The sequence below is a fragment of the Helobdella robusta genome (assembly GCF_000326865.2).
Source record: "Helobdella robusta unplaced genomic scaffold HELROscaffold_122, whole genome shotgun sequence".
NCBI lineage: Eukaryota > Metazoa > Annelida > Clitellata > Rhynchobdellida > Glossiphoniidae > Helobdella > Helobdella robusta.
The window spans coordinates 12,500-64,034 of NW_008703672.1; the positions used below are offsets into that span (position 1 = coordinate 12,500).

A 51,535-nucleotide genomic window follows, 5' to 3' on the forward strand; every position below is an offset into this window, starting at 1 on the left:
ATAGTTATGTGAAAAAGGAGTGATCTCGATTAAATTTGAATTCAACTAGCTAAACGTATACACATACTCGAAACTTCCCATCAGGAAGTCCGTAGGCGGTCGTTGAATTCATTCTAGTATAGTTAACATATTGTTGTTAAGCACCTATAATAATGTTTCATATACATTAAATAAAGTTTTTTAATGATGTCAATGATTGAAATGATAAGAATATATGAATGGAACTGGTATAAATAGGAGCCGAAAATGCGTTGAAATCCGACCGGGCGCTTTAGGGCATTCCCTTAGCGCCTGGTCCCTTTTTTTATTTCTTTATTTTATTTTTTAGTTAAGTTATTTATTATTTCTAGACGTGTTCGTTACTTATTATTACTAGATTTATTCGTTTATTTTATTCGTTACATATTATTTCTAGATTTATTCGTATGTTTTATTCGTTACATATTATTTCTAGATTTATTCGTTTATTTTATTCGTTACTTATTATTTCTAGATTTGTTCGTTTATTTTATTATTATTATTGCGCGGTCATACACACACAAACACAAACACACACACACACACACACACACATACATACATATATTCGTTGTTTGTTTGCTTGATGTTTTATTCTCTTTACTTATTTCTTCTTAATTGTACAAATAGGTAGGATTAATTCGTAAGTTGAGCTAATTGAACATAGGTAGGTGAGTTAATTTAGTGATCATAGGTAAGTTAGGGACTCTATTCTTTCTTTCTTTCTTACGTTCTAGTTTATTGAACATAGGTAGGTGAGTTAATTTAGTGATCATAGGTAAGTTAGGGACTCTATTCTTTCTTTCTTTCTTACGTTCTAGTTTATTGAACATAGGTAGGTGAGTTAATTTAGTGATCATAGGTAAGTTAGGGACTCTATTCTTTCTTTCTTTCTTACGTTCTAGTTTATTTGTATTGATTGTTTTGTTCAACACAACACCAACAGTAGCAATCAAACACAACAATCATCATAATATTTTCGTTATATTTTAGTTAGGTCTAGTTAAGTTTATTATTTCTAGACCATTCGCTACTTATTATTACTAGATTTGTTTGTTTATTTTATTCGATACTTATTATTTCTAGATTTGTTCGTTTAGTTTATTGTTATTATTATTGCGCGGTCATACATACACCCACACAAACACACACATACATACATACATCCATATATTCGTTGTTTTGTTTGCTTGATGTTTTATTCTCTTTACTTATTTCTTCTTAATTGTACAAATAGGTAGGATTAATTCGTAAGTTGAGCTAATTGAACATAGGTAGGTGAGTTAATTTAGTGAACATAGGTAAGTTAGGGACTCTATTCTTTCTTTCTTACGTTCTAGTTTATTTGTATTGTATTGTTTTGTTCAACACAACACCAACAGCAGCAATCAAACACAACAATCAACACAATATTATTTTCGTTATATTTTAGATAAGTTGTTTATTATTTCTAGACCATTCGTTACTTATTATTTCTAGATTTATTCGTTTATTTTATTCGTTACTTATTATTTCTAGATTTGTTCGTTTATTTTATTATTATTGCGCGGTCATACACACACACACAAACACATACATACATACATACATATATATATTCGTTGTTTTGTTTGCTTGATGTTTTATTCTCTTTTCCTTATTTTTTTCTTCGTAATTGTACAAATAGGTAGGATTAATTCGTAAGTTGAGCTAATTGATCATAGGTAGGTGAGTTAATTTAGTAAACATAGGTAAGTTAGGGACTCTATTCCTTCTTTCTTTCTTACGTTCTAGTTTATTTGTATTGTATTTTGTTCAACACAACATCAACAACATCAATCGAACACAACAATCAACACAATATTATTTTCGTTATATTTTAGTTAAGTTGTATATTATTTCTAGACCTTCGTTACTTATTATTTCTAGACTGTCGTTTTATTATTAACCCCCTCATGAACGGCTGCCTTGTCGTGGCGAGGGGGCTTCTTACTAAGTGCCGTTCAAGTTTGTGCTTCTTCTTTACTTGTTTTCTTAAAAATGCGATTCTGTCTTTCTTGGTTGCATTTTTTAGCGCAAATACTCTAAAACATGGGTTACGTTAGCATTTGCAACGAATTACCCATCCTATTTATTAAATTTTATTTGATCTCTTCCTTCATCCTCCTCTTCATCACTCCATCTTATTCTTGCAAAATTGAACTTGCACATCAATTGACTAATTTGATAATAAGGTACCTCCAAATAGCTTATTACTTAATTTTTAAATTATGGTTTACTCATTTCATGTATCATAAATTGCATGTCTGTATTATATTTAGATAAATTTTATCCTGAAAACAATTGGAATGATGATTGCAAGTTAATTGTGGTGAAGTTTAGCTCAGTTTAAAAGAATATTGATATTCTTTTTTTTATTATTAATTTATAATTAAAAGAATATCTTTTTATTTGCCAGAGTGAACGACGGAGTGAAACAAATAGAAGAGTCATCATTGAATGCGGCAATCCATGTTTTCTATCCTTCAGCTGTCATCACTTTTACCATTCGAATTCGTTTGTTTTATTATTAGTTATATAGAGTTATATAGGATTATATATTATTATAATATAGTGTTATATACGGTTATATAGATTTATATATAGTTATGTAAAGTTATTGATTGTATATAGTGTTATATACGGTTGTTAGGAGAGTTTACCAGATGACACCTGTGCTACTGATTTAAATTACGAAGGAATTGAACTATAACACTTGAACCTGTTTGTGTCGTCAAATGGTCACTTAGAATAAAATAAAATGGATGAGCCTGTCTTGGCTTGCCACTAGTCACTTGGACAATGAAAAAAATGCGATAGGAGAGGGGTGATGAATGCTGGCTATTCTGTTTACTAAAGCAAATCCAGAAAATTAAATTATGAAACGGTGATCTTGTGTGATTTTAACAATTGCGTTAAATTAAATTCGTCTAGTGTTCAACATTTCAAAGTAATTAGATTATGTTCATAGAAGTTGTTTGTTGTGCATATAAATAAGAATATAAAAAATTTATAAAATTAAAAAATAATTCAATCTTTAACAGACCAGTAGAAGATAAAATGAACGGCTCATCACATTTACTCTTCGGAATTTAAAATCGTAATTTTTGATAAAACCCGACATTAAATAACATAAATACAAAATCGAAAAAATAAAAATTAACGTCCTAGTTATCGGCACGAAGAAACAAGATGATGTCAGCTTTCAAGAACTGGTGAGGAGGGACTGCTCTTCATCTCGAGATTCATTTACCACTAGACTGCTCCTGCCAGCAAGGTTCAAATTATTTTTATTTATTTAATTTATTACTTATAAGCTCATTAAATAAAAGAGTTGAATAATTGTATTGGAGTCATGGAAATAGTTCATAGAAAGAAATAATCAACCTACCTCGCGCTCCTTCGCTTATGACCGAACAATTTCAATAATTTGGCGAAGATGAAGTTCCTTCTGCTGTGCAGATGTTGAAATTCTGGCCTGCTGTACAGCTGAGACGCTCTCGTGCAACATTCGTCTGCGAACCTCTGCAGTCGACTCTTTAAATATTCGTGGCTGTCTGGGTGCTACCGGGTTGTCAATCGCCATTTAATTAAATACATAACCATCAGCATCAACAACCAAACGCTTAAGTTCATTTAGGAACATTCGTCAATGAACGTCATACACATCGTTCACTCGCTTCTTTTTAACTGATGCACAAATTATTCGTTCAACTGGCAGGATTGCGACAGCGCTATTATATTGTAACAGCAATACTTTTGTATTTCTCAAACGCTGCCACGAGATACGCAGCTGTTGTTTCATCATCATTATTTTAATTCGGTAGTTAATATAGGTATAGGATGAAATGAGTGCATAGCGATAAATTATCTGAACCATTTAATTTGAAGTTAGAATGAATGTATCTGTTCTGAACCGGATTTTGGAGTCCAAAAAAAAGCAGAGTCCAGATTTGTTCAAAATAAAAAGGACAGTTTTTTTGTCCAGTCTTTTAAAAATTCATTGCAACAAACGAAATTATTTCAGCAGAAAATGATCGTACATATATTCATTGTAGGTAAAATTACGACAGAAAATGTTTGGGGTAAACATGAATGTTGCCAACTCGTTTAAAAAAATTTCCACTTATTTGTCGTTCAAGAGTATCGGTATTGAGTAGTATCGATTTTTTTCAGCCTAGAATGTATCGGCGACTTCAAGTTTGATTAAAAGTATCGCCGGTGTCAAAACGAATACTGAAAAATGTGGCCGATGCAATATCTAAATATGAACTCGCCAAACAGTGCCGAATGAACTGCGAATGAGAATAACATTATGAAAACGGAATGCCACCACTATGATAATTAGAAATGAAATGATTCGCTATAAGAATATACTTTGATTGAATCGTAGGTGTCAGCGATGATGGTGATGAACATGCTGAGAACGACGTAGATGAAGAGGGAGATGAACATGTAGAGGTACAACCTGCTGAATAACCAGACTCCGGTGCTCACCTGCTCATTATTATTCATCATGTCATTCACTTATTTAAATAACACAACCTAGATACATATTCATTCGTGCTCATTACTATTCATGATTTACTTACTTTAAAGAAAATTGTAATCAAATGATCGAAATATCAATGAAGTATTTTGTAATTTAATATTTGTCATGAGAGATTTGCGTAGAAAGTTACGTAGAAAGGGAATGAGCCTGATTCATGGTGGCTAATGTGGTGTAGATGTCGTCTCCGTTGATCAAACTATACAGACACTCCAGAGAGGTCGTCAGTTCTCGGAACTGTGTTTGTATGTATGTATGTGTGCGTTTGTCTGCTTGTATATATGTATGTATGTATGTGTGTGTGTGTGTGTGTGTGTGTGTGTGTGTGTATGTATGTATGTGTGTGTATGTATGTATGTATTGCACATAAAGTATCTTACATCATCACTTGTGTGTTTGGCTGTTTGGAGTTAGCGCGATAATAATTGTTGTCTAATTATTTCAAATCATTAGTGATAAATTAATTTAAACGGGGAAACAAATTTTATTTGATAAGAATAACTTGCAGAAACAGTTTTTTGTAATGTAAAGAAAGAGACAGAAAAGAAACAAAAAAAGGAGAGAGAGAGAGAGATAGAAGGATGATACGGGTGGAGAAGCAAACCTTGCTGTGCTAGGGACCGAGTACAATCCAGCCACATATTGAGAATGCGATAAAGAAGGCATTAGACACTTAGAGCTGCTCCCTTCAATGTAACTATCAACACCTTGGTGGTGAATAACATTTTAAAATTGATGTCATGAATCAAACAAATGCTCAACAATAAATAAATGTTTATTTTAACAAAATGAATATTTATATTAACAAATATTATTAAATAAAATAAATTGTTATTATAACAAACATTAATAAATATAAATAGTGAATATTTGAGAGAAGCAAGCGATAGATGAATGAAAACTCCAACATTGAATGATTTGAACATGGCCAGGTATCTTAGGACGCCGAACCAGGCGAACAAACTGCCGTGCCCAGCAGGATGCCGCATATCTCGTAGTTCGTATTCAACTGCCAATGTGTTCAAGTGTGTATCCATCTATCACATATTTAGCACCTTTTCAAATTATATCGGTGTTTGTGCGCTGATGCCTATGGTTTTTGGAAGATAATAGCCCTCTACGTGTTCAGTAAATTTTTATATGTTAAGCGGTTGGTGATTTAACCACTTATCTTCTTTAACTTTTAACCAAAAAATCTTCCTCAGTGATTCCTAAATCCTAATTTAACGATTGCCTAAGTAAGCTTGATAGGCTTGTTTGAACGTGGCTTGAAGCTACGCTGTTGGATGAAAATCAAGAAAATAACAGTTTGCTTCAATTATAGATAAAGTATATTATATTGCAATCGAAAATGAGCGATTCGCTCTCTAATGTGCCACCAAGTTTCAAGCCAATTCAGCACTACCTGAAAACAGCGGCCGAACATGACAAGAGGGATCCTGTAGTTGCCTACTACTGTATGTAACTTTTCAGTTATCACATTTTTTATTATTCTCTATCTGAATTCTTTAGGTAGCTACCGATCAGGTCATAACAGCATAATTATAATATAAAATAAAAATTAAAGATAATTATCATATAATAAAAAAAATTTTATTTATTATAAAATTATAGATAAATTATAAATACTTATATATAAATAACTATAATTATACGTTATATATATGTATTATTAATAATTTATTATATATAAGAAAATAAATTTATTTATAATTAAATTATTTATTTTTATGATTATTTATAATTTCAGCAACAGTCATCATATTATAAATAAAATAAATTTATTGATATTTTTATCATATTATTCATGATTTCAGATTTATTCATTGTTTTTGTCTTATTTTTTTGTTTAACAATTCTATTGTCAAGTAAATTATCAGCTAATCATTTACTTACAATCATTTAATTAATTATATATTGGCATGTGATATTGTGATTACTATCAACAACAAATGTATCATTTGAAATGGACAGGCAGACTTTATGCTATGCAGAAAGGCATGGAAATAGATAAGAAGTCGCCTGAGTCAAGAAACTTCTTAAGGCTCCTCATGGGACATTTGGAAGAGGTCTCCTGCTTCCTTATTACATTTTATGTTTATATTGCATAAGAATTTTTTTATGCTTTACTAATTATATTTTTGGTTAGGGCTACTTAGCAAAGTTTAATAGTTTTGAAAACTCTGCTATTAATACTTGCTTTTTGTGTAATAAATAAAGATGAAAGTGCAGTTGAAGGACAATGAAGCTATCCAGTCGGAGCTGGTCGGGCAGGCGCATGTTGAGAACTATGCTATTAAACTTTTTTTCTATGCTGACACAGAAGACAGAAAGAGTAATTTTGGCAAGTTAGTCATATGTGGCATTATTTTTATTTGTTGTTGAATTATATGTAAGAAGCCTTTCATACCTTTTATTGGTTTTCTATCGAAAAGTTTACATTCAACATAACATATGTATTTATTTTACAGTATATTAATTTGTTTAATTTGTTTATCAAATCATTTATTACTTGGGTGGTGTTTTTGCAATATTTATCAATGTCAATTTATAGGTTTTGTTGGCAATTAATTACATTTATATTTACTTGTTTTTATAACTTTTAGAAACGTAGTGAAGGCATTTTATACATCATCAATGTTGTTTGATGTTTTGACAACGTTTGGTGAACTCCCCGAAGAGGTCTGTCTGCTTTCTTCTTCTTCTAAACAGATTTTGTCATTAATTACATGCTTGTCGGCTACGTTCCTTAAATTGGAGGTTGACTAGATTGCTTTATTTTGTTTTATAATTTGTATGTATTGATTTATAGCTAGAAAAAAGTCGCAAATATGCAAAATGGAAGGCAGCTTACATCCACAACTGTCTGAAGGTTGGTGCAACTCCACAACCCGGACCCCAGGCCGAAGCTGCAGACGAGTTAGGCATCTCTACAGGTTGGTCCAGTTGTAACAATTAGAATGCTGTGTTTCATATCATTAAAAAAGTTTTACTTTTGCAGATCATCAATTTCAGCTGCCACAATCATCAGCTAGTTTAATTGCTAATCTGCCTCCTGCCTCCAACCCAGTCACGAACACTGCTAACTACTCTAGCAACTCTGCAAGTGATGATGCGGGGGCCAGTCGACCATATTTTATGAACCAACAAATTAATAAAGTCTTACCATTGGATCCATCACCAGGCCATCGAAATGTTTCTCTGTCTCCATTCAACCAACCACCTGCACATTTCAACGAACAGCCTTCCTATCCCCAACCGTCATCTTCATCGTCGCAACCTCCGCAATTAACATTTCCTCACAATTACATTGATGCCCCTGCACAACCACAACCAGCTCAGAGGCATACATCAGCAACTAACTTTCAACCAAAGCATGAAGATTTCAGTAAAGCAATGAAGTTTTGCAAATTCGCAAACAGTGCCCTGCAATATGAAGATGCACCGACTGCAATTTTAAATTTGACGAAGGCGCTCAATATAATGAAAACTGGCAGTGAATAGCAAGAATGGCTCACTGCCGTCGTCTCATTTGATTGAGTGCTTGAGCTCCAACTATCATTGCAGATTTGTAGAGTGCCTCTATTGAGTTATCTTCAGAGGCGCTAAAATCATTGATGCACAAACTATTGGCTGAATGTTTAAACTATTAATTTGTTGCTTATTTCGATTGAATTAAAATTGCCAAACAATTTAAAATTTCATATTTTTGTATACATGTTTAAGACATTTGTATCATCACGAGCGTTAAATCCACGTGCCCTCGGTTAGGTGACTGACTTGATAATTCTGCTTACAATAGCCTAGACTCGGCCTCGCCACGAGATCATTCGTCTCTGCCTCCTAATGCGTGAATACGTGTGCGCATGTATGTGGAGTATCTCGAGTGTATACTTATTTATATCAGGATGTGTGCGTCTGTGTGTGTGTGTGAGTGAGTGAGAGGGAGGGAGAAACTAAACAAAAACGCGTCGGCTGTTTTTATTAGTTTGTATTCAGTTATGAGTTTTTACATCATGCGAGTTAGACATACGTTGGTTCGTTCATTCTTTCTCAGAAATTTTCAACAAACGTGTATGTATATATATATATATACTTCTTAAAAAGTGATTCGACACGGCGCAACTTGCTGCGATTCGTATTTATTGATGTTCGCTGTCGTAGTGTGGCTGACTACGTTGTTTCGACTGGGATCAGCGATGATAGTCAGCCGCACTATCACAGTAAATCTCAATAAATACGAACTGTTGCGTCCCGTTGGACTACTTTCTAAAAAGTTAATAAATACCAAATGGGCAAAAACATATAACCTAATTTGTTCTAACGAAAACCTCGTTCCATAAAACATATATATATACATATATACATTTATGTGTTTGTATTACACATACGTCAATGCATACAAAAAATTGTGGGATGCTGCTATAAAAAGTATTTAGAATGGTATCGGACACACCGCACGCAAAATGTGATGGTGACGATGAAATTAATCACGGACAGTTAAGAGGCTATAATGGGATGTGGACAAGGTTGTTCGATAAATTTACACTGCGATAAATAATAATTTTGTTCATTTAAAGATGTTAGAAATAATTTTATTCATTATCGACAAAGAGCGGAGGCGTGTAGATGTACCGAGCAATGGTGGTCCAACTGTTTGTTGCACATTGTCACATGATTCTGTCGGAAGGTGTTTCCATGTTGCGGATGTTGGTCCAACTATAACGGTTTACGTCGTCAGTCATGTTTAGAGCAACATCGTGAACACACAACATGAAGAAAAACAGACAAGCCCACCAAATTCAGACTATGCTGAAAACATTCTGCACATCACATAATTCAAATTATCTTAATTAGCAACAACCGATTCACAATTAAACAAAGTAGTCGTTTGGATAATATAAGCATTCGAAAATTACTACAAAAACAAATACATCGCAATGCAAACTTGAATTTAGAAAATGTCAGAAAATATTGTGACGGTGAATGAAAACATATCAAAGATTTCGAGTATGTTAAGACTAAATTTCAATTACGTTTTGAAGAACATCATCTTAAATATCATCGTTGCCTCAATAATCAACCATGAAATCGTAAGAGTTTGCATTCATCATTTGCCCACAGCTGTGTAGTTTATTTGTGGACCTACTCGGTGAAGGTAATAAACACACAAACGAGTAAAATGTTCTGAACTACATGATGTCTGTTTGTCATCTGCCGAGAAGGGACCTTTCAAAAGCAACATAAATAATAGTACGATTGTATGTATGATAGAAATGACACAGACTCATCAACATAACAACATGATCGATACATAACAGACAGTTAGAAATCATTAATGAATAGGTTTAAAAAAATTTCAGGTGCACACTATGAAGATAACACCAGCGCTGCTGAAGCGAGGTATATAATGACACTAGACAAAACAATGGAAAATTAAAATAGACGTTACAGTAAGAACATAATGAATGAGACTTGCTACAACAATAACGAAGTAATAATTAATAATATTACCACTGTTTAACAACTCATCGGTAACAACCGCAGCAATAAAAACGATTAAAGGTTAACTGAAGACAAGAAATTTAACAGATAAGATTTAAAATACAAATCACACAACAGTAATTATTATAATTATTTATAATTATTATAATTATCACTGCCAAATTACGGTGACTAAATGACTTTCAGATTTTTATGAGAAAAAAAAGAGAAAATAATTTTAAAGGTGAAACGAAAATGAGATGATAACTTCCAAGTAAGCACGATAGCACGATAGATGGATGGATGGATGAATGGATGGATGGATGGATGGATGAATGGATAGATGGTCCATTAGTTGAACTACTCAATTGTTCATTGAATGAACGAACAAACGGATGAAAGAATGGAAAAATAATTTCCCAATTGATGACCGACTGACTACATGGATGAATGGATAAGTAAATGGATCAAAAGAATAAATAGTTATACAAATGAATAAATAATCGCAGATACAAACGAATAAGTGAATGGATGAACTAGCGAAAGAATGTGTAAAAGATGCATGCTGCACAATTCAAGTCATCCTCGTCTACACGCTCATCGTCATTAAAATTACCACTACTACTACTACCACCACTACTACTACTACTGCTGCTACTACCACTACTACTACTACTGCTGCTACTACTACTACTACTGCTACTACTACTAAGACTTGGTCATATATTGTGAAAGAGTTCTGAGTGAATAGAGAATCTCTGCTTGGACCCTGGCCTCCATCACAATGACGTTCATGTGGATCTGTTCAGTTCATCAAATCATTTATTTGATCATTTATTTAAGATATCATAGATTATCAAAATTATTGTTAAATTGCGTAGTAAAAATATCAACAATCGTAAAAGCTGTTATTTGCCCCAGCGTTACGAACCTTCTCTGAGAGCCTCAGCTCCTTCCCGAAACTTTCAAACAACTTTTTTGTGACATTCTGCGGTCTGCAGGCGACAGTTTTGATAAAAGTCCTCGTCTTCTTGTCCAGCAGGAGCGGGATGACTGCGTAATCGTAGCCGTCGTGTCGAATGTGATAGAGGCTCTGGACGAAATTCCAAACTGCTTGTCTGAAGGTTGACGTGTCCACTCTCTCTTGCTGGTAACCAAAGCTGTGTTTGAAAGTTCATTCATTCGTGTCATTCAATCATTCATTCAGGACGTGCAAAATTACGCAAGAAATTGAAGTTAGTTAACGAACTGTTCAGTCGATAAAAATTCTTGAAACCGCCGATAAAACAATTTGAATCAGAACCAATGAAAAAACACAAAAATAAATCATTAAACTGATTGACCAATATTGTTTGACGAGCTATAAATAAATCACATGACTGGTTGGCTAATGAGGCGATGAGTGGCGAACGAACTTGTTGTAGGTCAGGTGTTGGGCGACAGAGAATCGATCCTCGAGCAACTGGCCAATCTGAGGGTACAATCGATCCGATAAACAGAAACCATGATCTGGCCAGGAAAAGTCCCGAATCTGTTGGGTACGTGATGAGGAAATGCAAATGAACGAAGGAATGTACCACGGTTAAATGAGATCAAATAAATATACCAATAATTTAGAAAATTAACGAGATGAACTGATGAGTTAAAATGAATTGAGAGAGACTTGAAAAATGTTGTTGCTGCTGTCCGGACTGCATTTGTGAACGACATCTTCGTATTGGTAATTGATGTTCTCACAAAAGTTCTGGAAATAATTCTGCTGCTGCTGCTGCTTCTTTTGATTAGATTTGTTCTTGCTGAACGGCACTGAGAAAGTTAAAGTAGGTGGAAGTGAAGGAGTGAAGAAATGAGGATAACAACGGTGACAAACAATATAAAAAGAATATTAGTGACGACAGCCAAACAAACTCACAGAGACATGATTGACATTCTATGTCTTCATAATGCTCCAACAAAACTTCAGGACTTATCTTCTTCTTCACAGTGGACTCCGTAGCAGCAGCTGCTGCTGCTGATGATGATGATGATCTGTTGCAGGTAACCATGACAGATGTTTCTTGCAGTTTCTTCATTCGTTCAACGATTGAATCTACCTCAATATCGGATGACTGAAATGAAGAGTAGACTCATGAACGACCCTCACAACAACAATTTGTAGAGGTTCAGATTGAATTAAAGCCATTGTTATTATTCAAATGAAATTTTAGCGACTGCAAGCAACAGAATAAATCACAAATAAAAAGAAGAAAATAAAAAAATAATAAAAAATTTTAAATCCAAACCAAAGACACTGAATCAGTTTCTTCCGATCCAGACGAAGAAGCGCCCCCACAACTTTGGGCACTAGTTGAACCCCTGTCGTTGGGTACCAGATGAATACCAGAAGCCATCACGAAACTTGCCAGCGAATGGAAATGCGCGAGGATTACGGCGGCCTGGCCCAGCTCTGAAATCATCCACTTCTCATCGCTGGCCGTCACGATCTCCTGCAGGTTGTTGCGTCGTTCTTCACTCTTAACTTTAGCAAGCATTCGTTATCAGTCCTAGCTAGCTACGTTGGCTACATTGAATAAATGAGAATCGTAAAAAAAAACCCTATGCAACATAACCTGATACAAAATAACACAAAACAGATCTGCACAACCTGACAAAACACAACGAAGCATTTAATTGGTCAGTCAAATAACCAATCAGCCAGCAAAGCAGACGACCAGCCAACCTGAACATGTTTGTAGTTGAGTAACCAGGGCCGGTGGGCCATCAAAGCATTCAACACATTCAAACTCCTCAACTTCTTGGGCACATTTTCAACGCTCTCCAACCAGTCAGGGCAGCCTCCCAATGTCAGGTACTCGTTCTTCAGCATGGAGACCAAGTAGGTGCAGGTGTGGCGCGAAGCTGCCTGCATGCATTTGTGTGTTCAGTTTCATAACCTGTCACCACTAGTCGTCGTCGTTGGTGGTGGTGGTGGTGGCGACCGGTGCTGCTCTCATTGTTACGTCATCAAAAGATAGCATCTGGGGTGAGTCGCAACACCCACCACCAACAAATTAAATTTATTCAAGCAGCATCAACATCAACAACAGCGAGGACGAACTGACCATAATGGCCAGGTAATGCCTTTGTTGATGCGGCAGTGGTCCGTAGCCATAGAGGATGTGGTTGTGGCACGAGGTGAAGCATTCGTAGAACTTTGGATGGCAAGCAAGGATGTGGTAGACGTGATTCAAGCAGTCGTCGTCGTCGTCCTCATACTCCCTGTGGGGCTTCACGTTGTTCTTCATCAGTTGAGTTCCAGCCAATGAGTAACCCGCCTGTGACCACAATGTACAGCCAGCATGGCAAACGTCAGCCAACCAGTCAATCAACCAGTCAGCCAACCAGTCAACCAACCAGTCAGCCAACCAGTCAGCCAACCAGTCAGCCAACCAGTCAGCCAACTAAAACAATCAACGCGAAAAGGGTTTAAAGTTAAAAAGCAATAAGCAGAAAAAAAACTAGTGCAATTGAATCTGACGAACGTGATGATCGAAGAAAACGTCTTCCTGATAATCATTCTCCACCTCTCCCTTTGCAACTTCATCAACGCAAGTGTTACTCGAATGTCCGAGGTGTCCTGTGATTGCAACTTGTCCCGAAACAATCGAGTTGTCGCTGCTGGTCTGCTGCTTACCATTCCTTGCGAGCGATGATGTTGACGACATCTCTTCAAAACCAGAACTGGCACGTTCATTCGGTTCTGACTGATGCTGTTCAGCAAATGTAGTTGCAGTGGACGCAGTACAAGTAGCTGCTGCTGCTGCCGCTGTTGTTGTTAAGTTTTTCAGAGACAGATCTTCATCTAATATCAAACCATCTCCATCAACGATAACAAAATCATCCTCAATTTCTTTATCAACGTTATTACTATTGCTATTAACGTTACTATTGCTACTAAGAACAGATCCAAGATTAATGTCTTTTTGGTGGCAGGGGTCGTCGCAATCGTTGCAGCAGTCTCCTGCAGCAGCAGCAGCATCAGCAGCAGCATCCACGCAGCACTTCACTCTGAGATTCTTGTTCAGATGTTTCTTGGCTGACGAGTTGCCGGCCACCGTCATCATGTTCTGCTTGCTAACCTGACTGAACCTCCTCTCCTTCACACACAGCTGACAGCTCCAGCATACCTCCTTCATCAATCTTTTAAACTGATCAGTGGTCGGTGTCTGCATGTTGTCTCCCACTGTTTACGAATTTGGAGTGGCTGAGGGAATGGCTGCTGTTGTCGACGCTGTGGCTGCTGCTGTCGACACTGTGGCTGCTGTTGCCGATGCTGTGACCGCTGTTGTCGATGTTATGGCTTCTGTAGTTGGTAAGAAAAATAAAAATTCTTACCTGGTAAACTTTTTTGCAACAATGATGAAATAATTTAGCATCTTGAAAGTTGTGCTAATAAAATATAAAACTTAAGCAGAAGAAAGTGAAGTTGCAAAGTAAGTGGAACAATTAACTCCTGTAATTCGCATTTTAATAATAACGACAATCCAAACCATGTGACTTCATTCAATTAAATAGTTTGAACAGATGGTGGCAGCAGAGATGAGTAGAAGGTAGCAGCTCCCAGAAGCGGAACATCCGCATTTCCACCACACAGTGGTCACCACATTGTGGCAAGTTCACATTTAACATCATCACCATCGTCATCATCGTCGTCGTCATCATCTCATTTAAATAATAAGCAAGAAAAATAATAATGATGTTATTGAGACCAGTACTTTTCCATTATTTATCTCGTTATTAAGTGCATAATCTCTATTTGCGTATGTGTGTGTTTGTGTGCGTATGTAAGTGTGTGTTTGCGTGTGTATATGTAAGTGTATATGTAATATGTAATCACAACTTCTCACAACTTTTTGCAAAACAACAACAAACAAACAAACAAAACAAAACCATCCACCTAATTGTTTTTATCAACCATTACACACCGCAGTGCAAACTCTGTGTGTAAACAGTACCAGCAAGTAGAGAGGTGCACTCACCAACAAACTCTAGGCATGCATAAACAATTAGGTTGAATAATAACAATCAGCTGTCAATATCAAAATTAATATTAATACATGCCTGCAGCTAATAATAGAAATGTGAGCAAGATTTATTTGAGTACCCTGGATCTGAGTTGTCCTATTCACCAATGCTCTGATCAGTGCAATAGATTCTGCCACTTAAATTAGCAACATCAAATACACAACTTCTGCCCCCTACTAAGAATGATGCATTTGAAATTGGATTTAAATTGAGTTAACCTTCATTTAGCCATTTCATCCTATCTGCGAGTTAATTACATATTATATCAAATCTATGCCAGTATGTATGTATGTATGTATGTATGTATGCAATTATATGCACAAGGCTACCAAAATAAAATAAAATAGATTGACTGATTGGTTAGTTCATTAATGTTGTTGGATAATCAAACAAAATATTAAAATTACTGAAACAATGATATTCCCTCTTTAACAAAAATTTTATTAACAACAATAATAAATGTAATAAAACCGACAATGCACTTGTTTAATGACAAATGTGATAATGAAAATCAAAAAAATAATCTGTCACTCCCACAAATCATTGGGCTGGCTGAATGTGTTTGTTTGTATTGTGGTAATGATCAGGTATCGCATATAATAGAAGAATCTGCTTTTTAAACAACAAAGAAATAGCATACGAATCTAACTGGCCGGTTTGAAGATCTGAGGACGCAACCACCAACCAACCACCAAACTCCCCAACCACCTATTCACTAATTTATTATTATATAATATAATAATTATGTGCTCCAGCTGATTGCGCTGTCAAGAATGAAATGAGAAAGAAGAAAGAGAAAGCTAGCAGTCGCAGCAAATCTATTAACTTGTCGGCGTTTAAGATGAAAGATTTCAACAAGTCGCTAAATTAAAATTATTTAAAAATTCGAAATTTAAAAGCATTTAATCGCAAATTTTAAAAAATTAAATAGAAAGCAAACAGCAACTGAACTGAATCAGCTGACATTTATTCGCCGGCAAATCAATAAACTCTTGCAATAAAATCGTTAAAAACACTAAAAATGGGTTTAAATGAGCAAAATGACAGAAACAAAATTTTGATTGTTCACCTGATCTACCCACAGTCAGCTTGAAACTTGAAATGGAAGAAATTTGAGGCGAAAATCTTTCTTTTTATCAACTAGATACCATCAATCATCACAACAAAGACTCGCACATGAACGTGACCCACTTTTGAGGCGACCAATAAGAATTGCCTAACTAAACCGCAGCTGTGGCCTAATTTACTTCTCGACCAATCAGAGCTTCGTCATTCAGAATTGCTATTTTGAATGACCAATGATACTCTGGCATCGAAAAAAGCTCAATGCAGGACGAAACGATTTTAAAAAAAAAGGTTCTTCGGATGGACGGTCGAACGGCGACAGACCAACCCGAAATCTACAAAAGACGAGCTCTTTTCACAACGAAATAACGTATTCATCACGATTCAAGATGATAACAATGATTGAAACTCGATAAGAAACAGTAAAATAATAAACACAAGACATGAAATAAAATGACAATAATTCACGGTAGATTGCAATTTACAAGCTGACAGGTAGAAATGTTCACACGGGCTTAGAAGTTGTGGCAGTTGAAGTCAGATGATGAAGCGGGAAAAGTTGCAGTTCTGTTAATGTGAACATTTTTTATATGTATTACTTTATTGAATGAAAACCGATTACAAATTAAATATCAGATACGTTTAAAAAATCAATTGCAAGAACGATTAGAAGCTCTCAAAAAGCAAACTCGAGTAGGATATGTTGCAAGATTTATAGCACATTTGCTACAAAAGTTACAGAATAAACTTCAGTAAAGTACACGAGACTTGCACTTGAAATAAAGCTATAACGAGATCATAACTAAAATGCACAGAGACCTGGAATCGTTGTAGTCAACTATTAATATTCTCATCACTCCCTACCATCTTATTCCGTCCACATGTTTTCAATTTTGTTTTAAACTTACTCTTAATAGTTCATATCTATGTGCCTTGTTTTTACTCATCACTAATAACATCTCTGAGTTGACGTAATCCTAACTCTATCTCTCTTCAACTTAACACGTTCTACTCAAATTAACCTTCCAGAACTTTCAATTATAAAATTGTTTCTAGCAGTTTAGAGCTCAGAATCAAAAAAAAAACTTAGACATGTATTTTCATAAACTATATTTAATTAACGAAATGAATACATATCAATAATATCTTCATTGAAAACCTTGCATAACATCTGCAGATTTTTAACAGTTTGAAGTTGCAGGGCACTAAACATTGGATGATCGGGACATGATGAGGAGTGGTCCTGCATTGCGTGTTGCAAATTAGCCTCAATCACATCCAATGTTAAGGACGTTTGCTAGAAAAGTTAAAAATATTATTCTTTGGTCATTAGGAAGATCTTTGGATTACGATGTTAATCGATAACTTAAAATCAAAATGAAACATGCCAAAATGTAGAGATGAAACCTCTGATTGAATTTGCAGTCCACATGAACATTGCACTAGTCCAAAATTTACTGACAAATAATTTCTAGAAAAAAAATTTAATTGCTACATTTGCTATATCCAATTTCAGTGAAAGAAATGAAAAATTAAATCAAGACTTATTGTAGCAAACAGCATCCAAATCTAATTAACATGCGACAGCATATTTACACTACAAAAAAAGTGAATATAAAATTTAGTCCCTTCCCACATATGTATGTATCACCTTTGACAGACCGGACAAAGAACTGCATTAGTATTATTGTTAGTAGTGAAAGTGTTAGTATAATCATTGACACTATCGTAGGTGATGATATCATTAGATTCCATGTAGTTGATCATCTCATCATCACATAACTCTTCATAGTGCTTGTACTGATGAAGTATCTCTAGCTCTATAGAAATTGAAAATACAAGTTTGCCCGAAGTTGGAATTTAAAATTAAAATGACGATCACAACAACAACTTGAGACTGAGAAAGGCGAATTAAGAACAAAGAAAGACGTAAACACCTTCCAACTCCAGTTCTCCATTAATCTCTTCAAACATTTTAAGCAAATCATCTGTGTTCTCCTACAACAAATGATTAATGATGACAAATTACATTATTATCCATTTATTGAATTTATTATATAACCCTATTGAAAGATTTAACATGAAACTGGCTAAGAAAAAAAAACATAACATTACACATTAATGATTGAAAAAAAATAAGAAATGTTAACTAAAAAAGTAAATTTTCTTGTAAAGAAAACAAGAAAGTTGAATAACATGAACAACAAATAAATAGATAAAGAAATAAATAAGATCTAAAAAGTGACAAGCATTACAGAAGAATCATTTTTCAAAAGATTTTTCTGAACAACTAACATCTATGTGAGCATGGAGGTTGTTGCCTGCAGTTTTATTGCACTCTGAGATGAAAAAGTTTTTAAGTGAAGTTGTCACATCATCGCGAGATGCACAATTCCTCAATTTCTCAAGGAATGTTTGCCTGTTGGCAGCCAGCCGCTCCTTACAACTCTGTTATTAAATGAACATACAATTCAATCAAACAAATTATAAACATAAAAAACGTAATAAATTATAACGTAAAATGCATACATGTGTACACTAACTTACATAATTAATTAATAGCTAGCAATTATTATATAAATTATTATCATATTTATATTATATATATATATCTATATAGTGTTAGATTTATTAAAATTAAGCTTTTGCCTTTTATTTATTTAAGTGGCTAAATGTCACCAACAATAAGGTAACCGAAATAGTAATTCCAACATCAATCAACAATATTATTTTTTTATAATTTTTTAGAGTTATAATTAATTTAAATTTTAATTTATAACTTTCACATTCATTTTATATATATTTATTTATTTTATTTAATATTAATTAATTAAATTAATTAATTGATTGAAAACGAAAGTCTGACCAACTTTCCGGTAGGAATCCTTCCACGGCGGGGTAGACATCTTGTACATTTTTTGGTGTTTCAACTCCCCAGCCGACGGAGACTTGCAAGAAAAACTTTTGAAACCCCCCTCCGCCATGTCTTGCTCCTATTGAGAAAAGCAGGCAAACAGCTGAAGCATAGAATAGCTTAATTAAATTAAAATGGTTCAATAAGCTTAGCAAACCTGGATTCCAAATCTCGTATATAATTCAATATAACATTATATCTATAATATATATTATATATATGTAATTTAATATTAACTTATATATTATAAGTTTATAATTGTATTATAAGTATATGAATTTTCGTTTTTCTAGGCAAAGGTTAAAAAAAAAACATATAAAAAATGAAATAAAAAACATGTAAAAAGTATATGTGTACATTTGGATTACTCCTTTTCATATATTTATCAAAATATTCGGGTTTAACTTATCAAAAATCTCAGTGAATATTCTTATATAATTCAGACGATAACAAGGTTAAAAAAATGTTAATGGTTTATTTAATTACACTAAGGCATATATGTATATCAATTACTACAGATTATCCGACGGGGGCCGTTAGAGTTTTTTGGTCACATCATATATGTGGAAAGAAAAAATGGAAAATCTAACAAATACTGAAAAGATTGCAGATAAAAAGACCAATTAACATTCGTAAAGTCCTTTTGTCACTTATTGAATTTCACCACATTTCAACTCTTACAAAGTGTTAACGATCGGGTTTTGTGGAGGTCACTGGTCGCCAATGTCCTGAAAGGATAAGGCACGAGAAAGAAGAAGAAGTATATCAAAGGTAATAGGTGGGGATCTTTTGTATTCCCTATAGGTACTGCACGCACTTCGAAACCGCACCAGGTTACCTTAACCACCGGGCCATCACAAGAATTGAAAACTGGTTTATTTGAGATTTTTTTTTTAGATTCCATCATGTGTTTATTTTGTCTAATTGATTAATCAAGTTATAAATAAATTTTAAGGAATTTTTTTTACATTCCAGCAGATCAGTGTATTTTGTGTTCTTCAACGAATATCAAATCAATCTCTCAATCAGTCAATCAATCAATCAGTCAATCAATCAATCAATCAATCAATCAATCAATCAATCAATCAATCAATCAATCAATCAATCAATCAATCAATCAATCAATCAATCAATCAATCAATCAATCAATCAATCAATCAATCAATCAATCAATCAATCAATCAATCAATCAATCAATCAATCAATCAATCAATCAATCAATCAATCAATCAATCAATCAATCAATCAATCAATCAATCAATCAATCAATCAATCAATCAATCAATCAATCAATCAATCAATCAATCAATCAATCAATCAATCAGTCAATCAATCAATCAATCAATCGATCAACAAACAACTAACCAACCAACCAACCAACCAACCAATCAATCAATCAATCAATCAATCAATCAATCAATCAATTAGTTTGTAAAAAAAATAAATCATTTCAAAATATTATTCAAATAAATAGAACGATAATTTTGTATCAAAAGGATAGAGGAAGTTGCTCTTTTCGATAAAAAAGTTATTTATCCAGTAAAAGCAAGTAAAACCGAAATTTCATCACCACAGACCCGCAGACTGTCGAACATTCGAAAATAATGTTCGATCAAATTGAACAGTTAGTCCTACATACAATTAAGCAATACTTATCAAAGCACAAGGGGTAACAGGCGGTCTGCAGTGGAAGAGTCATTCCATCATATTAAATACTAAAATTCGTATGCTGCGCACGTTGGTATGGCCGGTAGCAAGTCTATGGTCCGGAAGGTTGGACAATGATAATGTAAGATGAAAGAAGAATTGAAGCATTTGTAATGAAAGGTTTAAGAAAAATACTGGAGTTGTCATGGAATGACAGAAAAACGAGCGTTCTGTGGTTTGTGGTTAGTAGCCTAAATGTACAGCCGAAGCTGTGGTTTGTTGCTCTGTTGACGATCCTCGCCCGTAATTTTCTTTTTGTGTGTTAATTTAGAGTGTATTGAAGGACCACCGTAAGAAAGATGGCACGTAAGTCGTCTTCACAATGAGGTAGTTGTCAGATGATCACAGGCGTCATCGTTACGCTCTACTGGTAGATTACTTTTGCTTGTTTGAGGGGATAATTATCGGTTGCAGTGTTATTTCAGATTATTAAATTTGCTGCTTTGGGTTTTTTCGTACAATATTAGTACTTTGATTTGTTGGTCAGGTATTGTAGGTTTGATGCTCCTTTTTATTATATAATTAACAATAATTAATTATAAACTACTTTTTCTATAATTTTATGTAGGTATATCATTTATAGACGTTTTTATAGAACATATGACATTACTTATATAAGAGTGTCTGTACATAGTAATAGAAGTATTGGATTTTGGCCTGATTTATAATACACTCGTTGAAGTTGCAATTAAATTAAATGCCTAGATGGTATTTGCTGGAGTGGATTTGGTTTTAATGGTGAAAGATGAAGTTTTCGGATCATTTGTTGAGCCACCTAACTCCGGAATGGCACAAACAATACGTCAGTTACGAGGTTGGCAACTGTCACTTTTTTCTAAACATCGATCGGCCCCTCGCTTGCTTGCATGGTTTGCTTCCATTCTTTGAGAATGCCTGCCTGCATTGTGCATGGCTGATCAATTGATCACCAGTGACCGTCCATCCATCACTTTTTTTTGCGGTTTTGAGATAAATTAAATTTAATTAGTTTAAATTAACTAAATAAATAATAATTCAGACCTATTCAATACTCAAGTTAAAATTTTTAATGATTGTTTGGCACAAAAGTTAATTTGTTTAATAATATTTGTATTTGGGTAACTTTTAAATTAATTGTATTTATAATTATATTTTTTAATGCACAACCACAAAGACATTGAAAAGAATGCTCTACAGAGCTGTTGAAGATGCTCCTTCTATTGAAAGTTAGCTGCAAGTTACTATTTAATCAATTTTTAAATAAACAGTCAACAACGACTATTGCCCTAGCCTTGGCCAGATACAAATATTAAATTGTCTTTATTGTTTGTTGATACATGTCTAAAAACTTTTCTAATGGTTTTACTGAATGATAAACTATTTATTTGCTTATTGTACGGTTTATATTTGATTCCATTTTGTAACCTTCATGTTTCATTCATGCATCTGCTGAGCCAAGCCTGCTTGCGTTTCATATTATGAACAATAACACATTAACAACATGCCCTCCTCTTATAAATTAGTTACAGATGTTTTTGTCATCGAAGTGTACTATGGCAGGTTTGCTGATGAATTCTTGCAGCAGTTAGACAAGGAGTTGTGCAAAGTTAACAATTTCTTCTTAGGTCAGTGGTTTTAAATGGATGGATGGTTTATAGAGTTTATGTGTGTCAAAATGATAATAATGATTGATAAAAAAATGTTTGGGTGCAATCTTATTCAAATTTTTTTTTATAGATTTAAAATTAGAATTATAGAATAGAATTAATTTTTCCTTTCAGAAAAATTAGCTGAAGCAGCCAGGAAGTTTTCAAATCTTGAATTCGATCTTTCAATAGTGATTAAAAGTAGAAGGAAACATCAAGAAGTTGGTCAACATCTTTCATGCTTACCTACACACACACACACATACACGCACACACACACACACACACACACACATATATATATATACATATATATGTGTGTATAACCTTTCAAATGTTCTAAAAACAATTTGATGATTTTTTTCAAGTTTATTTAATTCAAGAACAAAATTCTTGAACATTTTTGTTCACATTAAAAGTTTTTTCAGTAGCATCTGCTATCATATCACCATTAAAAGAATTGAAATGCTTCATTGTAAACAAAACTATGCAGAAAATGTTATGATATTGATTGCTGACTGCCCATATGACAGTCTCAAACTCAGCTCTAGTGTATGTAAATATATATATATATTAATCCAATATATGTGAATATATAAATATAAATATATATACATTGAATGGTTGGTTGTTTACTGCACTGGCGTTATGTAATTTTTAATAGCATATAAATGCAGTCCTTATACACTAAACTTAATCATTAGAACAGCAAAAATAATAATGTCAGGATGGGATTTCTTTCCATTTGAATGCAGACACTGCTTCAACAAGACAAGGCACCTCAACCATTGTACCATCGTGCCGCCCAACTATAACAATAATTATTAATATTATATAGCTCTTACAATAACTATTATTCGCAAGTGATGTGCGACATATTAAATTTGGATTTGTTAAAAGAACTTTTCTTAAATTCTGATCCGTCAGAACAACGTAGCGGCGAAAAGTTTTTCAGCATTTGATGCGAACAAAGAAGAGTGCAGAGTGGCAAAGTCGCACAAGACACTGAGGGAGATCAAGTTGGCTTTCAGTGAGTTCTACCTCAACCTGGTGCTTCTGCAGAACTATCAGACGCTCAACTACCAGGGCTTCAAGAAGATTTGCAAGAAACACGACAAGGTTGCATTCTTTCTTTTCATGTAGTCTTTCATTAATTATCTATGTATGATCTTTTGTTAATTATTTATGATCTTTCATTAATCTATTTATGATCTTTTATTAATTATTTACGATCTTTCATCAAAGATCTTCTGGCTCTTCCAGCTTTGGCTGATTAAAATTTTGAAATTTTGACTTTTTTAACATTTCTCATTTTGCTTCAATGATTGATGCTTTGGAAAATTCACACAATTTTCTTCATCGACTGTTTATTTTACAATACGGCTAGCGCAAGTTTGCTTGAAAACAACACACACAACCGAAAGCACAAGCACAAATTCATTCAAGAGCCACACACACACACGCACGCAAGAACACACGCTCACAATTTCAGTTAACAAAGTCGAGTCGGGGTGCTCAGTGGTTCCAATTGAACGTTGAAGTGGCTGCATTCTACACTAGCAAGGAGGTCAACAAGTTCATCAAGCAAGTTGAAGTCGGTACATTCGTGCTGGTGTATGATGATGTATGCTACTTTTGCGCCCGCTCGCTCTGCAGCTTCTTTGTGAAATGTTGATACGTTTTTAATTGCCCAAGTACCTTCCGATATTTAAAAAACGGCATTAAATGTCATGCAGAGAATAATTGCGTTGATGAATGAAGCAGCTCGCAAACATGCCGACCAATTGAATTAACTGTTGTTGAATAAATATCATGTATGATAAAACATCGCGGGTCTGGTTTTCTAGCCATCCACAGAAAACAACAAAATTGACGGAGGAGATACATTCCACTCGTGAAACCGAAAAATAACTTGACAGTAAATTCATCAACGCTAATGTACAAATCTGAAACACTATTAAGGATAATAAAATTGAAAAATTGATAATAAAAACTCTTCCTCCTGTGTTCGTAATTTGTTTGTAACGCTGGCACGTTTCGGTAAAAAGCTTTCAAGTCACTACAGGTCTCTACATTAAAATGAATTTGTCGCAGAGGCGGATGGTTTTTTAAATTCTAACCAACCAAACCAACCAAAGTATTATGTAACTAACTATTCGTCGTTCCCAACTGCGTGCCAGTGAGTTCATAAACAGCCACAAGCCTGTCAGGTACATCTGTTCGTTGTTCATTCCCCCAGGTTACATTCACGAGCCACTTGGAGGGTGGGGATCGACAGAGGGCCATGAAGAGACTTCGAGTGCCTCCGTTGGGCGACAAGGTGGTTGGAGTGATGTTCTTGGTGTTGATAATGTTGTTGTGCTGAGTGATTTATTTATTTCTATTGTAATATTGGATCAACAAAATTTTGATTAATATTTTCAAATTTTCATTTCATACAAAATCTTCATGAAATGGTTGTGAGTCAATTGGCAAACTACACATCGGGTGTGAGAGCTCCCATCACCTGTACTTGGCTATAATTTACTGTTGACTTGAATATGATTGATTGATTCTTGTTCGACCAGTCGTTTAAAATTTTTGAGAAAAACAAAAATAATTGGAACTGGTTTGCAGTTGTTTGCATTTAAGGTGTCTCCTTTAAAATTTGGCCTTGTATTGGTTGTTTTCAACGTCGAATTTAATTTGATGGTGGGTTGATTTTGAAGCAGCTCCTACAATTTTTCTATTTTCTGTTTGTTAATCTGTGCTGAAATGATTGTTCATCTATTGATATTTTTAACTGCTGTGAAGTGAGAGTTTATACGACCGACCACCACCACCACCACCACCCACCCCAACAATGACGACCTAATCCATCTGCCCACATCACCCTGCCACCCGACAGTTGAATATTTGGACAACATTCAGGGTGGGCTTGTTCGCCGGTGCACTCCTCGTCCTAAGTCTACTCACCTTGTATGCAGGTGCACACGTTAATTACATCGAATTTCTGCTACTACGTAAAATACATTTTTAAGCTTCAACGTTAATATTTGCACTAATTTTACTGTTTTTTAAATTGGAATGTTTTCATTTGCTCACTCCCCGTCTGAAGGTCAGAGGGCCTCGAAGAGCTCCGACGCATCCCCGTCTTGGAGGGCCGCCCTCCAGATGTACAGGGGCTTCTTCCTGGTCAGCCTCTTCATATTTCTGCTGGGTGTCAACGCGTATGGCTGGAGGTCTGCAGGTGTCAATCACGTGCTCATATTCGAGTTGGACCCCAGAGACCATCTGACCCACGATCAGCTCATTGAAGTGGGTTGCAATTAGAGCCCTGTATGGTTAACCGCAACCGCCAGAATTAAAACCACAACCGCACAGGGCTCTAGTTGTAATCTCAATTTATTTTAAAAACGTTATTATTTATTTCTAAGCATTAGCAGATGCTAATTAAATACTTTAAGTTTCCGCGTTATTCATTTTCTAACCAGGTAGCGAGTTTCTTGGCATTAATTTGTACGTCCAGTGTCTTGTCCTACCTGTTGAGTCAGCACATTTACATCCCGGCATTCACAAATCCATTCTGCTTGTTAGTGGCATTCATCATCTACATTGTCAATCCATTTCCAATCATGCATTATAAAGCAAGGATGTGGTTGCTCAAAGTTTTGGTTCGTTCTCTTTGTTTACTCGTTAATTTTCTTACGTACTTGTTTGTTTGTTTGTTTGTTCATGCGTTGGTTTGCAGTTTGCAAATACACATAACACTGTTGCATCTTTCATTTTTATTATTACGATCTAACTCCCAATTGATGAATCCAACTGAACAGTTTTGCATACTGACAGCTCCATTCCATCCGGTTGGATTCGCAGACTTCTGGCTGGCTGACCAGCTGAACAGCTTGGCTTCCATTCTGCTCGATTTTGAATTTCTCATCTGTTTCTACGCTACTGAAATCGATTGGTTGAATGAGTTGCAAATGAAGGGCAGAGGTTGTTGTACTGTTGAAGTTTCGTTGCACGTGTTTTAACATTTCTCTAGTTCAGCTTTCGATAACGAACGACTCAACTTTCAGACAAGCAGTGGAGTGGACGCTGTAGCAGCGGTCTATCATACGCTCTGAGACCTTTACTTCTATGTCTGCCTGCATGGTTTAGGTATCTTTGCAGTCTTCCACCATTCAATTCTTAAAATCAATTTCACGTAACACACAATGGTGAGAATAGTTGTGAGAAGTTTTGAACTGTTGTGTGACGACCGCCTGATAATTGAATGTCAGTCACCTCGTTACAACTCGATTTAATGAATCAGATTCGCACAATGCCTCCGTCGCTACAGGGACACGCGCCTCTTCTTCCCACACATCGCCAACGCTGCAAAGTATGCCACCACTTTTCTCGTGGTCCTCTTCTCAACGCTCCACAAATCCTATGCCGGTTAGTTTTCTCCGTTGTTCTGTGTACATGCTGCATCTGCATGAGTGAAACGAACCACACCACACCAGTGAAGCACAGCAGTCGCGATGCAGCACAGCAGCACAACGTCTTCTTCTACTTGTGGATGATGTCGGCAGTCCTCAACTCCTGCTACACTCTCACGTGGGACCTCAAGATGGACTGGGGACTGATGGACGGGCGGGCCGGGAGTAACTTCCTACTCAGGGAGGAAACTGTGTACCCCAGGAAGGTAGGATGACGACGACGACGATGACGAGGATGATGAAGAATAAGACGACATGAGAGCTTTGAATGACGACGATGATGACGGGTCTGTCTGTAGACAACGGAGCCGACGATGATTTTAACAAGACATGATGAACGAACGAATGAACACGACATGATGATCGAACGAATGAACAGTCCTTCTACTACCTGGCCATCATTGAAAACATCCTCCTGAGGTTCTCCTGGGTTTGGATGGTCTGCATGCAGTCAAGTGGGAAGTTGGACGAGGAGATTGTAAAGACAATTGTCTCCAGTCTTGAAGTGTTCAGGTTCGCGCTTGTATGTGCATGCATGGAGAGGCAAGTGAGTGAGTACACTGTACACGCAACGCGCCTGCGAGTTTCAGAATGCGAATATTTTAATTGAAAGCAAAAAATTTTTTTTTCAAAATCGACAGGCGGTTTGTGTGGAACTTCCTGAGGCTGGAGAACGAGCACCTGAACAATTGCGGGCAGTTCCGAGCGGTGAGGGACATTTCCATTGCCCCCACGAACGACGATGACCAGGACCTCCTCATGGCAATAATGGACCAACGAGAGGCAGTCTGCAACAGGAGGAAACGAATGCAGGCAGATCACGAGGGCCACCGAGAACCACAACGACAACTCCCCAACGTAGGAGTTGCCGCGTACAAGTTAGTCGTCTACGGAGGAGACGTCGCTGGTGGCGCTCGGTCGAAGTGCGTCGGAAGGAAGATCGTGCTTGCTGCTGCTGCGGCTCCCATAAACATGCACTCCAGCGTGTGACATTATCACGCCACTGTTCGCAAGCGCACGGAAAATAAAAGCAACACAAAGTCGCACATTCATTTAGTTCATTAAATGGCAATCCGAAGTTTTAGTAACAGCGTTATGCAACAAATCACGTTTTGACTGAAAACGACCGCTGCAGACAGACTCGATTTATTTAAGCGAGAGATGACGAACACGACTGATTTGTTAAATAAATGTGTAAAATAAATGAATATTTTTTAAAAATTGCAGCGTTTTTATTTGCACACCTTGTTTTCAGTCACACTGTCACTTTTACGAAGCCGGCACAACTCCATCACTCCCTCCGAATAAGCACACATCACATAACCGCACGCACTCGTATCTGCCCTCGCAAAAGTTGGAATTTTTTTAAATTTTGTACAACTATGTGATTCGAATGCAGCAGATCTGAACCTGTAAGACGGATATGCGTTGTAATGAGCGTTCAATTGACAAGCGGCGCTGAATATTACGAAAATAACGTCTCACAGTTTTTAATTGAAAACACCGAATAATTTTTATAAATCCACGTAAAAAATTATTGGTCGCTTTGAAATGATGGAGGTTGTAGAAATGAAACAGTTAAGTGGTAGTGAGATTATCCGTTGGGGAGTGATTGCCAATGAATCCGTGCCTTCTTCTGAAGCTTCAGTAACTGCAAAAATAATTCAAAATATATCGTTCGCTAACTTGATGTCAGTTCATTCGATTTCTATAAAATAATTCTTCAGTTGCCCGTCGGAGCAGTTGGTCGGAGCGATTGACGACGAAGATGACGGTGATGACAACTTGCTAGGCCAACAACATACGTGAAGATAAATGCAACTCATCTTCTATTTTAACAATTTCAGCATCACTATCTTCCATCTCTCTCTCTCTCTCCTCTCTTTCATTTTATCAAAGTATTTTAAAAAGTATTTTGCCTGTTTGAATATTGTTGTTAATTCGTTTATTATATTCCATCTTGTTGTCCTTCAAAATATTTTGTGATATTCGTCAAGTGCTTTTCACGCTAACATGCTTACACACACATCACACACACATGTGTATCATACATTAATTTACACATCGTAGGTACTATACGTGCCCAGATAACATACCTTATAGATGGTGCTAAACATATTTTGATGTTGTGATGTGACGTCATATTATGTGTGCTGTGTTGTGCGTTCTCCCGCTTTAATTTATTCGCATTAAGACGTGTAAAAGTATACATACGTGCGTGTGCGTGTGTGTATATTTAAATGATCATTGTTTCATAGTATTTTAATATATTTTTAATAATCATTGTCGTCATCTTTTTTGTTACGTTTCAACTAAACTATCTAATAATTATAATTTATAATATAACAAGGTTATTCATACACTGGCTAAGTAGAGTCAGAAGTTTCGCAGAAGTTTGCGGAGGAAGTTTAAAGAGAAAATGATGAAGAGGAACGAGTTAACACAGGATGAGTGCAGATAGAATGGCGAGTGTTAAGATGGCGAGTTGAAAGTTGTTTGACCTGGAGTCAAGTCCGTCCAGGGTCCAGAGAAGTGACCTCCTCGTTGTTGTCGTGCTGTCGGCTGCGCTTGCTTTCGAACCCAGAAGCCTCCAGGTCATCACGCTGTTCTTGCTCTTTAGTTTTAATTAATGGTCCAGTTCATAATTATCTACTCTATCGCTATAGCAAACACAAATTTCGTCATTATCAACATCATCATCGTTATCATCATCAACAACATCATCATCATCTAACTGGCAACTGCAGCATTCCCTTTTCAACGAGGTCGAATTCGTTATACTTATCTAGAATGATCTTCGCCTGGTCGCTGACCAAGATAGTCAGGGCTGCGAATGTGATGATGATGATCTGGTGATGATGATCTGGTGATGATGATAATGATCTGGTGATGATGATGATGATGGCATGGCTAACGTTCTGCGGCCGATTGGACGACGATGCTCGTGTTGACCGTATCTCCGAACAAGCAGTAGCGAGGCATCTTCATCCCCACCACGCCGGCGCAGACTGGTCCTGATGATGATGAGGAGGAGGAGGAAGAAGATGACGATAATGGTGATGATGAGGAGGAAGATGACGACGATAATGGTGATGATGATGATGGCGAACCAACCCGAATGAATTCCAGTTCTCAGCTTCAGTTGCTCGTCCGGCATGTGCATTATTCGAAATGCCTTCACGACGTCCAGAAGCGCGAGGGACATCTTGGAGATCTCGGTGGCGTGGCTCGTGTCGGACCTGCCGTCGAGGCCGCTGACCACCATGTACGCATCGCCGATCGTCTCCACTTTGTAGACGTCGTATTTGTCGATGAGGACGTCGAACCGCGTGTACAAGTCGTTCAGCATGGTCACCACCTACGTAAGCGTGTACAAGTCGTTCAGCATGGTCACCACCTACGTAATGCGTTACTGGTGCCGTTAAAATAAATTGCTTATTGATTTTAAGACAACACTTTTCTTAGTATTTGGTCCTAAAATAATCACAAACCTGGCGGTAATATTATTAATAGGGTTCACTCGATAAAATTTTTATGCGTCACTGCAAGCTCTGGTTCGTCATGGCCTGACGTATATATCTTTAAAAATCCCGAAAAAGTTAGGAATTTTAAATAAATTAAAAAATTTTGCTGTAACTAAAATGTTTTACTATTCATTAATATACCATTACTTGGTATATTGCTTACCAATTTGGGACAGCAGTTTGTGTCGTCACTTATCATTAACAGTTAAATGTCAGAAATATTTTCTGAGAATTCTTTACAATCTAAAAAAATTTGACCATGTTTCACATTTGTTTGATCTGAGCAAAACACTTATAATTACTACTTTATATAAATTTTATTTACTTGTATTTTTTTTATAAATTATATATAAATAATGTTTCGCCCAATGCTAAAAAGTCATTTTGAGTTTTAAATCTAACAAGAGTGGGCATTTTAGACACAATAATGAATTTTATTTGCCAGTTTTAAGAACTAAATTATTTAAAAATCGCATCCTAATATCTGGCCTTAGATTGTGGAATAAGTTACCGCGAGATATTCAGCAAATATCTGTTTTTCAAAATTCAGGTCCAGTGTCCGTGCCCTACCTATTCCATATCTCTTAAATCTTTTGTCTTACATACCTTTTCTTCCTTCTTAAAATTTAACGACGATTTAATAACTTTGTTATTATTTAATGTTTCTCAACGATGCTTTCATATCTCTCAGTATGTTAATATTCAACATTTATTATTTTAAATTTGTTAATTATATTGTTTTAGTAATTTTGACATATAATTTTTGTCTGAACATTTTTAAATTTTGATGATATGTTAGTTACCTTACAAGCTCTGAATGCGGGCTTCTGGTTTACTTAATAAATGGTGTAATAAATGAAATGAAATAAATGTTCTACATGAAGTTATAATATGTATGCACATGAAGATCAAAATGATGGATAGAAAAGAAAAAAAAAAGATGAGGAAGGAGAAGAAGAAGAAGAGGAGGAGGTGGCACCTGCATGGGTGAGCTGGCGGCGGAGAGAGCAGTGAATCCGCAAATATCACAGAAGCAGATGGTCACACATTCAAATTTCTCCGCCTCAACAGTTCCATTCACCATCAGCTGATACGCCACCTGTCTGTATTCGTCAACAACTACATCCAGGTTGAGTTGATTGGGATCATCACGTCATCATCACGTCATCATCACGTCATCATCACGTCATCATCACGTCATCATCACGCCAGCGAGTACCTAGGCAGAAGTCTGTATAGGATTTCTTCGGCTTTTCTTTTTTGGTTCAGATAGTCGGATGTCCTCTCCTCCACCAGCTTCTCGAGGTTCATGGAATATTGTTCTAATCTGGAGAGGATGTTGTCAAGTAGACTCGTGCCTGGAACCTTCCTGAAGTAGAATGTCGAGAGGTCATTCGTTCCTCATTCATTCCTTCATTTATACATTTGCTCATCAATCCATCCGTCCGTCTGTATAATCCTTAATTCGAACTATATGAAAAGGAGATATTTGTTACATAGGTAATAAATATTTTCAGGCAAACATTCATTCATCTATCCATTCATATTCAATTCGCGTATTCATTTGCGCATACATCATCCATCTACTCATCCATCAATCTCTCTATCCTTCCATCCCTCCATCCGGGAAGTGACCTACCCTTCAACTCTAGCACTGGTGACAAAGCACCTCTTCAGCATCCACTTTAGACTGTTGAAGTCAGGCCTCTTCGACGGGTTCTCGTTCCAGCACCTGCTTATCAGATCAACCAACTCCCCTGTGAAACCGTCCTGCAACTGCTGCTGGACCAACGTGGGCCTCGTGTGCGGCTCCACGCCATCTTTTATCAGGTCCAGGAGCTCTGTCCCATGTGTGTGCGTGTGTGTGTGTGTAAGCATCTAATTTATCTTTATATGTTTGTTAATTAATGCAGAACACTATTTCGACCAAATGTTTAAACTAGATATCGAAGTTTTTTATTTCATGTTTCATGATTTTTTAGAGCATTTGAAGTTTTACATTGTTTGGTAATGAGGACGTGCTTGTGAATCTGCTTTTGTTTGAGCTTCAAGGTTTAAAAAGGCAGGCGGGTGTGCAGCTTTGTTTGATATTTATTCATCCATTCATTCATTCATTCATTCGTTCAATCATTCATTCATTCATTCGTTCATTCATTCATTCAAATTCACTGCTCAACATTTCTAGGAGGATAGTTTACATATCAATGAAGCAAGGGGGGCATAGCATGCAATCAACCAGCCAGCCAGCCAGCCAGTCAATCAAAAGCCAATCCATCCATCAAAAAATGAGTGAAGATCTCGACCGCGGACGGTGTGCGTGTTGTTTTCGATCCAGAATGGCCCCCTCCTGTAGAGGATCTCCTGGCAGATTATCGCGAAACTGTAAATGTCTCCTGGAGCCAGGAATCAATAAGTGAATGAGTGAATGAACGAGTGAATGAACGAGTGGATGAATAAAACATAAATGTAACAAAACAAAGGCAACCTTTTTGAGTTCCTTGTTTTGGCCTTCTTGGATTTCTGAGAAGTTCCGGGGCCACAAACAATTCATCTGTCAATCAAACAACCCCCTCCATCATCACATCAATCGAACCACCTCCCCCATCATCACATCAATCGAACCACCTCCCCCATCATCACATCAATCGAACCACCTCCCCCATCATCACATCAATCGAACCACCTCCTTCGAGAATTGACAAACCTTGATAATTTTGATTGCAAACGCTGGCGAGCTCGCGGCTGTTTATGAGAGGTGAAGTCATCAACAGATCCATTGAGTGCTTGGCGGTCCTACAACTATCCTGATAATGATCTCGACGGTCCAAAAGATGATGATGATGATGATGGTGGTGGTGATGATGATGATGGCCGACACCGAAGAAATTATTGGCTAATCTGTAACGGACGTTTCCATGGTTAGCGCTGTGGTTGTAGCAGTCGTCGTCGTCATCGTTAATGAGTGAGTGCAGGCCGAAGTTGGTGATCTTCAGGACGAACCTCCCGTCCACCACGCAGTTGTGGGTGTTGAGGCTGCCGTGCGAGTGGACGTCCGTCCCGTGGATGTACGCCATGCCCTGGTTGGTTGTTGGGGGGCGAAAGGGGTACTGACAAACCAGCATACAAATGGATCGGCCGGCAACAGGCAAATTGATTCACAAACACGAAATGAACTTTTTTATTCTATCACGCAGTTCTGACATCGGCAGAGCTTCTCACGTGCTTAGCTGCGAATCATTGCCACTAAAACTACTGATGTCACAAGCGTTTTTGTTCGTTAAAATGCTCGTTTTTTGAAGCCTCAGCTGCAAAGTAGTAAGCACCGACGCCATGCGATGGAGGGAGTGCGACGAACATTTGCACACGTTCGTCATCATTATTCAACAACAATAATTGATGACGAACAATCCTAATAAAAAATAATTAACGATTTAAATAATAATTAGTAATAATAAATAACCATGATGATGTCTTGAATGAGCGAGCCTTTGAACATGGTATCCAGACTGACTTGATCATTGCTTAACAGCTCCTTGCATCGTAATTAACATTCCATCATCGTCGTCGTCATCTCGAACACCACCATCACCACGATAACCACAGAAAACTACCTTGAGTGTTCTCTTGTGGCAGTGCTCCATGACAATGCAGGTGTTGGGGGGGTCCAGGCACATCCCTATAAACCTAACTATGTGGTCGTCTTGCAAGTTTTTCATCTGTTAGTGCAAGCAATAGAATCAATTGCCACTGGCTTTGTGAGTTATTCAGCCAATGAGAGAACGGTGGCGAATCAAAAAGTAATTAGTTAACGAATAAATGAATGGTTAACAGCTGAAAGAATGAATAAATAATTTAAATTATTGATTAATATATAATGAATGATTGATTGATTGAATAAATGAATGAATTAATTAATTAATTGGAAAATTTTGAACAGTCGACAAACGGTTTTCAGTTGGTTGGTCAGTCGTTTGGTCAGTGTTATTGGCTTCGTCAGTTTCCTGATCGCGACATGGCTGCCCTGTTCATAATTTCATCACTCTTTTTTTAATGAACCGTCCATCATTTAATCATTCATTTATTTACTCACTCTTTCGTTCATTCATTTCCCCACCCAGCCATCCACCCATCCATCCATCCATCATTTTAATGACCTTATAGGAGCCGATCTTAACGTTCATATCATCGGCGTGATTCATGGGGAAGGAGTCGTGCGTCAACAAACTGCTCATCGAACATTTCTGCTGGTGTGTGCGTGTGTGTGCGTATGTGTGCATGTGTGTATGTGTCACCTGCGCCAAATATCTATCACACTGTTGCCGACCACCGCCATTCTAATCATTCCAATCATCACCAATCAAAATCATCATAATGTTAATAATCATCGTACCATCACCATCACGGATTAAAAGTGAACTGCGACCAGAAGAGGAAGAGGTAGAAGTGAGGACTAACGAGCGTGTTGTTGTTGTGCTCGAACCTCCTCTTGTCCTGGGTGTCGAAGCAGATGTCCTCCCACCGGATGTGCCAATTCGACTGACTGCCCGCCCGCTTCCATATGTTCGTTCTGATTGGTTGGTTGGTTGGCTGGCTGGCTGGCGTCGTTTCGTCATCATCATCACCATCATCATCATCATCTAAATCATCATCATCGCCACCAGCACCCACACCATCGTCATCATAAGAGGCACTCAGCAGCAGCCGAACGTAACGCGGAGAGACCAGGAGGACCTACTTGTAGCAGATAGACGCGGCCACCCCGGCGATAATGAAGATGACGGAGATGGCGACTATGAGGATGATGCTGAACGTCGACATGCTATCTGGCGTCATTTTGGCAACGAGAAGATATCATTAATTAATATGACAATCAATAAACCCACCCACCAGCCAATCATTCATTCAATCAATCAATCGCACATCAATCAATCATTCACTCACTCATTCAACCAATTGAGATGACTCAACTAACACTCCTCTGGACACAGAGCTCTATTGTATCCACACTTGGGCACCGCAGAGGGGACCTCGTGATGCTTCAGCAGACCACCCCAGTGTATGGCTCTTTTCATCATCAATTCATTCTTAATTGAACAAAACACGCCGGCCTCCTGCGCTCATGTTTTCATTAAATATTTAATCTTTTAAGAATTCCGTTTATTTCACGTTATTTCATTTTTTTATTTTATTCGTTTATTTGCCAAACAAGCGGGAGACCGTAACGAGCTACGACTAGCTCAACAAGTACTGCCAACCTAAAATAAAATGTAAAATATGAAGTGACAAAATGAAATTTCTGCAGGAACTAAAATTCACAAATTTGAAAATAAAACATGAATATGTCCCCACAGATATAAAATATTCAAAGTAGATCCACTGCCCCATATTAAGATACCATAAGACAAATAAGGATAAATGAAACAATTAAATAAAATTTTTAAGATTGGCGCAGTCAATTTAGGCTTCAACTTATACAGAATACCAAGGAACTGATTTATTTTCCCAGTTACAAAAATGATATGGCTAACCGAAGATAAATTACTCTGTAAGTGAATACGTAAAAATTTAATTTAATCAACTTGGTTAATAATATTTTGTTCAAACAATTTTCCAGTGTTAACTGTTAACCTATTAGTTTTTAATCGATTGTCAAACTTTTTTAATTCTCGATTTATCAAGTTGTTGTCCCGGTTTAAATCGCTTGGAGAGTAAAAAATATTAGTGCCATCCGCAAAAAGAATGCAGTTGAAGATTGATGAAACCTCAGGTAGATCATTGACGAATAACACAAACAGAAGAGGTCCGAGGATCGAACCTTGGGGAGCCCCACATGATGTTGGTAAAGTATTGGAATTTAAATTATTTAGATAAACGTATTGAGCTCTATTTGGGAGATAACATGTCAACCAGTTATGAACTTTATCTTGAAAACCGTAATGATGCAATTTTTCAGAAGTAGATCATGATTTATCGTATCAAAAGCTTTGGACAAATCGATGAATACGCCCAAAGACATTTCCTTCTTTTCAATACTATTTAATATTCTTTGGTTAAACTCGAGTACAGTTTATTTTATGTTCACAATAGAAGGTATTAAATTATGTAACAAGTTGATTATTTGAAATTAGTTAGATGTTAAATGTTGGAAGGAACCTCAAATACACCAGTTTGTGGGTCCATATCAAATATTGAAAAGTCAACTGCTCGGTCATTCTGGTGGTCGATGACTACGTCGCCCGTCACTCCTGTTTTTGATTGGACGCTATTTTTAGCATTATGTTTGGAAAGTTGTCATTGGTCAGAAGAGTCTCACGTCAAACAATGTGATTGGTTACTGGCAACACAAAAAAAACAACATGATTGGTTGAAGGAAATCCCGCCGACCTTTAATGGTTCTGTTTTTCATTTTTTCGTGGATGGCAGCCCCGTTGCTGGGGTCGATGAAGTCCTGCGGGGAGGTCTCGTTGACGGCGTGGGCGTAGAGGAGAGCCGCGTCGTGGAAGAGAGGCACGAAGACGTTCAACTTCCGGTCAAGTGAGTAATTTTTTATGAAGCAATTTAATAAAAGAAACTGAATTATTGAAAAAGTAAATGAATTAATTAAAGAACGAATGAACAAACGAATGAACGAACGACCAAAGGAGTAATGAAAAATGTGAACCTCCTCCTTCTCCGTGAAGACCGTTTCACTGAAGAATTCATTGGCTTTCTCCTTGATGATCCTTGAGAAGTTCTGCAGAGACACATTCATCGCTTCAAGCACTAACAACTATAATTACAACGATGCGTAAACGAATGCCAGTGCAAAAACATACACAAGTTCTACATACATACAAACATCTAGAGGAAGAATGCATAGAAGACAAAGAGGCAAGCGAACAAACAATCGGAAAAAGAAAAAACATTGAAAATTTTTTTGTTGCAGTGAAGTTGATAGGTGAAAATGAGGGAGGATAATGCCAACCTCATAGTTTGGACCTTGCACGATCTTCAGTGTGATGGTGAGGACAGTTTCGAAGGCCCTGCGAGCCACTTCATTCTGTTCGTCGGTGTCATCTTCTCTGTACCATGGTCTCAACAGCAGGGACTGACTGCATCGTCATCATCGTCATCATAATGTCATCATCATCATCATCGTCATCATCGCTCCACTATCGTCACCAACTTGCTGAAGGGGTCGATGTTGATGAAGACATATTCTCCGTTGTCAAAGTTCAGGTCGTGGGCGATGAACATGAGTTTGCGAATTGTTTCGGGGGAGTTACAAAGGAGAATTACTAGACAGGAATGAAGAAGGTGATGGTGAGAAAACCAACCATCCTCATCAACCAACCAGCCATCATCAACCAACCATCATCATCATCAACCAACCATCATTATCAACAACCAGCCATCATCATCATCAACCAACCATCATCATCAACCAACCAACCATCATCAACCAACCAACCATCATCATCATCAACCAACCATCATCACGACAACCAGCCGACGTGAACAACAACAAATGAGCTTACTGGAATATTCATTGCCCACACTCTCGAGCAGTATCTTGCTGAGGTCTTCCACCTCCTCGTGTTGCTCCAATTTCTTCTCATCAATGTGCAGCAGTTCCGTCAGTTTGGCTCTGATGGCGCTTATTGCGATGTAACAAAATTTCGATATAACCTCGGAGAAGCCGTAGTCTGAATATAAGAGCTGAAAATGATGACGAAACAAGAATAATGGTTTAGCGTAGGTGACTTTGCAGTGACGCATGTGTTCATCGATCAAAAAGTGAATCACGCGCATCATAATGCACTTCAAGCATTCCAATTGAATTGAAACTTTCAACCAGGCTATATTCTTTCAACATGAACCAAACCATCGAGTGGAAGAGATGCAGACGGTCGCATTTCCACACAAGAACCATGTTACCTCACCGCAGGCTAAAAATAAAGTTTGAAATTTTTATAGCGTTAGTTTTTTTGGACGCTGTTGTGAGCAATCTTTCCTTTCCTGTCTATAACGTGATTTCGAAACTTAAATCGATCATATAGCGCTAAATGTTTGATCGAGATGATTGTACTAAATATATTACGAAGAACGTTTCCATCAATTTGATCGTGTCAAAAAATTGCGTCGGTAGTTTGTCAGAAAAAAACGTTTTACTGAAAAGGGAATAAACTCGTCTCTGATGACCAATAAGCTACATTAGAGAGCAAACTCCACATATTGAGGCTGGTCAGGTAACAAAGATATTTTAAATTTCAGAAAGTTTGCTTGATTCCGACAGAAGCTGTTAGCGTTTCATTAGAGAGATTTCGTTCTTTACAGAACTGCCTACGAGAGCCCTGAGCGGTTAAGCGCACACTAAAGCTACATTAATGAGCAAGGGTTGCGGTTTGAATATTTGCAACCGCACAGAGCTCTACTGCCTATTGAAAAAAATAAGATCGAGTTTGGACTTATATAAAATAGATGAAATTATGTTTATCAAAAGCAGTTGTCATACATTAATGTGTTTATTTCCTCGAGATTATTTCTCATTTTTTTATTGTTTTTGAAAATTTTATTTTTTATAGTTTGATATTGTCATTAATATTCTGCAGCAATTGCAGTTGTGGTTTCATGTTGTTGTCGTTGAGTTTCCAAAAAGTTCAACTGGGCAGAGCTCTACTGAATTGAACTTATCAAGCAAACGAACAAACTTTGACAGACTTCCAGTGGAACTGATTGAGCAGGCTGTATGTTACAATGGCCAGGTTGTCCATGTTGATGCCCATCCTCGTCAGCATCTTAAACTCTGACTCAGAGGTGCCCCTGTTCACATCAAAATCATAAGCCATCCCACCAGGCGTGATCACGGGAACATTCCAGAAGGGGCTGTATCTGGTTCCATTGTTAAGTCAATCATTAACATTTTTAATAAATCATAGTTTATTTTTGTAGATAAATAATAAATTTTATCAATTTATTGAAAGCAGAAATTTTTATTTTTTATATTTTATTGTCAATTTACCGACCTGGCCACTGGTCCTAAACTATAATCACAGACGGGACCGAAGAGCACGTGAACCATCTTGACGTCCATCAGATGGAAGGCCGCCAAAGGGGCAGCAATGGCGTTGCACTTGGAGTTCATAGAATGCAAAATAAAAGTGCAGTTGGGCAGAAGTTTTTTTACTTCTGCACTCAACAATGCTTCCCTGATTGATGGCAGAACCTTCTGGATGGCGAACGGCCGATCGTCATCTACAGGTAGGATGATTCCAATACGAATTGAAGTGTTCTCACGGCATTTTGAAAGAACGTTCGAGAGGAAATTTAACATGAAAGTGAACAATATAACGAATGCAAGCTGTTGTTTCATTTTCGCAACGTGTCATTTCGTTTCTACAAATATATTGTTTAAATAATAATACTAATACAGGTAAGTCGGTAAAACCACCAATGCTGAAAATCCACTAAACGAGGTTCAGAAATATTAAAAGTGAATTTAAGCCGTAATTATGTGTGAATGAAATGTTCAGTGCACGATTTCAATGTGAGTCCGTTTGAACGTCTCAGAGATAATTGATATATATTATATTAAATATTATTATATAAAATCATTATGACATTTGCATTATTATATAGATATACATTATATTTGCATTGTTCAGTTCTTCAGAGAGAAGCTGTAGTAGTACAAACAGGTTTGGACTGGATAGGTCGTGAAATGAATCACTAGAGTAATGTTCGCACTTGTTAATGTTATTCTATTAAAAGGCGTACATGTTTGTGTGCAAATGCAAACATACATACATACAAACATACTGGTTTTGGTCACACACACACACAAACTGTGAGGGCCGCATTGAGAACTATTTGACTTCTGGAGGGCCGCATTGAGAATTAGTTGACCCTTGAAGGGCCGCATTGAGAATTATTTGACCTTTGAAGGGCCGCGTATATATTTAAATAGCACATTTTTTCGACCCGTTGAATGGGAGGGAGAATTTTTTTAAATGTTTTCTTGTGGCTGACGACCTTTTTTGGGTCGTTATGTTCGTATGATAGTTGTTTATGCGCTAGTTGTTCCTTCATTTATTCGTTCATTCATTCGTTCTTTCATTCATTCGTTCATTCATTAATTAATTCGTTCATTCATTTACATACAACCATGTATTTATTGCCCCTTAAATTGGTCACAATCCCATCTGTCGACAAAATCAACGTATTAGTCAAATAAAATTTCGCCACTGCAATCGACAACCAGCCGGTGAAATGGCATCCGAATGTTTCGGTACAACTGGCACAATTCACAGTTTTAATTCTAAACAAATTCTATATTTAGGAAATTTTGGTTTTTATTTCAAACCGGTATTCACGTGAATAGTTGCTTTAGTTTAAATTTAAATTACTGTCCATGATTATGGAACATATTAAACTTGAGGAATTTATTTTTAATTTGGATTTAAATGAAAAAATTATTAATTTCCAAACAAAAAAAATTAAGCTCAATAACGTTAATGGCAGTATCTTTTTCTACAAATTATGTTTAAAAATCATAAACTCCCATTCAACGAGTCGAAATATATACAAGTAGAAGTACTTCTACTTGTATATATTTTCAGTTATTCATTCAAACTATAATTTCAATTTTGAATGTATGCGTTCCAGCCGGATACAACTTTTAAAATTTTAACCAAATATTTGTTTTGAGTTTATTAAAATGATAATTTCTCTAAGTAATGACAAAAGAATTATTAAAATAGGATTGACACTTTGTTGCGAAATCGTTGGCGGAAATGACGTCATTTTAATAGTAAGAAATATTGAAATGTACGATGGTGGATTAACCGGTGTAAACATTGCATTCGATTCCTATAATATAAATTTTACCAAATATTATATTACCAAATAGATATCTGCAGTAATTAAATATATTTATACATTTAATTTATACAATTAAAGTGAAGTAAGGCGTGTGGTACAAAATATTTTGAATTCATTCCGAGTAATTTGAACCGCGCGCGTTAATATGTACTTACGAGTGTCCAACAAAAGAATTATTAAAATAGGATTGATTCTCAGTTGCGAAATCGTTGGCGGAAATGACGTCATTCAAATAGTAAAAAATATTGAAATGCAGTTTTGTACATACGCATATCACACTGATTACTGTTGTGATTACTGTAATATATATATATATATATATATGGTTTACTAATTATATATATATAATTAGTAAACCATTACCCGCCATAGGCCAGACGTACGTTTCGTCTCTCAAGAGACTCGTCAATAGCCTGCCGAATATGGTTTAAGATAACACAACTCAATTATTATATGTATGTATATATATATATATATATTATATATATATATGTGTGTGTATGTTGGAAGGAGACCATATTTTACACAGTATTGTATGAATTCTACCGAATTGTTGGCATTAATCAATTTAAAGTTTGTTTTTTCAATTTTCCTTATTAGAATTTTCTGGAATGAAATAAAGACAACATGCTTTTTGGATAACCTCCAGAACAGCATTACTACAACTACTACTACTTACTGCTACTACTACTACATATTTATATTTTTCAAATGTTAGGTGAAAAAGGAGCGATCTCAATACTAAATTTGAATTCAACTAGATAAGCCTGTACTGTGTAAACGTTCTCAAACAATCCCATCAGGAAGTTCGTAGGCGGTCGTTGAATTCATTCTAGTATAGTTAATATATTGTTGTTAAACACATATAATAATGTTTCCTATACATTAAATATTGTTTTTTAATGATGTCAATGATTGAAATGATAAGAACATATGAATGGAACTGGTATAAATAGGAGCCGAAAATGCGTTGAAATCAGATCAGGCGATTTGTACCATTGTCTTAGCGCCTGGTCTCATTTTTTTATTTCTTTATTTTATATTTTCTTTATTTATTTTCTTTATTTATTTTTACTATATAGAGTTATATAGAGTTATATAGAGTTTGCGCGGTTATATAGAGTTATATAGAGTTTGCGCGGTTATATAGAGTTATATAGAGTTTGCGCGGTTATATAGAGTTATATAGAGTTTGCGCGGTTATATAGAGTTATATAGAGTTTGCGCGGTTATATGGAGTTATATAGAGTTTGCGCGGTTATATAGAGTTATATAGAGTTTGCGCGGTTATATAGAGTTATATAGAGTTTGCGCGGTTATATAGAGTTATATAGAGTTTGCGCGGTTATATAGAGTTATATAGAGTTTGCGCGGTTATATAGAGTTATATAGAGTTTGCGCGGTTATATAGAGTTATATAGAGTTTGCGCGGTTATATAGAGTTATATAGAGTTTGCGCGGTTATATAGAGTTATATAGAGTTTGCGCGGTTATATAGAGTTATATAGAGTTTGCGCGGTTATATAGAGTTATATAGAGTTTGCGTGTTTGTCTGTGGTTTGTGTGTATGTGGTATTTTTATTTTAGGTGGGTTCTCTAGCGGTTGCTCATACATACATTACATACATCTCATACATCATGTTTGTTTGTGTGGTAATATTTTATGTTTTGTTTTCCTCCTTTTTCTCTTTCTTCATGAGTCTTAGTTAAGTTAGTAAAACATAGGTAGGAGAGATTAAAAATTAATTTATTATGTAGGTAGGCTAGGGCATAAGGTAATTTAATTACATAGGTAGGTTAGGGACTTCTATTCTTTTACTCTACTTTGTGGTGTGTTTTTTGTTTTGTGTTTTGTTTTGTTTCACAACATACATTACATTCAGCAGGTACGCGGCGGTTCCTGGTTTTAGTGGGATTTTTATTTATTGATTGTTGAATATATTTTTATTCCTACAGGTCTTACTCTCTACGTTTTAGTCTTTCTTTCTATTTTACCATTTTTATTTTTATTTATTTAAATGCGTCATTTAGCACACCTACTCAAACACACACATTACATTAGGTAGCTATATAGGTAAGTTAGATAGGCGTAATTTTAATTGTAGGTAGGATAGATAGGAAGCATCCAACACTAATGTAGTTGAATAGGTAGGTGCGTAAGTTTATCGCTTCTATTTTTTCTTGCACCTACATTACACGCATCAGCAAATTACACACACACAAATACATACATAAACACATGTATTAGATTTTGAGCGTAATTTTATTTTCATTACTCATTCTAATTTATTATTACTAAGGTTGAGAGTAATTTAATTTCATAGGTAGTTAAGGGCAATAATGTAATTCTAGGAACAATCTTGTAATGTAAATTAAATGTAAGTGTATCGATAAGTAGGTTAATTATTAAGTTTAAATTATTATTATTAGGTTGGAGCCCAAGGCATTATGTAGGTGGTGGGGTGGGTGCCGATTGGCGAATGAATTGGGCTCTTGAGTTTTGTAATTTTAGGTAAGCTAGGACCGTAATGTAATGAATAGGTAAGTTAAGGCTACGTTGTACACACATACTCATTAATAGGTTTAGGGTTTAAGTTTTACTTTTTTTTACTAAGTTGGAGCCCAAGGCATTATGTAGGTGGTGGGGTGGGGCCGATTGGCGAATGAATTGGGCTCTTGAGTTTTATAATTTTAGGTAAGCTAGGGCTTAATTGTAATGAATAGGTAAGCTGAGGCTTAGACGTTATTAGCTAAGGCATCTGAATAGGTAGATAGGATTATTTATATAACTAATTTGAGACGCGTGCACTTATTATTAACCCCCTCATGAACGGCTGCCTTGACGTGGCGAGGGGGCTTCCCACTAAATGCCGTTCACTTTTTTAATTCTTTTGTTTAGAAAGTTTTATAATAATTTAAGGCGTAAGTTTATCGCTTCTATTTTTTCTTGCACCCACACTACACGCATCAGCGTATTACACACACACACACACACACACACACACACACACACACACACACACACACACACACACACACACACACACACACATACATAAACATTAGAATCTGAGCGTAATTTTATTTTCATTACACATTTTAATTTATTATTACTAAGGTTGAGAGTAATTTAATTTCATAGGTAGTTAAGACAATAATGTAATTCTAGGAACAATCTTGTGATGTAAATTTTATATCTAATTTCTATTTTCTTTATCATTAATTAAATAATATTTTCAATAATAATGATAAATATACTGTTGAAAATATCACTGATAATGCGAACAAATTGTTAGAAGTGCTAAAAAATTGTTTATTTTTTTGTTTCTTTGTCTTTTTTTGTTTAAATAATTGAAGTAAATTTTTGAAATAAATAAAAAAAACAACTGCACATGACTTAGTTCTATAATTATTTAAGACTTACGCCTTTAATTATTATAAACATATACACGTAAGTTAAAAACATACATACGTACACACACACACACATATACATGCATGCACTTGCTGTTATATTGTCGTCATTTGTCCATTCTTCTCAATTTTTTCTACTTTTGTAACATAAAACCACAAATATAGAGTGTAAAATGAGCAGTGTTAACAAGCAACAGGTAGGCTAGGGATTGAGTTAGTTGAGCGTAGGAAGGTGAAATCTGAGTTGATTGAGCATACGCAAGCCATGGCTCGAATTAAATTAAAGTTTAGAAAAAAACTAACTGCGCGCACACACGCATCACGCACACAATACAAAAAACAAACATGTTTCAAACATGATACAAGCAAATACGAACATGACTTTTTCAATTAAGCTTTTTTATTTAATTTCTATTTTCTTTATCATTAATTAAATATTTTCAATAATAATGATAAATATACTGTTGAAAATATCACTGATAATGCGAGCAAATTGTTAGAGGTGCTAAAAAATTGTTTTCTTTGTTGTTTCTTTGAAGGAAATTTTTGAAATAAATAAATAAAACAACTGCACATGACGAAGCTTTATCCTATTATGCATGCAGCATTCAATGTATTATTTTATACAGGTAGGTAGGTAGGTAGGTAGGTACCTCATTCTCACTACTTTACACACTATTCAGCGAATTTTAATATTTTCGTTTGTCAGTTTGCATGCGGTAAAAATTTCAGAGTCTGATTTTATGAAAGATAAAAAAGTACTACATCTAAATATTCTTTTGTCTGTGTATGCATGTGCGTGAATGTATGTCTGTATGTGTATGTATGTATGTTTGTATATATGTCAGTATGTGTGTGTATGTGTTATTGTTGAACATGCAGTTAGTTTAGTATGGGTTGTTTTCATTGAGATGCAGCGTCATGAACCACTGGCTGGAAAGCTTCAGTTGCACTTTCATTTCGAAATAGTTTAAAATAATTACAAACAAGTTAACATCTAAAACGTATGAAATACAAAAAGATAAATGTTCTTAATGATTGAATAAATTTATATTATACACATGTTTTAAACGTCGCAAATTAAATACTTATTCAATGATCAGATGTAACAAAATAACCGCGCGAGCATGTGAGCATCCATCGGCATTGTGTGATTCCATTGATGTCAACGCTGCATTTATCTCATTATGTAAGGAAGCAACTATGGGAGATGATGTGAGGAACTTCAACCTCAGCGCACTGATGAAACATCTGATCTCTAAATTTCTCATTTGTAGCTGAACTCAAGTAAACTGAACAAACCATTACTGACTTGACTTGATAGGACAATAAATTACTTTAAATTTGTATTAGGTACGAAATAACAATATCAATCAATCAACCAATTATTCAATCAATCAATCAATTATTCTACCAATCAGACAATCAACCAATCTGATTGAAATTCAACCATTCAAGCGATAAAAACTACACGCTGTACGACGACGACGATGGTGAGTGTGACTAAAACGTGCGGATTGTTGTTCATTATCTAACAAAGGCGCTTGCAAACTCGTGGGACAAGGCAGCAAACACAATCGATGAAAGAATTCTACTTAATGCTAACGGTAGCGATGATAATAATAATAACATTAACGATAAGTCAATATCACGTGAAATTCGAAATAGGGAGAAGTTTCAATCCATCAACCAATCCATCAACCAATCAATCACTCAACCTATCAATCAATCAAACAAACATTCGGAACTTTTCAATTCACTAATCACGTGACGACGACAACAACAAACAGACAGACGAACAAATAATTCCGATGTAGAAATTTTAAATGAATCAGAAGGAAATAAAATCCCAAATAGAACTAACAAACCAAAGATATTATACGCATAAAGATTTCAAAAAAACAATGAATGCAGAGAGATGAATCAATCAATCGGCTATCCATAAAACCAATCAATCAATCAGTCAGCGACAGAGCCAGAAGTGTAAAGCAGCAACAGCAGCAGCAAACCAGCCAGCGAAGAGGAAGAAGAAACCAAAGAAGCTGAATCACAAATCATCGGAGGACGACGATGAAAATGGTTTGATGTTCTTCTGATGCAAGACATATTTCCTAATTTCGTAGAGGACGAGTTCGTACGTGGTGAAGCTAACTCCCACAGCAATGGGGCCCTTGATCCAATTCATGGACAGCCCTTTGTAGAGGCCCTTGCTCAGTCCCTCTGTTTTCAGAACGTAAAGCATGGTGCTCCAGAGAGATGTGTAAATGCTTGACTTATTCAGAACTCCTGATTGGTTGGTAGATGTTGAAGAATGAGTATGATTGATTGATGGGTTTTGTGAAAAACAAATTTATTACATAAATAGATGGGAATGTAAAAAACTAATCAACCGAGCAAGCAACAAATAGTTAATAAATGAATGAACAACCGAACGAACGAATAAATGAATGAACGAACGAACGAACGAATAAATGAATGAATGAACGAACGAATGAACAAATGAATGAATGAACCAGCAGTTTGCATCCTCCTCCTGACGATATCGAGTGGATAGGAAGCAGACTGGCCGAGGAGACCTGCCAGAGCACCGAAGCACAGCTTGTGGACGTGCCTCAGAGGGGCGTGGTCAGTTCTCTCTGTTTAATATTCGTTCAAAAATTCATTAACCGATTGGCTGGCAGATAACGTTGAGTGAATGTGATTGGTTGATGGCTAATGCTGAGTGAATATGATTCGTTAACGGATGTTGCACAGATAAGAAGATAAACAAAACATGAGTGGCAGATTGAAAATAATAAAAAATAATAAAGTTAGGAGCATGTGGTGCAGGGAGGAAAGGGCCCAACCCACCTAGATACCACTTTTTGAGTGTTTCGTACGTGAAGAAGCTGGTGCCGGCGTAAGGGACGACGCCGAGCAACGATGGCACAAACCCTTTGTACAACGTCAGCAGGCCCTCCGTTCTGTAGACCTTCATGAAGACCTCCATGAGAGTGTTGTAACTGTGCGTGAGAGCAGTGAATATGTAGGAGAAGCACCATTATAATTTTCATCGTCATCACCCCGACCCCAACTGAACTTACGTGCATTTCTGCGTGACGGCCATTCGAGCCCTGGCAACATCGAGAGGGTAGGTGACAGAGGCTGCCGTAACACCTGGTAAGCAGTTTGGTGGTCATCATGTCAATCATAAGTCATGCGATGAACTTTAATGTCAGTCCATGTGATTAAACTTAAAGTTAGGTCAAGTTAACAAATCTAAGCGGATTATTATTTCAATAAAATGAACCTGCTAAAGAACCCGTTAAGTACCTTTGCAATGGAGGAAGGAACCTAAATGACAATTGTTAAGGTGTACGACAGTCACACACCTAACTCAAATTAGAGCAAAATAGTGTAGCACACACAAACTTTTCATTTTCTTTCAGTAAGAAATGTTTGTACTGTTCGAACGAGCAATACTGGATGGCCGCGTATGGGATGATTCTTACCATAGTGGCCGAGTTGCCTCGATACAACGCCAAGAAACCATCCTGCTGGTACGTCCGCCTGACAAATCTGAATGCCCCCCGAAATGAATACCTCTTGTCTGTGCTCACTGAACAAACATCATGAATAAGTTAGTCCATTTTTATTGAGGGGGTGATCAGCATGGAATGTCGCACAAAGCAACTTATGGAAATTATTTTTACATAAAACTCAATTGAACCATAAAGAAGATTTGAATGTACCTTGAAAATTAATTTTTGTCCTGTCGAGTGGAGCAATGGTTGTTTTGGCTACTGCTCCTGCAACTGCTCCAGACACCAGGGATGTAAAAATTTTATGATGTCTGTCGATCTACAAACAGATTTTTAAAAAAATTTCATACCAGAGTTCTCTTGAGTAACAAGTGAGTTTACAAGTAAAAAAGAAAATATACTTCAACAGTATGTGGATCGAAATGTTCATTTTTGCTGGCCCCCATCTGACTTCCCTTGCTGATCTCAGGTGTCTTGCTGCTGTTGGTACATTCTCTCAACGAACCACTGAAACTTTTCTGGTAACTCATAAAATATCTGAAATTAACAAAAATTCCATTTGCATAAATGAAAGAAAAATAGTATAAACCAAAATTATAGAAATGAAATTGAAAAAAAAAAAAATATAATTAAGGACTAATGGGCAAAACAGGGAGGAGCTAGTCACTTAGTTAGGAACAAATGTGAGATCAACACTTTAATTTTTAATAAAAGCTAGAAAAATACCAATATACATAAGTAGAAATTGAGTGTCTAATCTAATCTAATGCTAATCCTAAGCCTAATCCTAATGCTAATCTAATTCTAAATTTGAATTGGAAAACTTAAGCCACTTATAAAATAAATAATTTGAACATGATTGAGCCCAAAAATTGTGCACATACACACACACGCGCGCGCGCACACACATACACACAAAGTATTATTTGAATTTGAAAGTACTTAAAATACAAAGTAAGAAGAAAGGAGAAAAGGAACTGTGTGGGTGTTTGTTACTGTCAGGTCATGTTTGCAGCAGCAGTGAGCAAGCCATGTTAAGTAAATAAATGTAAGTAAACTAACAGCAACTAGAAGTCAGTAACTCTAATTAATTTAGCAAAGCAGGCAACAAAAGGGGGGAAATGTAGAAACAAAATCATTGAAACTTGTTTATTAATATTAATTTTTTTTTTATTATTACACTATTACTTGTTTATTAATCATTATCATGCCTGCAGTCAACAAAACAGCCAGTGAATGATCAGAAAGACATAATGATTAGATTATGTTATTGCATATTATATTATATTACAATCATTATATTATGATGGCGAGAAATGATCATTACATAATGGAAGAGTTGTTGGTTTTTAAAACAATAAATGAATGAATGAGTACATTTTTTTAACTGCAATGTACGAGTGTACGACAAATTAACAACAAGCGATTAAATGTTTTTTACATAAAAACCATTATTTGAAAAAAGTTCTAATGAAAGAAATCAAGTACAATCAACCAAAAAAGGAATTTTGAAGCAAAAACCAACCTTGAAATTCGATTCTAACAAATCAACAAAATCATTGCGGTGTATCTACCGACCAAGCCTTTTAAATTTAATTAGACGTTTGCTAACGTGAGAATTTGTCTTGCACTAGTTTAGTCATATACACTGTTATATATCTTTAAAATGTTAACAATCGTCTGCATTTCTACGAGATAAATTTACTTGAAAGTTCATTTATTTGAATTTGAATAGAAATCATTATCAACTCTTGTTATTACGCCACACTACGTATATATAGAATGCTTTTTTATGAAGTGAGGTGAAGCGCTGCGTAATTTAATGGAGACAAACCTTTTTCACTTTTAGGCAAAACTTTCACTCAATTGTCAATTAAAAAATTAAACAGCACCTCGTAAGAGTTGAGACATTTTCAAGTTTTTTTTTTTTAATTTGCGTAATAATGGCATCGATGCAAGTAGAACGCATATTCGAAGTGAGTAAATCGACGATCGAAAATTTAGTTAAATATTCATGAGGTGATAAATTATTAATGAGCTTTCCGTTGTTGCTGCGTAGTAACTGTCAAAGTGTATGCAACGTGATTGTAAAGCGGCCCTCTCATTGGTCGGTCGTCAATCAATAGGAACGTTGCTTCTTATCACGTGATCTACGTAATTGGAATTTTTAATACAACAAAGAAAGGTTTTGGCGTGTTTCTGTCGTTTTGTTGTCAAATTGTCTGTTTTGTTTTCTCAAAATTTATCGCTCTAAAGATATTGAAGTTTCCGTAAAGTTAGTGATTATTTGCAGATGCGTTGTTTCCTTTTTTTAAATTCAAATCGCTCCACTTGCTTTTCTTCATCTCCGATCGCTGGCATCCGCGTTGAAAATCTGAAATTAGGACAGAGCGCGGTATTTTATTCTCCGGAAGGCGGTCGGTTTGTCGTCTGTTCTTTCTCATCATCCGGATGCTGGGTCCAGACGAGTTTCCTCTTTTGTTTGTTGATTGATTGATTGGTTGATACTCGTTAAGTTTTTCATTTCATAGGAAGGTGAACAACGTATGTTTTCATTTATTTATCTAGATTTTATTATAATGTGGTTGCTGCAATTTGGTGGATTCGTCTGGCGCACTTTAAATAATAATTATGTCATGTAACTTACAAAAACAAACATGTCCCTCTTCATTACATTTATTTATTTTATATCATAATATTTGAACTTCAGTAAGTAAAATATTGTTTCATGGAGACATTGATTGATCGTGATCATGTTTTTTAAAATTGTTTTTAACTTGATGCAGCCACTTGTTTGATTGTTGTCTGATAAGTTTTTTTTTTAAGAATTTATCACCAGCTGCATGGTTCATTATATTTTTTAAAATAGCAATTTAAAATTTATTGCAGACAGGAAACTTGTATCAACATGTTTTTAATCTTTAATTTAATTAATGCATTTTATTTTTCTTAATGCATTTTATTTTTCTAAATCTTCTCTAAAGTCTAAACCTATCTATACTATAGATTCTATAGTAATGCTAGGTCTTCAAAATATTAATCTTGTTGATTTTTTGTAAACACATAAAATAATAGATATTATCTATTATTAATTAATATTATTATCTATTCTTATTCATTTATTCCATTTTTATTCAGTTCAACTGTACATCCACATCTCGCATACATATATTCTTTGTACATGATAATTTGTTAGTGCATTTGTTTGTAGTGCTTTTACATATTATAAATATATTATTATTATTATGTTGTTCACTCTGTTGACATTCCTCAGAGGATTGTTCTGTGATTAAATGCTTTGTGAACAAA

General features: G+C 35.9%; 7 protein-coding genes across 7 annotated transcripts; 2 read left to right on the plus strand and 5 right to left on the minus strand.

The window, feature by feature from the left end:
- Window positions 1–4,380: 4,380 nt before the first annotated feature.
- On the minus strand, window positions 4,381–4,825 carry HELRODRAFT_92083 (hypothetical protein; the record flags this gene model as incomplete). Its single annotated transcript, XM_009013868.1, has 2 exons — window positions 4,381–4,528; window positions 4,719–4,825. Coding segments are annotated over 2 exons (255 nt in total), but the record flags the coding sequence as incomplete, so codon positions are not given.
- Window positions 4,826–5,760: 935 nt separating this feature from the next.
- On the plus strand, window positions 5,761–8,410 carry HELRODRAFT_186287 (hypothetical protein). Its single transcript, XM_009013869.1, is given in 7 exon segments — window positions 5,761–6,042; window positions 6,560–6,654; window positions 6,806–6,933; window positions 7,192–7,267; window positions 7,398–7,521; window positions 7,587–8,098; window positions 8,113–8,410. 6 exon segments carry the CDS (start codon window positions 5,937–5,939, stop codon window positions 8,087–8,089), a joined length of 1,032 nt encoding a protein of 343 aa, XP_009012117.1. The 5' UTR covers window positions 5,761–5,936; the 3' UTR covers window positions 8,090–8,098; window positions 8,113–8,410.
- A 2,232-nt stretch (window positions 8,411–10,642) lies between these two features.
- HELRODRAFT_117076 (hypothetical protein) lies at window positions 10,643–16,290 on the minus strand. Its single transcript, XM_009013870.1, has 13 exons — window positions 16,203–16,290; window positions 14,407–14,411; window positions 13,682–14,385; window positions 13,591–13,658; window positions 13,171–13,383; window positions 12,789–12,971; window positions 12,352–12,555; window positions 11,982–12,177; window positions 11,733–11,875; window positions 11,485–11,600; window positions 11,001–11,229; window positions 10,731–10,870; window positions 10,643–10,682 (listed from the first exon to the last, which is right to left on the minus strand). The coding sequence occupies exons 3-12, from the start codon at window positions 13,800–13,802 to the stop codon at window positions 10,778–10,780; spliced, it is 1,566 nt and encodes a 521-aa protein (XP_009012118.1). The 5' UTR covers window positions 13,803–14,385; window positions 14,407–14,411; window positions 16,203–16,290; the 3' UTR covers window positions 10,643–10,682; window positions 10,731–10,777.
- A 574-nt stretch (window positions 16,291–16,864) lies between these two features.
- Window positions 16,865–19,182, minus strand: HELRODRAFT_183857 (hypothetical protein; the record flags this gene model as incomplete). The annotated part of the gene is made up of 6 exons (XM_009013871.1): window positions 16,865–16,924; window positions 17,358–17,495; window positions 17,861–18,018; window positions 18,136–18,196; window positions 18,494–18,646; window positions 19,069–19,182. 6 exons carry the CDS (start codon window positions 19,180–19,182, stop codon window positions 16,865–16,867), a joined length of 684 nt encoding a protein of 227 aa, XP_009012119.1.
- A 2,342-nt stretch (window positions 19,183–21,524) lies between these two features.
- On the plus strand, window positions 21,525–24,217 carry HELRODRAFT_117079 (hypothetical protein). The gene is made up of 6 exons (XM_009013872.1): window positions 21,525–21,633; window positions 21,973–22,024; window positions 22,322–22,423; window positions 22,580–22,665; window positions 23,372–23,563; window positions 23,937–24,217. The coding sequence occupies exons 1-6, from the start codon at window positions 21,565–21,567 to the stop codon at window positions 24,117–24,119; spliced, it is 684 nt and encodes a 227-aa protein (XP_009012120.1). The 5' UTR covers window positions 21,525–21,564; the 3' UTR covers window positions 24,120–24,217.
- A 4,177-nt stretch (window positions 24,218–28,394) lies between these two features.
- On the minus strand, window positions 28,395–39,885 carry HELRODRAFT_104934 (hypothetical protein). The gene is made up of 26 exons (XM_009013873.1): window positions 39,437–39,885; window positions 39,122–39,302; window positions 37,949–38,129; window positions 37,597–37,708; window positions 37,396–37,522; window positions 37,093–37,164; window positions 36,816–36,954; window positions 36,585–36,676; window positions 35,404–35,542; window positions 35,167–35,254; window positions 34,887–34,998; window positions 34,586–34,672; window positions 34,378–34,452; window positions 34,043–34,147; window positions 33,892–33,963; window positions 33,136–33,508; window positions 32,917–32,982; window positions 32,735–32,824; window positions 32,079–32,272; window positions 31,651–31,796; window positions 31,411–31,534; window positions 30,022–30,265; window positions 29,823–29,921; window positions 29,643–29,734; window positions 29,409–29,521; window positions 28,395–28,558 (listed from the first exon to the last, which is right to left on the minus strand). The coding sequence occupies exons 1-26, from the start codon at window positions 39,781–39,783 to the stop codon at window positions 28,552–28,554; spliced, it is 3,477 nt and encodes a 1,158-aa protein (XP_009012121.1). The 5' UTR covers window positions 39,784–39,885; the 3' UTR covers window positions 28,395–28,551.
- A 5,202-nt stretch (window positions 39,886–45,087) lies between these two features.
- Window positions 45,088–49,852, minus strand: HELRODRAFT_186288 (hypothetical protein). Its single transcript, XM_009013874.1, is given in 12 exon segments — window positions 45,088–45,342; window positions 45,355–45,433; window positions 45,510–45,907; window positions 45,923–46,991; window positions 47,219–47,341; window positions 47,556–47,707; window positions 47,789–47,861; window positions 47,995–48,038; window positions 48,117–48,303; window positions 48,437–48,545; window positions 48,628–48,763; window positions 49,752–49,852. 8 exon segments carry the CDS (start codon window positions 48,754–48,756, stop codon window positions 46,753–46,755), a joined length of 1,056 nt encoding a protein of 351 aa, XP_009012122.1. The 5' UTR covers window positions 48,757–48,763; window positions 49,752–49,852; the 3' UTR covers window positions 45,088–45,342; window positions 45,355–45,433; window positions 45,510–45,907; window positions 45,923–46,752.
- Between the last annotated feature and the right edge of the window lie 1,683 nt (window positions 49,853–51,535).

Bases quoted from the DNA above. Each gene is read 5' to 3' on its own strand.
- HELRODRAFT_104934 (XM_009013873.1), bottom strand. From the start codon at position 39,783: ATGAAACAACAGCTTGCATTCGTTATATTGTTCACTTTCATGTTAAAT. The intron at 38,130-39,121 runs GTTTGTTCGTTT...CATCATTTTCAG, and splicing joins TCCACTGGAAGTCTGTCAAA to CTCTTATATTCAGACTACGG. The intron at 29,922-30,021 runs GTTGGTTCGCCA...CATCATCATCAG, and splicing joins GAGAACTGGAATTCATTCGG to GACCAGTCTGCGCCGGCGTG.
- HELRODRAFT_117079 (XM_009013872.1), top strand. From the start codon at position 21,565: ATGAAGTTTTCGGATCATTTGTTGAGCCACCTAACTCCGGAATGGCAC. The intron at 22,666-23,371 runs GTTGGTCAACAT...CTGATCCGTCAG, and splicing joins GTAGAAGGAAACATCAAGAA to AACAACGTAGCGGCGAAAAG. The intron at 23,564-23,936 runs GTTGCATTCTTT...TCACAATTTCAG, and splicing joins TTTGCAAGAAACACGACAAG to TTAACAAAGTCGAGTCGGGG.
- HELRODRAFT_186288 (XM_009013874.1), bottom strand. From the start codon at position 48,756: ATGAGTTACCAGAAAAGTTTCAGTGGTTCGTTGAGAGAATGTACCAAC. The intron at 48,546-48,627 runs GTATATTTTCTT...ATCTGTTTGTAG, and splicing joins TCGATCCACATACTGTTGAA to ATCGACAGACATCATAAAAT. The intron at 47,342-47,555 runs GTGGGTTGGGCC...AATATTAAACAG, and splicing joins ACTCAAAAAGTGGTATCTAG to AGAGAACTGACCACGCCCCT.
- HELRODRAFT_117076 (XM_009013870.1), bottom strand. From the start codon at position 13,802: ATGAACGTGCCAGTTCTGGTTTTGAAGAGATGTCGTCAACATCATCGC. The intron at 12,972-13,170 runs GTCAGTTCGTCC...AAATGCATGCAG, and splicing joins GGCATTACCTGGCCATTATG to GCAGCTTCGCGCCACACCTG. The intron at 12,178-12,351 runs GTTTGGATTTAA...TCTTCATTTCAG, and splicing joins AAACTGATTCAGTGTCTTTG to TCATCCGATATTGAGGTAGA.
- HELRODRAFT_186287 (XM_009013869.1), top strand. From the start codon at position 5,937: ATGAGCGATTCGCTCTCTAATGTGCCACCAAGTTTCAAGCCAATTCAG. The intron at 6,043-6,559 runs GTATGTAACTTT...TGAAATGGACAG, and splicing joins TCCTGTAGTTGCCTACTACT to GCAGACTTTATGCTATGCAG. The intron at 7,522-7,586 runs GTTGGTCCAGTT...TTACTTTTGCAG, and splicing joins CGAGTTAGGCATCTCTACAG to ATCATCAATTTCAGCTGCCA.